The 72,089-nt window shown below is 38.2% G+C and overlaps 1 protein-coding gene and 1 pseudogene across 1 annotated transcript; one reads left to right on the top strand and one right to left on the bottom strand.

Moving 5' to 3' along the window:
• Nucleotides 1-26,360: 26,360 nt before the first annotated feature.
• Nucleotides 26,361-53,175, bottom strand: LOC145771583 (aldehyde dehydrogenase, mitochondrial-like). The gene is made up of 13 exons (XM_082583291.1): nucleotides 53,045-53,175; nucleotides 51,419-51,523; nucleotides 49,622-49,762; nucleotides 46,972-47,051; nucleotides 46,789-46,838; nucleotides 46,023-46,213; nucleotides 41,490-41,603; nucleotides 40,886-41,035; nucleotides 36,793-36,930; nucleotides 28,912-29,076; nucleotides 27,617-27,774; nucleotides 27,191-27,305; nucleotides 26,361-26,971 (listed from the first exon to the last, which is right to left on the bottom strand). Exons 1-13 carry the CDS (start codon nucleotides 53,090-53,092, stop codon nucleotides 26,939-26,941), a joined length of 1,488 nt encoding a protein of 495 aa, XP_082439417.1. The 5' UTR covers nucleotides 53,093-53,175; the 3' UTR covers nucleotides 26,361-26,938.
• A 1,918-nt stretch (nucleotides 53,176-55,093) lies between these two features.
• On the top strand, nucleotides 55,094-58,945 carry LOC145788545 (uncharacterized; annotated as a pseudogene).
• Nucleotides 58,946-72,089: the final 13,144 nt, after the last annotated feature.

Here is a 72,089-nt window from a genome sequence, read left to right as displayed (position 1 = left end):
ATTTCAAAAGTTTAATTAACCAAACGAAAAATCAAAATGGCAGCCCGTGACGTCAAAATTCAAACTGGCCGCATTGCAGGTCCTGGACTGACGTAGGAAAGTTGCTTTATGAAAGCAATGTAGATGTGTCTCATTTCTTACTACCTTGAAAATGTTACTTTTAAGACAGTATGAATGATTTAAGATGGTATTCAACAAAAACAAGTGTGTAACGTACTATGAACAGAGAAAGGGTTTCACAAATTTGACAGTCAGGTGTATGATAATTCACCAAACGTATGATGTTTTGGTGTAGTAGAGTGTACTAAACATGCTCCATCTATCACCATCATGTCTACATCGTCCAGTAAAGCAGGTTGTGCAGGTACCACATTCTCTTGGCAACCCATTAAATCTGCCTTCTGTGTTTGGTAAAGATCACCTCCTGAACTTAAAGCTGCTGGGAATCGTTGGTTTTCATGGCTAAAAAATTCAGGCATATCAACTTGTCGGATCTGGCATGAAATAAAGAGCTTTGAAAAAAGGCTGCAGTCACCCTTCAATGTGCTCTGATTCCCTTTTCGTGTTGTCTTTTTTGAGTTAAACAGTGTGAATTTGTTCCGAGCAATTGGTGAGTAGAATTTGTCTAATTCTGATGTGAAGTTTTCCAACTGATTTTTACCTTTTGTGTCATAGTCTTTTAGCATATCTGTTACCTTTTGCTCCATGACATTTTTCGTATTAAGAGTAAGCAGATCTGAAGTTGACTCCTCAAGATAGGGATTGCCCATCTCTTCAATGTCTCGGGTGAGAGAAATGATGTTTTTGATAAATGCTTTCTGTGCTGATGGTGTTGCTTCATGATGATTTAGGGATACTTTCTCTCGACTTTTAGAAACACATTCACATTCCTGTATAATTCTACAGACTTCAGGGCCTGCTACCGTCCATCGTAGCAAGGCTGATTTGTGTTCTGGGATTCCAATTATCCCTCCATCTCCTTTCATAATAGCATTATTCTGTTCATGGGCTTGGTCAATAGCAATCACAGAATATTCTCTGTTGGTCTTCTGAATCACAAACTTCCCTTTCATGAACTGCTCATAAACATCAGAAAATTTATCATTCAATGACAACATGTCAAGTAGGTGTATGGTCAGCCACCTTGAGTAGTGAGTTCTGTCACCACTAAAGAATTTTGAAAGGAGTATAGCCAGAGCCTCCTTGTATCCTGGAAAATTTCTTTCCCGGAGAGTGCCCACAAAACCTAGCAATGAGAGTTCCAGATTGAATGCAGTGTACCAGTAGTTGAACATTGGAAAATCATCCGCTTTCCTGGCGCACCATTCTTTGAATTCCACCTCATTGTAAATCCAGCCTGGTGTCTCCACTTCTTTCGCAGAACGCATCAATGCATACAAACTACACGCTGTGACCTGGTGGATACGTCTATAGTCTTTGCTACATTGGATGCAGAGATGAAAGATTCTGCTGTACCTGATGATGCTACCTTGGCTTCTTCAAGAGCAGTTGTCCAGCCACTACCTTTCAGAAATGTACCTAATAGTTCTAATGCAGCCATTTCAATGTGAAGACCACCCATGATGATGATCAAGTTGCCGTATTCATCAGGCCAATACCATTGCACTTGTTTAGATAGTGCAAAAAGAGGTTGGTCAGCTGTAATGACTGGTGTTTGAGACGGGATCCGACATAGTTTGCTGGACTTGATCCATAACATGCTTTATTGTAGACACACTGTCTGCTTTATCTCTCAAAAGTGGTGAAATGCACGAAAAGCTGTCGTCGAATTTGTGATTTTGTATCGGTGAGGCATTGAATGCGGACCACGTTGCTTGCACCTTGTCATCATATTCTTCAGTGAGAAGTACGTGGTCTAGCCAGTTGAACTGTCTGTCAATCAGAAATAAAGATGGGCTAGGTATTTTCTGTATGTCATACGCAGGTGGAAGTGGTTGTTTAGCGAAAAATGCAGGTTTGACAACCGTGTACGAGTCAGGCAAATCTGGTATCTTCTTTACACCTCGGATAACTTCTAGTTTGTTCTGTGGTATTCCACCAATCTGGCTTTGAAAATGTGAAATACGTGTTCCGTGGAATGAGCTTGTTGCTGTTGTCGCCGAAGGATTATGGTCAATGTTGTCAACTGCCGACACAGTAAAAGCTTGATTCGTGAAGCTCTTGTTCACGTTTCTCAATGTCTACTTTTTAGTTCAGCTGTGTTGTGAGGGTTGTAAAGAGTTTAAGTGCTTAACTTATGTTTATGTTTAGCTATGTTTTATAAAGCCTTTGTTATGATAATCTTATTAAGTAAATAAAATATGTCCATATTATATATATACTGGACGTGATTGTGCGTTGCTATTCGTCAAGGTTAACATTGTCGTTTCGGCAGCGTCAGAAAGGAAATCTTGTGCGTTACTCTTGGCAGCTAACCAATTATAGTTACGCACAAAACTTCATTTCTGACGCCGCGAAACATAATTATTTGTAATAATTGACAAACCAACAATGAGATTTTACTACAAATACCACCTCTGTTTGCTCGAAAAATTTACTCTGGTGACTTTCGAGTTGGACCCCTACTTCTGTCTCTTTTTTAAATACACTGAATTTGAAGGTGAACAGTAACGAGGGATTTTGCTGAGGCTATAATTTTTTAAGTAACATATGACCACCCTTTTTTCGCTAAAAACACTAAAAAACGTTTTTTTCCCCGTCTTTGTGAAGATTTTTAATGAGAGGTACAATCTGAAATCATAAACACAGTCTAAAAATGTCACAAAAAACATTTTCAAGATAGTAAAAGATGAAAAACACCTAAATTGCTTTCATAAAACAACTTTCCTACGTCAGTCCAGGACCGGAATGGCGGCCATTTTGAAAATTGACGTCACGGGCCGCCGCTTAGAATTTTCGTTTGGTTAATTAAACTTTTGAAATCTACATGGTCTAAGGTACATATGTGCCAATTTTCATGCTTGTGTCACCAAATGAAGTATTTTACGAGAAGTCTAAAGTTATCTGCTTAACTATTTGTCACTTATATAACCGCAACTGAACAACACAGCACACGCACCTTGTAGTTGCAGTGGTTCTCAAAATGTATGCGTATTCCTCCTTTGAAAGCCTGAAGTATTGTCAATTCTTCCTCTCAATAATTCACAAAAATAATACTACTGTAGGCCTACAGTAAAAACGGATCTGCAGAAGTTCAAGTAAGCTACCGTACCGGTTTCAGTTATGGCTTAATTATAATCACAACGTAGTCTATTAGAAGTAGTACTAGCAGCAGAACATACTAACAAAATAAAACAGAATGTAGCGGCACTAATCAAGGATATGAACAAAATGAACGGAGTTCATATGGCAAACCACAGCTAATGATTAATCTGTTGAAGAAGAAGTCTATTATATGATAAAGTGTTGTAAAAGTTCCTTCTAAAACGGTCTTCCTTCAAGTTACAAATTCCTCTTGTTTGTGAACCACACTGTTGTACCGAAATAGCTTAAAATCAACATGGGCAAAAAGATGCACTAGAAAGCATTGATTACATGACGACACCAAAACGGCTATTCCAATAATTACAGTAGAATAAAACTGCAGAAAAAAATTCAGCAATAAATTCTGCAACAAAAAACTGCAGCATCATGCATTGTGCATCATTGTTACTACAATCAAATCTACTAAAGTTACTAAACAAACACACAAGTGCAAAAAATTAATTATAGTGACACAAGTGAAACTAATTTTTTCAATGAATCTAGCATTTTTTAAATCGGTTTGTGACCCACCTTAAAACTTTTCCATGGCCCACCACCACCAGTGAGCCATGGCCCACCGTTTGAGAACCGCTAGTTTAGGTGATTAGCTGAGAACAAGTAAAATAAATTGTATTTGTTTGTAATCTATTGGAGTGTAATCAGGGCCTTTGACAGGATTTCTCGGACCCGGTACCAATTTATTTTCGGGCCCCTTTCATCGACAATGTTGTGAATAAAAAGCTTACTGTTAAAATGAGGATAACACATGCAGTTCAAAGTAGAAAATTAAGAGTGTTACAAACACATCGTCGATTCGAGCCGGTTGCAATGCTTTCTCTCTGATTTTTGACGTTACATAGATATTGCGTCAATATTCGTCCTGACAATGTTTAGGTCTACATTTGTCGCCAGAGTGGCGGCGCCGCTGCGTTTAAAACTCTAGATACGAATCATGTGGAGTCATGGGACAGCGACTTTCTCTCTCGTTATGATGTCTGTATTTTGTTGTTCAACGTAACTTCTATGTATTTAGTACAGATATGGGTCATTGCTTTCGAAGCGCACAATTGTCCAGTCGAACGCTGTCCATCCATCGTCCAATTTACTTTGACCAGATTAGTAGCTTGATGTGACTGTGAGCCTAGCGTGTATTCGTACTTTTAGTGCAATTTCATTTATGGCATGAATATAAACAGTAATAGCTTTGTACTATTGTGAAGAAAGGGGCGTTCTTACCGGCTATCAGCACAAGGCTGAGCACTCACTAGGCTGAGCTGAGCACAATCGGCTGCCGAGTAACAGCTTTGTACTATCTTTCAGATTCAAGCTCGTTGTAGGTGTTTGCCACAACTATTCGAAATCTCTTTATATTTCCTTTTAATTATCTTTCAATCATAATTTGATACGTTGTTTGTCTCGAATTTGTCTATTGGAAGTGCATTGTCTATTTGAGTGGACAGTGGAGACGTTGGATATTTTAATAGAAATCACTTGAAAGCATTTCGTTTGGCACCTGCAGACGAGAAGATTAGCGACCCAATTGCCTAAGAAAGCCGCATCGTCTTATCTTAGCTGTTCGGGTTTGGCGAGAGATCTCAATAGGTGAAATCGCTTGCTACGTAGAACACAGGGTTTTACAAAGAGGATAAGATCAAATCCGATATTCCAAAAGCATGATTGTTTAACAAATCCTGCGCAGTCTTAAAATTTCTTGAACCGCGAAACTTACTACTTCTATTTAGCGGTTGCTTTTTTTAAACTTTTATTTGTTACATGGCGCTGCAGTATTACGTCCCAATTTTATTGATGTTTAACTGGTCATTCTAGGCGCACCAGAAGAGAATTTACAGCAAAGTTAGTGCAAACGGTCAGAAAGTTTTCAATTTGATTTGGGAAAGGTTTTTGGGCCTAGGTCAAGCATTTGATGAATGCTGCAATCTGAAAAGCGGTTTTGGTCTAATTTTTAGTCCAGAAATAGGGATAGCAATCTTCTTACCTGTGCCATTTCATTTTTTGAGTTTAAACATACATTAGCTTGTTTATTTTGAAATTGGTTGCCAAGTGATTAGTGAACATGCAAGGCCAGAGCCAATGGCAAGAGTAGTTCCTCCGAGTGCTCCATGACAAGCCTGTTCCGCTGACATTCTTGGCCAGCTGCCAAGCGGTGAAAACATTGTAGTTGTAGTTGACTATTACAGTCAGTAGCCTACTACGAAATAACTGTATTGAAGTCTTTCACAACCAAGAAAAAATTGAATGACCACGCTTTTGTGAAACGGCCAGTGGAGCCGCCAGACCTTCAACATTGAGGGGGCAAAATATTACTGCAAGACAGTGATAGCCTATATTATTTAATTTATCGTGTTTTCTACTTCTATTGTCTATTGCAATATAGCCTACCTAAAGTCCACATTTTGACATGTCTGATCTGTCGAAACAAAATAAATTGACCTGGCTTGACGCTAAGTGCTTGTAACAGTTCAGTTCTCTTGTATGGATTATGGCCTACCTAGTTTCAACCTCACTTGCACTAAACTAAGTTGGCAGTATCGTAATTTACCTTGACCGTCAAAAGTAGAAATGTGAAATAATTTTAAAATTGCATTCCGTTCAACACTGCTAAAGCGTCTATCAAACGCAGTGGATAGTCTGTCGTAACTTGAAATACATCTTCATTCTTCACAACTTGAGAAATAATATTTGTACACAACTTTCTGCTCACATCAATTCACAATAACAAAATAGAACGCGCTTCACTGTTAAAATCTGTAGTAAAATTTTTCTACTATTGGTTTTCAGATATTTCCACTTTTCTCGTGGTATGTTTGACTTGAAATTTGAGTAAATAGTACACAATTTTTTGTAATATTTACTCACATTTTTGGTAAAAGTTAGCGTGAAAAAAGTGTGTATAAATGAATACCAAATTGAGGGTAAATTTTAGAAGCATTTTTAATAGTCCACTGCATATTCTGGCGATGGGAAAGAACTTCTTTTCAAGAATGATAAGCTGACTGACAACTAGGTATAACAACTAACAATGTCAATAGTAATTTAATAAATAGAACGTAAACGTTACTTTAATATAGCAGTAGGCCTATAGCATCATTCGCCTTGCATTAGCCGAGGCAAATTTTTCTATCAACACATTCAAATCTAGCTTTTCACATATGTCTGATTCTGGTGACATTATGATCAGATAAGCGATCTTGAATCATGGTAGTTCTAAGTCGCGATTTAACTATTTTCAGTTTTGAAAACGATCTTTCAGCTGAGCATGAAGTAACGGGCAACGAAAGTGACAGTTTAATTACACTCGCAACATTGACCACGCCACGAATTATGCAGTATAAGTCTATCAATGTTGCATCTGGGTCTAATAAACTAGCGTTTTGCAGCAGTGGAAGTTGCAATTTGAGATCGCACAGATTAAGGTCGTCACGATACTATTCGACTGCCTTCATAATGTTGACTATGACATCTTTCGTCCGGAACAGTATGACGGAACAATTGCAGTTAAAGTCAACATGTTTCTACCTTTATTAGACGTATAAAAACAAGCTTCACTTATAGTAAAAATAATCAATTAAAACACAAACCCCAGCCAGCTAAATCTGCCCTTTTTACATCGATGTAAAAAAATGTACAATCTTACTCGCGGGGACGCAGGTCTTTCAATCTAAAGGCAAATAAGCAAAGGAATATCCTTAGAAATAAATGAGAAAATAATTTTACTGCAAGTGAAACGTATTTTAACGTCTAATAAACGTAGGAACATGTTGACTTTAGTTGCATTGTTTCGTTATAGCCTACTGCATTTTTTGCATCTTAATGCCCAATGCGTAATACAATTGTTCGCTCTTTTGTGTTTTAAACTTTATCGTCATTTAATATTGCGCATGAAATCTTCGTGGATAGGAAGAAGACATATTAAGAACAAAAAATCATTTAACTCCGGTGGAGCAGTATTGCAGTCTAATAGAATAAACTTTCGTTTCTAGCACTAGTTGCTACGTTCATCTGATGAAATTGAAAGTAAAAATTAACAACAAACAAGATGGTTTATTGCTTCACTGACGTTTCGCGCACCATGACAATGCGCATCCTCAGAGCGAATAACATACAAAATAAAATTTCACCAGGTTATATACTGCAGTGCGATTGAAGGCAAGAAAAATTAAAACACGCAATATTTAAAAAAATTGGCCAATGATGTGTGAGCGGTTACTTTCCACGTTAAATTACGTAAAAACTTCCAGCAATAGACATAAACATTCGAAGCGGTGACGACCAACAGAAAAAAGTGCGATTGAAGGCACGAGAAATAGAACACAATGTTTTAAAGATTGGCTAATGATGTGTGGTTACTTTCGACGTTAAATTACGTAATTTTGTTTGCTGTGAGATTCATAGCAATTGTAACTTATGACGTCACAATTCCGTATGCGAGATGGACTTCTCTAGGGAATAATCTTCAAACACAATCTATAAATTCCTTTTCTAACAACAAAACTGTACACATTTATCTACTTTACCTTCAAAACTGGGAAGTGGCAATGACAATACAAAAAGCTTTCATTTAAAAATGGCATATCACTGCAAACTTGAATTTTCTCCAGTCGCCTAAATGTTCAAAGGCCACTTGCAAAATGTAATCACATTTTCTGGACAGATCTCAATTTTTCATGAAAGTGCTTGCTTGGTGCGAGTTTCGTCGTTTCAACGCAAATGCTGATTCGGTCAATCTACCATGTCATTATTTCTTTTGTTTACGCTTGTAGACAATGAATCAACGTTATGAGAGCGAATTTATTGGCTCTGCCATATCTAGAAAAAAACGAGTATTTAATCTAATAACGTACGGTTTTCGAAGTACAGTATTAGATCAAAACATTGATCCCTCTTTGTTGTGTACATACTTGTTATTATTTTTTTTTGCATCGATCACCTACTTTAGGTTACGTAACTCAAAGAAAATCGTAATTTGTTGCCGTCATAATGCACCGGCTATAAAATCCATCATAGCAAAATCTTCCAAATATTTTAAAACCTTTATCAATATTTTTAAACCTTTCTCCCACTGATTAAACATTTATGTCAACGAAAAGGCGACAACTTTTACATAAGTGCTAAGAAGGAAGCATTTGAATTGAGCGTAGATACCTTGTAAATCGCGGAGGGCTGACGCCTATATCCATTAGGAATGAAGCTACCCTCTTTTCCTAAGCATCGCCCAGACAGACATTTGCAGACGTTGAATCAAAACTAAAAAGGATTAATTTGGTGGCTGGTCTTTCATGTTCATGTAAATAAAAAAAAAAAGTCACAATCAGGGTCTCATTTTATAAGTTATTTTGATAATTTATGAATCCATTTATCGAATGGGGCAACAATTTCTAACATCTTTTATGCCTTTAACTTTCTAAAGATTTATATAACTAGGCTATACTTTAGAAAATAGACTGTAGGCTATACATCGGTAACGTTAGCCGAGTGGCTTTTAGAGCGAAGCATGACTTCCAGTCGTGGGCACTAGTTACTTTCAAAGTAACTGAGTTACAGTTACTTCGCTCAAAAAGTAACTAGTTTCAGTTACAGTTATCATTTTTTAAAAGTATCTTGTTACAGTTACTTTTCAAAAAAAATGGATGTGTACTGACCTACAACTACTCTTCTTTTGCATGAAGTACAAGTTGAAAAATACATGATAAAGGGCAAGATGATATACTTTGTTCCTAACTGTTGTCTAACTACAAAACAGCGACCACTCTGCTAGATGTCCACATACCGTAGGCTACTATAATGCTTTTAAAAATCCATGATCGAAGCCCAAAACGTCCGCCTACCGAATATAGAAAAAAAAATTAATAAAACCACATGCCAAGAACACTCCGTACTTATAAGCAGTAGGCCGTGTCAATACTTTTTATACCGGTATCTAAAATGAGCGAAGGGACACTACATCAATTTCCTTTCAGAAACATCAGCATTTCAAAATGTTGATCGCTAAGTCCAGCTCGCTTTGGCTTCAAAATGTCTATTCCAAGGGCACAAAAAATGGAATTACGGGGACGCAACCTTTTCTATGATAGACTGAATATGTCGGTGACGTTAACCGAGTGGCTTTAAGAACGAAGCATAACATCAGACGGAACTATAAAGGCTACGCGAAAAGGGATTCCGACAGAAATTAGGAGTAGACCTATAGGGAACCGAAAATTTTTTTCTATGAAGTGTTTTGGGAAGCAAACCAAAAGATTTTTAATCTCCATTCATACGTAGTGGAGACTAAAAGTACGGGCAAGCGCAATGTGTTGCTCCCATCGATCATGCAGTCATTAGGTCTACTGAGCGATACAAAAGACGACGTAAAGAAAAAACCCAGCAATTTATAAGCTGTACGACTTCACTAAAGATGGTACAGACATAGGCGACCAGAGAATCGGATTTCACTCATGTAGCCTCAGCCCAAATCTCGTCGCTGGACAGTCACAGCATTTGCTTATTTGCTGGACACGTGCAGAATTAATGCTTCAACTATATTAGCTTTGAGTTTGCAAAACGACCTACCGCTACACAAAGTTTCTTCTTTTAATTTTGGTTGGGACCTGGCGATGTCGTTAGTTCGACTGCAAATTGAGTCCCGTCCCTTGCGGGGTCTCTCGATGACAATACAACGAAAAATAGAAACGGTAATAAGGAAAAAACGATACCACCAAGTTCATCGCCAGGTTTACTACCATTCAAATCTGAAAACCGGCGAAGATGTAAACAATGCTTACAAGAGGCTACCGGGGAAGTTGGTGCTAAGAAAAGAAAGCAGCTACCGGCAAACTGTAGTCAATGCCAAAGATGTGGCCACTCGGTATACCAAATACATTCTACTAGATTGTGCCAAAGTTGTTTTTGTTTTGCACATGAGCTTTCGGACTAAATGTAAATGTCTGCAAAACCTTTTCTACCAAGCTAAAGATTAAAAATTTATTTGATTAGTAGGCCCACTGCCATTGCATTTCGATGCTGCTTATCGTGTAGGCGTACCTATATAGCGTAATATGCGGCATAAATTTAATTGTATTTTTTCAAGTGCAAACATTTCAGTTATTTCATTTTTATATTGGTCATGATTGAATTGTATACATCAATGCACTACAAACAATTTGGCTTGTTACTGTATGATTTTAGTGGTTAGTTAATAGTGTGGTAACATTTTATTATTATTATATTTAAGTGTAAGGATAGTTTATATTTAAGTATAAGTTTAAGTATGAGAATAGTTTGTTTATAATTTGAATTAAGATGAAGGCTGTCTAACTGCCTGATGAAATTTCTATCTATCTAATTTATCTAGTTTGGCTATCTGACTCCATGAAATAATTTCCACACAATTATTGTTATTCGAATTATAATTTTAAGTTATCAGAAGGTGTTCGCATAATGTTGTAGGTCTATAACACAATTTGAATTTAAACAGTACAGAATAATGAAATTACAGGATAGTGAAACATTATCACGAGTTATTACATTTTAATTAAACAATCATTTTAATGTTTTTCTGAGAGCTGAACTGGTCTAACTGAGCTGGTTTGATGTAAGCCAGTCCGATTTGATAGAGCTCTTTGTCTAATTGAGCTGGTTTAATGTGATCGAGCTGGTCCGATTTAATAGAGTTAGAGCTCTTTGTCTAATTGAGCTGGTTTAATGTGATAGAGCTCTTGTCAAAGGACGAACAAACCATTTTATTGTGTGCGCCCTTTTTTCTATTTTCTTTGGGAGCAGTTGCATGGAAAATTACAGAAACTTTAGTAAAAGGCAGGAAAACTTATACGTAATGGATCGCTATAGAGGCCCCCCCAAATTTGGGCTAAATTGGAACCAAGGGTACCAAGTTTAGTTCAAATTTAAGGAGTTAAAAACGTTAACACAATTGTAACAGACATAGTATGAAATAGGTATGTTTAGTGTTTATGATAATAATGTGGTGTTGTGTTTGTGATATCGTGTCGCGAAGTGATTCTGCGTGGTTCCACCGCCTTCCGCAAAAGAATGTCTGAGTTTGTGCCGTATAAGAAGAGTCCACCGCCTTCTGCAAAGGAATGTCTGAGTTTGTGCTGTGTTGAAGAGTCCACCTCGTAGAAACATTAATTGTTTTGTAAGCGCCGTTGAAAACCGTAGCAGGCATTCATTGTTTGTCTGGCTTTTTCTGTTGAAAAGCAGACCATGCCGATTGAGTTGATGCAAATGCAGCAGCAGCCTTGTCTCCTTTTTGTTTACTAGAGATCATCGCAGTTGGAGATCATTGAGGTCGTCGTAGCATTTAATTGTTGGCATTTGGCTTTTTGTATTCCTTGAGAGGCGCTAGAGAGTCGAGTGCAGGTGGCTCTGGAGCATTTTTTCGTTTCAGGCGGCAGTACGCATAATCACGTCCTTCTGGTGTTCATGAATGAATGTGGTGTAAGATTTCTGAAAAAGGCAAAGCAAATTGTTAAAATATTGAGCGACTTGGTTTATAAGTCGACCTGTACAACATGTAAAGATACGATTTGAAAAGCGAACAAAACTAATTAAAACAAAAGAACATAGGCATCGACAGGTCTAAATACCATTCACAAAATCGTAAATGTGCATAAGTTTGAACAGTCGTTCAGCAACTGCAAACAAAACACAGAAATAAAAAAGGTGCAGTAGGCTACATGATTCAAAACCATGCGGTTGTTTCATACAGTATGTAAACTAATGTTTCGTGGGCATATGCATGCTTGCCCAACATAGGTTAAATAGGTTAGTAACATGCCATGCCAACCGTTAGATGCGCGCATTTGCATGCCACTCGCAGTCATATTCAACCATACACAATAAACAAAAACGCTTAGCAGACAACCTATACAGAGAGAAAGGTTGAAATTGACAACCACTGGTTGTCTGGTGCTGCATTGGAAGAAATGCAGACAGTTGCAGAAAAAGACAACGATTTCGTATTAAAGCAATATTTGCATTTTTCTTGCGATGAAGCTATATAACCTACAGTGTATAGGCAAGAGCTTTTGAAAAGCAGGTTGGCCAGCTTGTAGCTTACAAGAGACTTGAAAAAGAATTGCCAATTGGCTGAGATGCATCTCTTTCCGAAGTAGGCGTACTTGAGATGGCTATACTGGAAGACGCTGTACTGTCCTGCAAAGAACTGCATGGGATGATTAAACAGTCACATGTATTTAGAACAAACAAAAATAACCTAAATTGCTGCGAGTCTGCAGACTTCAAAATAAACAAATGGACGAATGCTGGAGTGGACAATCCTTAAGACCATTCGTCTCAGCACAACAGCTTGGCGCTGTTAAAAATACACAAACACTACAGTAAAAAGTTACGTAATTACAATATTAAAATACAACGTAAACGCAAGGTTTTGCAGCTTTTAATCACATGAGCTGCCCGACTGTTCGGCGGATGACGTCACTGATTGATTGTGTTGTTGTTTAGCAACATTTCCGGGGTTCGAAAGAAAAAACGTTATACAGTAACACAATAAAACATCGAAAACTGTTCACCCAACGTGAACACTGAACACTAAGATTTGCAGCCAACCCTATGGGTTGTCGGGAAGATTTTCAGCAATATGCTACAAGACGGTTATCCAACGTTGATCAGCCATATTTCGATACACAATTACAAATGAAAGAAATTATATAGTGTCCGTTGAGTCGAGAGAGACTGGCATCATCAATGGATTGTTTTGCTGAGTAAAAGTTAAGTGTGATGGATAGTGCTGTTTTGTCGATCTCAGCACCAGCACACGTGACAGCGATTCTGCCTTCTCAAGAGACAAAAGATAATATATGTACAAATGCCAAGCAAGCTTACACAAAAAGTTCCATTACAGGGTAAAAAAAAATTGTGCATACACAGTAGTGCAATGCAAACAAAAAACAGAAACAACGTTTCTTAAATCATGGTAGCTCCTAGTAATATTAAAAAAAATTGGGGCACACGAAAACTACAACCTCTTTGGGTGGCTTCGCATAATTTCCCCTGTCTTTGCGCCACAGAGTTATACAAACTGATGCTTCAGCTGAGAACATAAGGGTGGCAAAGTGGTGAAGCAAAGTCTTCACAATGATTTCTCCTATTCGGAGATCTCCTTGTCGGAGTAAAAAGACGCACAAACTCACGGATGGTTGCTTGGAAGCGACACCATAACGCTTTGCAGAGCTGTGCCTGCACGTGTACGTCTGTATAAAAAGTGAGATTGAGGCTCGAACCTCGCCATCTCGCACGCTAGTTGCATGATTAGGTTAAGGCAAAAATAAAAAAATATATATTAAAATGAGCTAAGGATTTAAGTAACATTTGACACTGCGATAAATCTACAAAAAATTACATAATTATGTTTCCCTGCAAAGGCAACTTGTTGGCAATTAGTAGGCTTTATCTAAGCAACGTTTAAAAACATTAAAATTGGCAAATGGCACTTCGGCATAAAATGAAATAAATTGTCGACATCGGCTGCTGAATGGGCTGTCTGCCGCGAAACAATTCGCTTCATAACATCCATTGATCGGACAACAAAAATCAGTTACGTTTAACAAGCAATAAATTGCCAGCAAGGTGCTTTAAAAAGTAGTCTGCAATGAACTGCAGAAAAATTGTTGGCAAACCAACGCGTGAAATGATAAAAGGTGACATGTTTTTAAAAGATAATTATGAGCTCGTGTTGTTTTTATTTTTGACATACAGTAGAAATGAAAATTTTGTATAATAATGCACTTACCAGATTCTTGATAGTTTGGTGATCTTGGTAAACTTACTTTTTATTTTTTTAAAAAACCTACTTACGTGCGGAGTAACCAATGTGGTAACATTTTATTATTATTATATTTAAGTGTAAGGATAGTTTATATTTAAGTATAAGTTTAAGTATGAGAATAGTTTGTTTATAATTTGAATTAAGATGAAGGCTGTCTAACTGCCTGATGAAATTTCTATCTATCTAATTTATCTAGTTTGGCTATCTGACTCCATGAAATAATTTCCACACAATTATTGTTATTCGAATTATGATTTTAAGTTATCAGAAGGTGTTCGCATAATGTTGTAGGTCTATAACACAATTTGAATTTAAACAGTACAGAATAATGAAATTACAGGATAGTGAAACATTATCACGAGTTATTACATTTTAATTAAACAATCATTTTAATGTTTTTCTGAGAGCTGAACTGGTCTAACTGAGCTGGTTTGATGTAAGCCAGTCCGATTTGATAGAGCTCTTTGTCTAATTGAGCTGGTTTAATGTGATCGAGCTGGTCCGATTTAATAGAGTTAGAGCTCTTTGTCTAATTGAGCTGGTTTAATGTGATAGAGCTCTTGTCAAAGGACGAACAAACCATTTTATTGTGTGCGCCCTTTTTTCTATTTTCTTTGGGAGCAGTTGCATGGAAAATTACAGAAACTTTAGTAAAAGGCAGGAAAACTTATACGATGAAATAATGGATCGCTACAATAGTCATTGTCTTGTCATTAGTTATCTTGCTGTTGCTGTTAGTTACTGTCTTCTTGTTAAACATTGCTTATATTTTAGTGATTACTTACTTATACACATTCTTTTACCATCGCAGAGGATGAAGAATTAATGAGTGATGCAAGTCTATCCAACTGCGATGAAAATGATCCAACTCTAGCGTTTCTGATGAACAAGATGACAAATAATTCCCTGGCAACAAGACATCAACAATCGGAAAACTTCACTCTGCCAATCTCGATCGGTAACCGGCCCTGCGTCTAGAGCCTCCACAAGTAGCCTATGCAAAACTACCAGAAATAACCTTCAAGGCTTTGTCAGTCCGAGAATAAAGATTCAGAAACCAACCATCCATACTAAAGAATTGCAAAAACTAGGGATGGTAGAAGTAGGGGGTGCTCACTCAAAAGTAAGGTGGACAACTGGAGGGTCAAAATGTTATGACAAAATTTGATGCAACTACAGCTTGAGGTCTACTGCCATATGTCGCATAGTCAGGTGCAGTTTATATGCCTGCCCACGTGTGTACAAAATGTGTATCTTCAAAATATATGTAGGAAATATGTGATATCATGTTTATTTAGTATTCAAGTCATGATAATGCAGGGGTAGCCTTCACACAACACCGGTAACGGTAGGTAGCCTTACACTACTGCAGTAAAGTTTTGCAGATTTTCTAGCACCCAAAATTTTAACCAAATATAGCAATTCATTTGATGAAAATAGATTTACCTAAAAGCAAAGAAAACGTTGTGCAGTTCTGCTAATTTTTGAACTTTTTAGTAACCCTCCAGCTCAGTGGTTCTCAACCTTTTTGTCTTGGTGGACCCCTTTTGGTGTCTTCGAAGCGGTCGCGGACCCCTAAAAATTTCAATTTGAAATTTTGGTATATCGCGTTTCCTTATGGAATCATATGTTACACAAGTTTCAAAGCAACACACGTAAAAGAATTTGCTGAATTCGCAACGCACTTGATGATTGATGAGATTGACGAAATTATGTTATGACTTATGAGCTATATGTTGGCACACAGGATCAAACATCGGTAAGCTATATGCTCATTTGATGTTTTTCTATAACTTTTATCAAAAGTTAATAGAATACTTGCGACTGTTACAAAGAATTTCTCCCTTTTTTCATTTGAAATCAATATTAATTTGTTATAATCGCAGTCATTGCAAAACTGTGAGTGGTGATAGACTGCTGACCAACGTTTGCATTTCTAAGTTAAGCATTGATTAATAATCTGTTGTCTTAAAAGAATTTAGTTGAACATAGCCTTATTAAAAGGTTTAAGTAATTTATATAATATTTTAGTTAAGAAACCAAACCTTTGTGCAATGTCCTTTGCAATTTCAAACGACGCACCAGTGCGTTGCGACTTACAGTTTAAGAATCACTGTAGGCTAATACATAAACAAAGCACAAACAATTTTTAAATTTCTTAATTTATCCGTCATGTTGAAAACTCGGAAACTTTCGCGGACCCCCGGAAATCGCTTCACGGACCCCTTGGGGTCCGCGGACCCCCGGTTGAGAACCACTGCACCAGCTGTCTATTTGGCAAGAAAAATCAGTAAAATGAGTCGTCGCGGTAGGCCTATTCCACTGTCCCTAGCAAAAACGTAGGATGGAATTGGCCTATAGGCTACGTTCAAAGATGAAACCGATTATGAATGGAAAGACAGTAAAGTAACTTTGAGGCTATTCCTGTTAACAATCGCGTGGCCTGTTCCGATTCCCTAACCTTGAAAAAGAATGGAGACAATAAATCTTGAACACTATTTGGAGGAATCCTCCCCCTTGTCTGAAATAGGCTACTCCCCAGATAAGGTTAAATGTCATGAACTTACTGCTGTGTGTACATATTCGTTGACTTGTGTGTTTAAAATACAATTTTCTGTTTAAAGCATTGTGATACGCAAAACAATATTGAACACACAAAGGAATTTAGTGCTCATTCAAAGTAACCCCAAAATCTCGTAAAAGTTTGAACACCACATAACTTCAAAAAAAGGTAACTTGTGCAAAACATTTTTAGCATTCCTTGCACATGTCAATAGGGGTATATGTAGACCCTAATTGCATTATCACGACGGTTGGTTCAGAGATTAAAATTTTACGATATAAAAAAGACGAAAATAGTTCAAAGTATTCCCAGTTTACGGTATAAGTTATAGCTACAGTAGGCTTTGTCCCTGTGCGAACCATTCCTCTGAAGATAGTGACACAATATTAATCTTTATCTCCTAAAAAGCGTTGTATTTTAACAAAATATACGCATATCGCTTCGTTGCATAACTAGCATAAAGAAATTTTATATACCTCAATGGCAAAAATGCACCTACCACGGAGCGTGTTGTCACAGCTGTGATCAACACGCCTCCGACCATCTTCCCTGGTCGGTTTGCCTATAGGCCTACCATGGGCCAAGCTAACTACCACCGGCACAACGCTATAGCCTACTGCACGGGACCACTGAACAAAAGGACCTCGCATTGATAAATTTTATTTTAAAATATTTCAGTTAACAACTAAAGTAGGTTACAGTAGGTAGCCTAAACTTGTCATAGTTTCATTTAGAAAATACACTTACAGTATAATCGTTTCGTGCAGCATTTGGTTTATTACCGGTACTTGATATTTTTGTCCCAGTTTGGCCTATTAGGGTCACTCCAGGTTTCTAACCACTTAGCCTAATGTTTGTGTTTGGTTCGCTTCTTTTTCTCTCATGGAACTAATATATTGATACAGGATCAAACAGAATTTTTATTTTTTGCAATCAATACTTTCTGTCGAAATAGAAACAAACAATTCAGTTTTCGTCTTTCTTCTTTTGGGTGATGATGTGTTTGGAAACATTTATCGTGATCAAGGCCGATAGGTTATTCTTTTGTCAGCATGGGTAGCCTACTGGTTGTAAAGGATCAAGTCTATTGAAATGTCAATGTTGTCGTTGGATATCGAAAATCGGAGAAGTCAGAGACCAGCGGGACAAATTAGATTTTTCTGTATTAACTCAAATAATTTACAAACATTGTGTAGTAGGCTATAGCGGACGGCAAGTGGTCTGAATATCTGCCCATACCTAGCTGTAGCTGCTACAGCAACATCCGGGTACCAGCGTGTAGCGGGGATGATCTTGAGAACAGCTACCTTACTCCTTTTGTGAGCATGAGTTTATTGCAAAGAAACCAATGAACTTCCACGTCGGAACGTTGTAGCCAAAAAATGCCTTGATTACAAGTAGAATGAGCTAAACTAATTCAGAGCATAAAAACTACACTAGGCCTACAACCATAATTAGGCTAAACTAATATCGTGATTTCTAGGAAAGAAATCCGTGGCAAACTGACTGAGAAATTAAGGCACCGCACAACTGGCCGACAAAGAACCATACAGAAAATTCACAAAACTGAACTGTGTTGCACATTGAACGATTGATTTTAAAGAGGCTTAGGCCTATTGCTTCAAGCAATCCAGCATGTGTCAAATACGCAACGCTATACAACAACGTAAAACTACGTATGTTCCAGACAATTGTTCACCAAATCAAACATCATATAAAACCGTTCAGGTCTACTGAATCTTAGCGTATTACGTAATGGAATATTTCTAAAAAATGAGCATATTGCACTATCGATTGCAAGACCTGTAAAACATTGCAGCTGCAGCATAACATTACATCATCGTTAAATCTTTAATTACTGGAACAGGTGTAGGCCTAAGCCAAACTTGAACAGGTGTAAACCAAACTTGAACAGGTGCTTGAATAACTTATCATTGCTTATCATTATTACGTCACAGTAGCTGCCTACGTGCGTTTGAGATGTTGCAATGTATTCTCGTCATTCTTAAAATTGTTACTTGAGAGTTGGTCGCATATTTAACTGTTTTGCTTAGTGCTTGCCAGCTGGACGAAATTTCCGTCTTTATCCAAGTAATTTGCATTGTAGTGACAAGTTTAGTGGTACGTGTATCGCGTTGCACCTCAATTTCGACAGCCAGTGGGCTATTTTTTACAGAAATAAAATTCTCGAATAGACGTTTTCGGAGGAGTGTTTCTTTTTGGTCATTGCATGCAGACGAACGAATCCGGGAACTTTGTTACAATTTTTCCACGAAGAAATTATGGTTTACCGCTGTGACCAACGTATGTGAATCAAACCGAGGAAACGCCCTAATCTTCAGCCAGCGTTGCAAATTCCTAACAAGTACAATTTTCACAATGGCAATTATACTAAGGCAAACACGAAAAAAGCCGCAGGCGCTACAGACTCGTACAATTTTCCTAACAAGTAGCCTACAACTTTCACAATGGCAATTATACTAAGGCAAACAGTACGAAAAGGGCCGCAGGCGCTACATGCAGTGCTGTGTTAAGCCCTTAGTGGGCCCCGGGGCCAAAATAATTTTGGGCCCCTTATCGGCAAGCAGACTTATGATAACATAGTGTGTATGTTAACTGCACTGATATGGAAAGGTGGTTCACTTCACTAGACTTTCTCACCAGTTGAGAAAACAATACAAATGTGAATAAGAGCAAACACAGGTCTATCAAGTCATAGCTACACCTTTGCTTGCAATGAAAGCCAAAAGTGTTAACGATTTCTAAACATACTGGCAACGGTCATGAAGCGTAGGGGTCATTCAACCCAGATCTTATATCACACAGTAGAAGTTAGCATAAAAATTTGACATGCTTATCACATTGAGTTCATACAATTTTTAATATCGAACAAGAATTGACAAAATTATGAAAATTTTAAATTGGTTAGTTACATTTGAAAGCAATTTTTTACAAAAATTACAATTGGCATTTGAAATTTCACTAACCTATTATTTTTAAATGTATAGCCATAACATAGCAAAACAGTTTAGAAGTGCAAAAAAAAGTGAATTCACAAATGCTTTAACAAACAACATTTTAACACTTTCGCCAAGTGGTAATTATGTTTTGCCTTATAGGATCACTGGGATGGAGGCTGACTTGTTTGTTTGTTTGTTTGTTTATCTTTATCTTTGTTTATCTTGGTGACCTCATAAGGTCTTTCGCTTCCTTCCTCTCTCACTTTTATGTAATGTACCAGTGCATTTGATGTAATATTTTGTGAAAAAACATAAACCAGTGATTGATTGATTAAACCACTCACCATTACAATACTTTCAAAAAGCTACCCAAGTACCCATTCAAAATGCTAGCATGAAAACTCAAGTGTACTCAAAACTCAAATGTGCATAATCAGGAACTTTAGTATGATAAAAACAGCAGTTACCAATCTAGTGATATACTTTCAATTCACAACAGAACAGTGTTAATTTATAACAGCACAGAATGGCGTAGGCCTACATGGTTTATTAACTAGGCCTACTCACACAAGATACACTATTATTAGACACCTGTTGTTAATCATGCTATATTTCACTAAAACAATTTTTTTATTAATTGCTTTATTTTTGGAACATTGTGGTTGTTGAATTTAAGAAGCACAATTATTATGAGCAGCAGTTGCTGTAATCTAACTGTTGAATTAACTTTTCTACATGTAATTATTTTTTTCATATGCAAACACCATTGGTCATGCTAAAAACAGCTGTTATTGGAATGGTGCATGGGCATGAATGCTGACTTATGTAGATGAAGTTTAATAACTTTATCACATGTTGCAACTACTTCACAGGAATCACAGCATACATAAGAAAATTACTATGAACTTTAACAAAACGGAGCAATATTTACAGTGCAACACTAGTTAAGACGTTTCTAGGTAAGGTCTAACAGATTCATTACTCACTGACAACTGTGCAGTACTCAGAATAAGCCTTCATAGGTTACTGAAGGGCTTAATGAAATGTTGTAATGCTTAGTGCTTACTGCACCATAACTACTACCTAAAAAAAACCTTAAAAAGGCCAATCTGGTAACCCTGAACAGGTCACACTGAGAGTCACTCAGCCATTTCTTTTATGACAGAACAATAGGCTACCTTTTTTTTATATTGTGATTATTTTTGTTTTTGTAATACTGTTACTGAAAATGTTTTTACTCGTAGCCTTGTACTATTTATTTTATTGGCTTGAACTTTTCTTGGTTGCACTGAAATTTAAACGCCCTTGCTACAAGAGTTTTATGATTTCAAAAGTTTTTCCTATTTTTAGTCAGTCACCCGAAATAAAGTTTATATTTGAATAAAACAACAGGACTTCACTTGAGGATCGCGGCAGCACATGATTTCTTTTCTTTCATTAATATTACTGAACATCAGCCTATCTTGTTTCAACGTAATTTGCCGATGCTTGACATTTGTCACATTAAGAACTGGGAAGCAGCTGACTCGATGACTGATATAGTCTTTCGCTGCTTCCTGTCTGTTGTGGTATTTAGATAGCTATGGTACTATTTTATTCGTATTGTGTATGATTGTACCGTACTATTGTCGCAACAGACAAAATAAAAGGTTTCTCTCTCTCTCTTTCTCTCTAGTTAAACTTTTATAACTTCATAAACAACCATCAACCCAGCAGTGTACAGAACACAGCAGAAATATAAATTATAGTAAACACAGGTCTGTCAAGTTATAGCTTCATCTTTGCTTGGAATGAAAGAAATGAAACATAAAGCAGCAACGATTTGAAATCACAAACAAAATCCTGGCAACTGTCATAAAATACTTATTATACTGGTATCTAAATGTATGCTGGTTACACTTGCTGATAGCTACCTCTGTAAAGTCAGTGATATTTATAATTACGGGATTGTAAATGCTAAAACTGAAATGCTAATTAATCAATGAGAAATGCTATTTTGTTTACTGTTTACAATTTTTTAGCAGTAAACAAAATATGACTGCAGAAATGGAATAGACTACAAATAAGACAAACATTTTTATGGCCTTCATCTAAAGCAGAGGTTCTTAACCGGGGGTAAATTTACCCCCTGGGGGTAAATTTCACCTACCGAGGGGGTAAATTTACTGAATCATAAATTAAAGCAAACTTCATTTTTTAAGTTATTAAAAAACTGATAGTGTTGCATTCGATTTTGATTCAAATTTATGCTGTAAGTTTTCTTCTTTTTCTTTTATCTCCACGCAAGTAGACTACCAGTTTCATTTCAGCAGGGTATGTGTGCTACATTTTCACAGTACACAACCTAATTAGAACTTCGACCACAAAAACGAAATTCGAGCTAGTAAGGCAAGAATTAGTCTTCAGCTAGACGAGTCACTGACGTGTCGAACTGTGCATATTTGTTGGTTTACTGTCGATATGTGCATGCTGGTGAGATGAAAGAGGAATTCTTGATGTGCGAAAGTTTAGAGACGACTACCAAAGCGGTTAATGTTCTGGAAAAAAATGATAGTTTCTTTCAAAATAATATATCCTGGAAACATGTGGGTTCACTTTGCACAGACGGTGCCCCTTCTATGCTCAATGCTAAGTCTGGCTTTACAACTCTGGTGAAAAAACCCGCACCGAACATCATTTCTACTCACTGTGCGCTTCATCAACATGCACTGGCAAGTAAAGCCTTTCCAGAATATTTGAAAGCAGTATTGAAGCATGTGGTTGAATGTGTGAATTTTATCAGGGCACGTGCTCTTAAACATCGTCTATTCAAAGTGGTTTGTGAGCAGATGAGATCACAACACTCTGTTCTCCTTTATCACACCGAAGTTCGGTGGCTCTTTAGGGGTATTGTTTTGTCTCGAGTTTTCGAACTATATGGTGAAATCGAGATTTAAATCGAGAACGCAAATCCCCGATGAGTATAAGCACTTTGGCGACCACAAATTTATTGGTGCATTGGTTTACTTGACAGACATTTTTTCAAGTTTGAACCAGCTCAATATGCAAACTCAAGGAAAAAGTGATGATACCATTATAGATGTAGGCCTACATGATAAAATTCAGGGCTTTTAGACAAAATTAGATCTGTGGAGTAGAAGAGTACAAAAATAAATTTACACAAATTTTCCAACAATTGATGATTGAAAAGTCAGTAGAAGTCGCAACGAGATTTATGACCTCGAAGTTTGGGCACGGACATCACAAGGGGCCACCAAAACGGTGGGGGTAAATTTTACTTTTTTCATTCGGCAAGGGGTAAACAAGACAAAAAAGGTTAAGAACCCCTGATCTAAAGGCAGGTGAATTGATTATTGCACTACTCAATGTCCGCTGTCCGCTTATTACTTGCTGACCTTTAAGGTCAGTTTTTGAATTGTTTGCCTTACTTTTGGTGGTCGTTCTTCAGCTTTGTGGCCTGCTGGTCACTTTATCTGGTTCTTACCACAGCAATTAAAGACATGGGTAAAGATCGCATTAAATGCTTCATGGTTTCTGGTACATTCAATGTTTAACATTTGGCTCAACATAACTTTTGAAAAAAAAACTATGCAAAGAGCTTTGAGAAAAACATTCCCTTGTTTGGAACATTTGCAAAACTTTTGCAGCACGTCTGCACCATTGGTAATCATAGTGAACGAATGTACTTCAATAGCAAAGCAAAGTTTGCTTGGTTCTGACAAACCTCCATGGTCAGCCATTTCAAAGAATTCCTCTTTGAGAGTTTTGTTTATAAATCTGAAATGTTCAAAGCAAGAATGTCGCTAGTTCAAACAAGACATCTTCTTTATGAAATGCTGAATGAAATCTTGGTACATAGCAAGGTTACACCATTCTAGAACTAGACTACCAGTTGTAAACCAGTAACATTCACTTTGAAGTTAAGCTTAAGAAAACAAAACACCCTGTAAAACCAAAACGTTAAGCTAAAAGTGCAACAGCCTTAATGCAGCTTATGACACTTCAAAAAAGACTTTTACCTTGCAAGTTATACCAGTAGATGTAGAAAAATACTTTATTGTTAAAAGGGATATCAATAGACCAACCAAACTTTCAGCTAGTCCAGTATCACAAATAGTATTTTATGTGTCTTGTTTAGTTATTGGCAGACTTCAAAATCAATCGTATTTCACTCTTAAAGTTTATGCTAAAGAGAAGCTAACCTACAAAACATGAACGCTTTCACCTTACCCGGTATGTTAAAGAAAGGTTTCAATCTATGCTTTTGCAAAATTTAGACAAGGCATTGCAATTAAGTTATGCAAATGTCTTATATAATTTGCCCATTTATGACAATAATTTTAAAATGAGCTGTCTACTTCGTGGTTTACAGTAGCTTACAAAGTATGGTGATCCTACCGGTGTATAAAGTGGTTTCAGTTCAACCGTTGCCAATTCCAAAGTTCTACCACAAAATACGAAAAAATAAACAACCAAAATAATTAAAACACATTTATCTTAAACACACCTTTGTGGGAATTGGGCCCGTCTTGACTTCAAGTATTCAATTGCAACCAACCTGTTTTATTTCAAATACAGGTAATTTGACTAATGTTGTCATATTTTAACTTTTCTTTAAGATACCGTAATGTGGTGTTTTTAGAGATGTTTTGGTATAAGGGCCCAGCATCTCATTGGTACCGGGCCTAAAGTATCTTCTTAATGGACAAGTAGGCTACACGCAGTAAACTTTAACAGCTAAAAAACACATTGTTACTGAAACGCAAAGGTCTATTACCTGTGGGCCCCCTGAAATTCCATCACAAAATAACTACACCACATTTATTTTAAACACACCTTTGTGGGAATTGGGCCCTTTTTGATTTCAAGTATTCAATTGCAACCAACCTGTTTTGTTTCAAATACAAATGATTTTACTAATGTTGTCGCAGCCTATTTTAACTTTGATTCAAGATAATGTGGTGATTTTTGAGATATTTTGGAATAAGGGCCCAGGCCCGGCATCTCATTGGTACCGGACCTAAATTATCTTCTCAATGGAAGTACACGCAGTAAACTTTAGCAGCTAAAAAACATGCCACTGACGCGCAAAAGTCTATTACTTGTGGGCCCCCTGAGATGGTGGGCCCGGCCACCCCTTGACACAGCACTGGCTACATGTAACCTAGCCTATTTGTGCAGGCCTACCAAACTTCATTTTTACAAAGTTCCAGCATTTACTCACATCTTCAAAACATTTCAACAAAAAACTTAATATTTTAATGTTTATTTTTAAGTTTTAATTACGTTACCGCACTAAAGTGTCCCACTCGTATCTAACCTAAGGGAGCAGTGGGACACTTCAAAATGCATTTAGTGCAACAATTAGAAACTGGTTGCAAATAAAAATACAGAGATTTTAGTCAGGCCGGGTGTCGGCATCGGGGAAAACGAATGGAGTCTTGTGGTGTTTGACTTTCATTAAAAATTCCATTTATGGTCAGCCCAATTAGCAGTCTTAGCTCCTCTGCTGTTCAACATATACACCTACGACTTACCCCCCATCATCTCCAGGAAATGTGCCTACGCAGACGACCTGGCACTCAGCGGGAAATTGGCAGTCAGTGGAGAGGAACCTCAGCCAAGACAGGCAAAGATTATCAACATATCTCCAGAAATGGAAGCTACAGCTCAGCAAGGCAAAGACAGTGTCGGCGGCCTTCCACCTCAACAACTGGTGGGAAACAGCGTGAGATAAGCATAAACATTAATGGGGAAAGCCTTCCCCACTGTGCCGAACCTACTTATCTCGGCATAACCTTGGACACATGGACAGGTCACTCACGTACCGGCGACACTTCGAGTCAAAAACTATCTACACTTGAGTCGTCGGACTTTTGAGGTGATTGGCGGGTTCCGGCTTGGGAGATGGTGCCAAAACTCTTCGTACAGCTACCCTAGCCCTTGTTCATTCCACCGCTGAGTACAGCGCACCAGTCTGGTGCCGTAGTTCTCACACCCACCACATTGATACCGCCACCAACGATGCACTGCGTACTGTGCCTGCGTCCCATTCCGACGGACTACCTACCCATCCTAGCAGGCATCCAACCCGCTGAGCTACGTCGTAAAGGAGCCACGATTTCTCTCGCTTGCTGCGCTCTGGACCTCGACCATCCTCTCCATGCAACATTCAAGCGACCACCACCTATAAAGCAGCGGCTGAAATGAAGACGCCCATTTGTGCCTGCCGCACAACAACTACTCAATAACACAGAAGAACTTGGTTTAAGTTGGGAACACTGAACGAACCACATGTGAAACACGGAGTGGCAAAACCACACGTCCACGTTCCGTGACTTCATACCCGACGCCGATCCCATCCACTGGGGATGTCCCTCGCAAGGCTTGCGTGGGTCAGGCTTAACCGCCTGCGAACTGGCGTCGGCCACTTTGGTTAGGATTAGCACAAGTGGGGCCTGGCTCCATCATCAGAATGCGAGTGTGGTGCCACTGAACAGACCGCAGACCATGTCATCCACCACTGCCTAACCAACCGGCCTCCACACGGTGCGCATGGTCTGAGAGTCCTGGACGACGAGACTGCTGAGTGGCTGATGATTTCCTGCCCTCCAATCTAGCCTGGAAAGATCTGCTCATACGCCGATGAATACCATCTATAATTTTTTCTATCTATACAGATTCAAGACGATATTTTTCTTTTTTACGATGCACAGATGATTTGGATGTTCCAGATTTACTGCATGTTCTCAAACATCCCAAACAAAAATGATGTAACATTGCATTATGTTTATTTTTGGATCTACAGTTTATGACATAGCAATTGAAATAAAAGCGTCACGATATCTACTACTGCCACTGTACTTAATAACAAGGTGGCACAGCTTAACAATCGAAATAAAAGCATCACTGTAGCAAAACCCAAACAAAATTGCCGTGTTTCTCTTTTTTTTCCAAAAATGAGCAAATACATGTTATTTCAAAATAACTCCTTTTCTGTTGCAGTTAGCGTTTCATATTGTATTAACAAATAGGAAATCGTCCCTTCCGGTCATTTTGGCGCAAGTTCCAACTCTCTAGCTCTTGCCATATTCGTGATAAGGCCAAAATAGCAAAATTTCGCTAGCTGACACACCAAGATGACGTCATAAAGAAAAAATAACGCCAATTTTAAAATCAGTGACGAAAATCCAGTCAGAATTTGACCCGAACTTAATTTTCTTGAAAAGTGGGACACCCTAAGTAGGCTAACAATAGAAAAGATTGACAAAAGGGTATCAGTAATTCATCGAAGATTGATTATAACATAACGAAAACTTTTATTTACAATTTTAAAGCTGTCACTGATTAGGAGTTCTTCTGGCTGACTTTCATGATCACCTAAAAACACAAAACAATAATGGTAAAAATAATAGAGCGACGATTGCCTTAACTTGCATATTAATCTTTCATTTAATGTAGCGCAAACTAAGAAGGCTGTAAGCCTACAACCATGTGAAGCTCCTTTCAAGTAAACAACAGCAATTGATTTGTTCACCGGCACCTGTAAGTAGAACCTAAAAGGTGGTAGAATATGAATGATAACAATAATCTACTCACCGATTTCACTTCGGTATACGGCTCGAGGCCGTACGAGCCAAGTTCTCGACCATAACCAGACATTTTGTAACCTCCGAAAGGAGTTATCGTCGAAAATACATTGTAGCAGTTCACCCTGCAATATAGATGAAGTGTGAACATTGAACAACTACATAACGGAAGAGTGGGTGGAAAAGTCAGCACCACCTGCATCATGTGTTATTGAGATAAAACCGGTGTGATATAATCAAAAGTAGCCTACATTCTGAACTTGGTATCTAAAACAACTTGTGTTGAAGGTCTGCAAGGATTGAACGTGCCTTAGATAAAAGGTGTTTGAACAATCTAAACCAATAGTTACATTGGATGAAATATTGATAGGTGATATCAGCAGTCTAGTTTAAATTGGTTACTAATTAACAGCTCAAAGCAGCGGCACAGGCTTACCAAATAGTGCCAGCCCTCAAGTTGTTGGACACGGTGATGGCTTTATCAAGGTCTTTGGTGAACACGGCAGCGGCAAGACCATAGATTGTGTCGTTAGCCCTGCGAGTCACTTCTTCTATTGTCTTGAACTTGAAAATTTGCTGCACAGGTCCAAAGATCTGAAGCAAATAAAATCGCAAACTTAACAAAATAACACGTGCGTGTTGCTGTCACCAAAACCAACTAACAATGTGTTTTACAGAAATTCATGGGCTTAAGCAACTTCCCCTGATGATGATGATGGCGTATGAGCGATCTTTCCAGGCTAGATTGGAGGGCAGGAAATCTTCAGCCACTCAGCAGTCTCGTCGTCCAGGATTCTCAGACCATGCGCACCGTGTGGAGGCCGGTGGGTTAGGCAGTGGTGGATGACATGGTCTGCAGTCTGTTCCGTGGCACCACACTCGCATTCTGATGAAGGAGCCAGGCCCCACTTGTGCATGTTCGAACGAAAGCGGCCGACGCCAGTTCGCAGGCGGTTAAGCCTGACCCACGCAAGCCTTGCGAGGGACATCCCCGGTGGATGGGGATCGGCGTCGGGTATAAAGTCACGGAGCGTGGAGGTGTGATTTTGCCACTCCGTGTTCCACATGTGGTTCGTCCAGTGTGCCGCACTTAAACCAAGTTCTTCTGCGTTCTTAAGGAGTTGTTGTGCGGCAGGCACAAAGGGGCGTCTTGATTTCAGTCGCTGCTTTATAGGTGGTGGTCTCTTGAATGTTGCATGGAGAAGATGGTACGGGTCCAAAGCGCGGCGAGCGAGAGAAATCGTGGCTCCTTTACGGCGTAGCTCAGCGGGTTGGATGCCTGCTAGGATGGGTAGGCAGTCCGTTGGAGTGGGACGCAGGCATCCAGTCACAGTACGCAGTGCGTCGTTGATGGTGGTATCAATCTGGTGGGTGTGAGAACTACGACACCAGACCGGTGCGCAGTACTCAGCGGTGGAATGAACAAGGGCTAGGGTGGCTGTACGAAGAGTTTTAGCACGAAAAGTTTAACTTCCCCTTATAACTTCCTTTAAGATGCATTACTTCAAATGACAAGAAAACCATTTTGCAAACCTCTACTGAAAGGTGTTGCATCGTTATATCATAAAAAGTTAATCAATACTTTGTAGTATTTCATATTTTACAGAGAACATGCGGCGGTACATTTGTGCATGCTGAAAATTGTATATTCCATGGTGAAGAAGACATTCGCTAAGTTGTATCAACTTAGGTAATTTTAATATAAAAGTATTGTTTTATAAAGTTGGTCACCTCTTCCTTTGCAATGCGCATGTGATCCTGTACATTTGCAAACACAGTTGGCTGAATGTAAAATCCCTTATCTCCCCATCTCTTTCCTCCACAGAGCAGACTGGCTCCTTCTTCCTTCCCGCTTTTTATCAACTCTTGGATCTTCTCAAATTGCTCCGCATCGATCTTAATTGTTCAAACAATAAAAAAAAGTTAAACACGTAAGGCAGGCCACATACTTGGAAAAACTTTGAAATGTCCAATTGCTACTTTATTCAAAATTTAAAGCGATAGCTATGACGTACAAAGCGAGCAAATTTTTTATGAATGGCATACTTCAGTTTCAGCATACCTGACTTGTACATCAAAAAGTAACTCAACTTTTTTACATGTTACAAATGAAAGATTGTATTAAGTAATTCGTGTTGAAGGACTTCAGATTGTGTGGCACTTAGGTTGTCTACAAGTTGTTCTTTGATTGGGTGAGGTCAAGGATAACAATAAAATCAAAGAAACAATGAAGAAAAGAAACACAAATACTCCGTCACTTGAAAGAAAAACGATCTTTAAAATTGACTCATAACTAGGGCGATTTTTTGTCTCTAAAGTTACTTTTTTTGGGTTGTACCAATTAACTAAAGAAATGTAGAACCAAAATTTCATGGTTGGTGGGGTCAATATTTAAGAAATAATAAAGATACTAAAAGTCACTTTTTGTGCTTCTAGGTTACTTTTCATTTGTTAGGTCACTTATTTTTTGCACATTTTTTTTGCCTAATTCCCCTATTTATGTATCTTTCATCACTACTGGAAAGATGAATTTACAGTGTATGTATACTATGTAGCCTAATGCCAAGACTTTTAGTACATCTTCTAGTATGGTATGTATTTTAGGTGTGTAGAAGCCCATGCTTGTTCGTATCGCGTGTATTCCCGAAAATTCGTAAACATTAATTTTTTCGATGAAACAAATTGTGCTAACTATATTTAGCCCCTTGTTTTCTCTGCAACAGCTAAAGTGTTTAATTGACGTTTGTCTATGGAATTGCGGCCGTACTCTACAATCTACGTGTACTTTTTCGCAAAAGTAAAGTCACCTTTGTGAGTTTTTTGCGTTACAAAAAATTGCCCTTCTAATAACGTTTGTCTTGATATCAGCTGAAATGTTGATTTAATAGAGCGTGCAAACTTTAAGGGTCGAATGCACCAACAGTGATTAAACTGTATTTAACTTAATCTTAAATTAAACTACAATTAAGTGAGACTTTGGTATGCACCAACACCAAGGGCTATTTAAACCATGATTAAACTGTGATTAACTAGGAAGTTAAGTAACAGAGCTAATACAGCTCTAGAGTAGGTTTAAAGTTTGATTAACTTTCCAGCAAAGGTTTCTAGTACTGGTATTGTATTAGTTCTTGGTTATTGCAACATCAGGCTGCACCTTTTGAACTACGGTATGGAAGGTGTGATGTGTGATAGGATTAGAATGACCAAAATGTAATTGTAAAGGTTCTTCACTTTTCATGGACAGCAACTGATTGAGCTGAGGTTATGGGTTGCTTGCCAAAATTTGGCTATTGTAGCCAGGGGTGCCGGAACAATTTTCGACAGGGGGGTGCAGGATTATGAAAAAAGGGCATTTTTGTTGCTGAAAGGCCAATTCTTTTAAAAGTTTTAAGATAAGATATAGCGATAATGCTCATCTATCAGCTCACTAAATTGAGTAATGAACAAGTGTCCGGTATACAAAGAAAGGCATCATGCTTTGTTATAATGATGTAAACTACTGACTACTGTGTTGCAGAATTTTGTGCCGTGAATATTATTTTGAGGCAAAAATAAAAGATTATAATTAGGCTAAAAGCGAATAGCAGAAATTGTTATTGCAATATGTGCAGTAGCTTACCGGCCCCCCTGATTGTAGCATATGCTCTATTACTGATAGCTTGGTGTGGCTTTATACCTGTAATACACTGTCCCAGGCCTATAAAAAATTGTTTAACAAGCTGTTTTCGAATAAGGACCTTCTGCTGATCCTTCTTTTAGGATGAAACAAGCTGTAGAGGTTTTAGGGAGTATGTATGATACCGTAATAACTATATTTGATATATTATATGCATGTGGCTGTCCATATTTTAGAATTCAATGATATGTTATATAGAACTATTTCTATGGTAGGAGTTGTTGTATAACATAGATATACATACTATTTTAGACCCCTTTCTAGGGATGTCCCAAAATACATTGTCCCAGGCCTATTAAAAATTGTTTGACAAGCTGTTTGAACATATATATTTATATATGTGACTTCATATTTTGGCATTTCATGACATATATATATATATATAGAACTATTTTTATGGTAGGAGTTGTTGTACAACATACCGTACATACTTGATACTCATACTACATTGTCCATCCCTAACCCCTTTGCTTGTCATTAATGTTTACCTAATCACAGTGACCATGCACACCTATCACTTTGTATTTTCATTACATGTATGGAATTCATGTGTGACATGTATATGAATTCATGTATGGAATTCATGTGTACAATTAGATACAAAATAGTAATAACAACATGGTTGATGCAGTGAATGTAGTGGATTCTGCTAAACTTGATGCTGAAGACCTCACAAAGCGAAGTTTGGAAGCAAAGGTTTCAGTGCTTGCGAATTCCTCTCCGAACTAAACTGGATAACACCCTTCCCATTATAGTCGCAACTGCTTGTTTGCATAATTTTGCTGTTCGCCGTGGTGAATTTTGAAGAATCTTCATCTCACGCCAACTCCAGCATAAAGAGCCAACAGCAACCCATGCCCACAGTTGGTGGAAACGCAATGAGACGGCAAGTTATCACTCAATACTTCTAAAGTAATCCGGTCTTGGAACTCATACACCAATCTTGTCACCAGGAGGACATGGGTTGTCAATATTTTTAAACTAAAGTAATATTATTTGGGTAGAGAGGTAAAGTAAAGTAATATTTTTAACGTAATTGATTGATTTTCACCCAGTGCAGTAAATGAGCCGGTTGCTGTTTTCTTTCATTGTACACCTGATGAGAGATCTATGAGTAAATACACAGCCAGCAAATCATTTTTTTACATTGATTTAACGTTTACAGACGTTGAATCAATGTAAATAGTGGTTGATTTGCTGGCAAGGTAGTAGTTTTTTCTGTCTGTTTTAATGAAGTTATGAAACCATGGCTACAGCTACCTGGTGTGTTTATTTCTAAATTGTTCTGTATGAATAACAATTACGAACAGCGAAAAGTTACAACCATTCAATTGTACATATACAAAATGTTATCACTAGGGCGATTTTTTGTAACCAAAATGACTTCAATTTTGCAAAAAGTAACCAAAAAGTAACTTTATTCAACGAAAACAAGAAAGCGAAAGAAATGGCAACAATTCCGCATAAAAAAGCATCTAAATTAGTTTCAATTTGTACTCAAATCAGAATTACACATTCAACTTACACAATGTAATGTTTTACATTCTCTGGGAAGAAGTTTCTGTCAATCGAACACTTTATACAAGTTAGCTGTTGCAGGAAAAAACAAACACTTTAGCTGTTGCAGGAAAAACAATTGGTTAAATATAGTTAACACAATTTGTTTGATCACAAAAATTTATTAACGAGTTTTCGGTAATACACGTGATACAAACAAGCATGGGCTCGTGCATACCTAAAATCCATACCATAGTAGAAGATATATTAAAAGTCTTGGCATTACTGTACATAAAATGTAAATTCATCTCTCCAGTAGCAATAAAAGATATACAAATAGGGGAATTAGGCAAAAAAGTATGCAAAATAAAGTGACCTAACAAATAAAAAGTAATCTAAAAACACAAAAAGTGACTTTTGGTAACTTTATAACATTTTAAACATTGACCCCCCACAACCATGAAATTTTGGTTATACATTTCTTTTGATAATTGGTACAATTATAAAAAATTAACTTTGGTTACAAAAAATCACCCTAGTTATCACATAAATACTTAAACAGAGTAGCAAAGCTCAAATTTGTTATTTTTTACATTGCTCGATTTGTGCCTGTATCAGTTGTTCAGCTAATTCAAATTTTCTTTTTCGGTGTCATTACTCTTTTGGGGTGGACCACCGCCAGTGGTGAAGCGTTCTTGTTTTGCTTGGGCCTTTATGTTTGTCCACGACCTTCAAAGCGTACCCTCTTCTTTAACTGTCAAGGTTGAGGCACCATTAAAATCTTTGGTGAGTTCCCGCCAGGCATCATTTTTGTTGTGTATAGTCACACCATCAGTCTTCTTGCATTCAATAATATTGCGATATGTTGCAATGCAAGTGAGAAACAGATCTTTTTCGTGTGGAGAAAACTTTTGCGAACGTTGTTTTGACATTTTATAAATGAATTATATAAATTTAACAGTCAAGAAAAAATGTTGAAATATTTGTTCTACACTGAAATACAAAACAGTAAAATAATGTAGTCAAATCATTTCAGAAAAATTTATATTAGCCCAATGTTTATGAAAATAAATTTCTAGTTGGCAGTTGTGTCTTGATGAAATGCATTCCATTACATCCACCTTAACATCTAGCCGCCTGACCGGTGAGAGCGTCTGCTCGATAACTGTATGGTTCCTTCGCTGCTTCCAGTCGTCTGTTGTGTTGCATGTGCAATTGCAGTGTACTGTATGTTGTCGCAATGGGTGTAAAATAAAACATGTTGTTTTTAACAAAGCCTGAGCAGTACCGTACTGTAAACTGGTCTGGACAGTTTAGCACCCTGTAGTCTTGTAGTGGCATTGCCAGGAGTTTAAACAGCAAGGAGTCAATCCATATAGATGGACCCCCTCCAGTGTGTTGACTTAGGCAACCCCAGTAACAGGTGAAGGCCTCCCTCAGAGAATTTTGAAAAAATTACATTATATTTAGTTCATTCTGAGTATTTCGAGCACAAAATGGTCAAAAACAAGATAAACCTCTTTCAAAATGCAACGGTTTCTATCAGGGCCATTGAGAGAACATTTCGGGCCCGGTACCAAGCAAAAATCCAGGCCCCCAAAGCTTTGAAAGCAAAGCAACTTGCAAAGCGACCTTGCACAACCGTCGCTGACCCTTGAAATGCCCTTTCAAAACTTCTTAAAAAGCATGAGAAATGGTTTCTTGATATTAGACTGTCATAACACCTCTCCCATCCCAGGTTAGGAAACACTGTTCTAAGTGGAATTGTCTCAAAGATTCACTTTCAAATTTCTGATGAACAACCTTGTAGCCTAACTGCATCTGCTAAATTCAGCTGATTTCAGGCTGCTTCTGCAATGTAGTGAAAGTTACGGCACCCCAACTTCAGTAGTTAAAACCAGGGAGCACTTTAAAAAGGTGTTTCATTGGCACCTGACAAAAGGGCTGCTTAGTAGGCTACCTGGCTCAGTACATATTACAGCAGATATTATTTCGAGCAAATTTGTGAATACCGGTCCAGCTTACGTTTCTACCAAATAATTTATCAGCAAATATAACGCTTTTTGCCATTGCTATGAACAAATAATGTATGTAGGACGTAGGTACCTTTTTCTACCACTGAACTGTACTGAACCCCAAACAAATACTCATTGCTAGAGTTATGACTCAGCAAAAACCATCAACAGTCTGATTAAATCATTGATTAGCTAATCATGCACAAAATTTTGTTGGTGCATACCAACAACGAATTAACTTTAATCACTGTTTAGTTAATCAATGGTTAACTTTAATCATTGTTTAAGTTAATCATTGTTGGTGCATTCGACCCTAAGTATACTTAAGCTAAAAGCAAGCAGTAAACATTTAATCGCACATGAAATCACATGCATGACATTTTGCGTCATGACGTCACATGAAATCACGTAATTATTCGAGCCATGTCTGTGGGCACTGGATATTTTCTATTCCAATGGCCTCAGCAACTTTTCAAAATATATTTTACACGTTAAGGCCTATTTACCTCATCACTTATTTTACGATTTATCCTCGATTTCAAAAATATGTCGCAATCACCTGCCATCCCCGGAAGAAACACGGAGTAAAGACATGAATTACAACAAAGCCTTAGGCCACAGAATGTAGGATACAAGCTTGTTTATGGTTTTCCAAATATAGTGATAGCTAGCCATAGCCTATGGACACAAAAAAAAAAGAGAAAAAATTTGCAAATGGGCCCAAGGTTAAAAGCTACTAAGTAAAAAGCATTTTCGCAATTTCAAAGTTGCTGTACAAGTTAATCTACAAATGGAATTAAATCTACTAACGGAATTCTTTACTCACAATGTAAAAATCGTTGATGAAATTGAATACGCGCACAAACGAAGTTGTGACGTACACTGATTGTATTTGGTGCTAAGTGAGACGCCAAAAACACAAGGATCCAAACCGAAACTATGCTATGGTCAGTTTAACAACAACCAAACAATCTGACACCGAATAAAAATAAAAGTTCCCCTTGAAAATGATTACAAAATGATGTCGAATCCATGCAAAACATCAATTCTTTCCCTGAGATAAACAAGCTAAATATAGACTTATTGTGCAAAGTCTGCAGGCTCACCAAATGAACCTTGCAACTGTTTGAGATCATTATCCATGCAACAATGCTGGCTCAATTATAATGAGAAAGGTAAAATAACATTCCTCCAGAGCAACCAACCGTGTCGACAAAGACAAGTCATTTTTCGAGCAAACTCTTTTCTTAAGCTGCATTAAGCAACTCCACTCAAAAGGGTTTTGTTTGGTTGAAAAGGGATATTTTTGTGCTGACCGATAGCAAACCTCCATAGTTGTTTAAATTTTGAGACAAAACGAAATACTTTTACTTCAAAAATAATTGATTAAACTACCATTCAACGTTTTATAGGCAGAGAAAACTTTTTCTCGAACCCTAGAAAATTTCATGATCAGATCACCGCTTCAATGCAACCGCTTTTAACAAAAAAAAACCTTCAGCGAGTAATGTCGGTCTGGAATTGCATCCGGGAAGTGATTTTCTGATGTCTCTGGATTTATTAATGTTCAATTGAACACTGAAAATATGTCCTTATAATGTTTGTAATGTATTGTATTGAGTTTAAATTTAACCGTTGTTATTGCGTTCATAAACGTAGTTGCACTCATGAGAATTTAATATTCGAAAACGCGTTCTGCAACAATGTTTTTTGCACTCTGCAATGCCTGATGCAGATTTATCTGTAGATTTCCATCACGAATTGAAGCGGTGATCTGATCATGAAATTTACTAGGGTTCGAGAAAAAGTTTTCTCTGCCTATAAAACGTTGAATGGTAGTTTAATCAATTATTTCTGAAAGTTCCTTGGTTTCATATTATCTGAATTTTACTTCAAAAGATACTAAAACTCAAATGCAACTAATTACTTAATCATCATGGATACGCAATGCAACGACCATTACTGTAAACAAAGTTGTATTTAAGTAGAATTCAAGACTAATTTCGAGTCACGAAAAGCAATGCAATAAATTTGTCTCCGTCGGAGTCTTCAGGGTAACAAAAGAGTTTTTAAAAAATTATTTAGAGAAGCCAGATATGGAAATAAACGTTTTGTTTAATAGACCGTGTCATTTCTTAGCAAAGCAAAAACAATTAACTTTGCATGGTAATTGTTTGGAAGCTTAGCAAATACATCACCATATTGTTATTCATGATAGAGTGTGCTGTGTTCACAAATTACGCTTTTCAAAACGTTATGTTTCAAGCTGAATTGCATAATTTGAACTTGACATATTTATTGATTTCAAAACTTTACGCTATGGACTTTGAGCAACTAGCTTAAATGATAAAGAAGTATCCCCATTCATGCAAAAAAAAAACACGAAAAAAACGTTTAACTAAAAGGTTTGAAGAGACGATATACCTGCGGACCCTGTTCAACACCGGCATCGAATGGAGATCCAAGAGTTCTGCTGTTGGCCCGAGCAACACTTCGCTTCACAAACTCGTCGTAGATGGATTCCTCGACGAATATCCTCGAGCCCGCACAACAACATTGACCCTGAGAAAAAATTATAAGAAAATGAAGACCTACTTTTATAGGTACCGTACACAGTTTTTTGTACACTATCTAGCGGCCTAGCCTATAACTTAAGGCTAACTTGAGCAGGAAAAGCCAAATATCTCAAACATTGGCGGTTTAAGTTCAAACGTTCTGAAAAGCAATAAACAATTCGATCTTCTCCTTGAGGTTTTGGCCATTACTTTTCAAGATCTCATGACCATCTGTATTGAGCGTGGCGTGGCAACGCTTGGCGTTGCCCGTACAAGTGTACAATTGTAATTGTATACTGTACTACAAATTTGTGGATGATCGTCCCTAGAAACGGTATACACTAGTATACAATATATTTAATTAATCCAAAACATCGTTCTTCTTGCAAATCCAAAACCTAAAAGTTTGCGCTCAAATACAACAAAGCCACACATCTCTCTCATAATGATCTAATCAGCTGCTGTGTTCTTTAGATATGAGGTAAGACCTATAAGGCAGTAAAGCTATCTTATAGCCAAAAGTATGCAAAAGTTATCTGCAAAAGTTTGGGGTTGTTCGTAATAAATATCATGTGAACAAAACATTATTTTTAGAAAAATTCAATGCACTCCTGCTGTTAGTAGTTTGAGATATTAATGTTTAAACCTTAACACGGAATTTTAATTGGTATTTAAAAGCGGAAGTATTTTCAAAAGTTTCTATTTAATGTCTCACGCCATTTTAGTAGAAGTTGCACGAAATTTCATCAGCGACATTTCTGGGAACTTTTTACTCAGCAATCCTAAGTTCCGTGAAACATCTCAACCTCTTGAATGATTGCTTATTTATGCAAACTGAAATAAAACCTGTATGAGCAAAAGCATCATTGTCTTAAGCAGAAAAAGCACGACTTCTTCGAAAAATGGGGCTGACCAACGAGATATAACACAATGAGTGGAAACTCACTCTTCTCTAAGTGTTTCTCTTTTATCTCTCTCGTTTCTCTACGTCGTTCGTTTCATGGTTCACTGCTTGCACATGGAAGGCTACAGACTGCGGCCGTACGGGTGTACGGCGTGCTAAGAATGCACTAAAGCAAGGCTAAAGTGACGGCGAATACCACGAAGCAATTGGACTGTTCCGACCATAGTATTATTGTTAGGTGGTTTAAAAGTTTATTTTCGTTACCGCTTGTCGTTTCAGATTATTGTGTGAAATTGTGAAGTAGGTTAATCAGGATGTTACAGGTCAATAAGCAGGGTAAATACATAGGCTCTTGCTAACAACAATATTAAATTAGTATAGGGTAGCAAAGGTCTACGAAATACAATACAAAACGACTGACTGTAGGCTATAATGGTTATCAAAATTTATCTTATCCAGCTATAAACAACCAACAGGGCTAGAAGAAGTTTGGCTTTTTATAACAGTGCAATGAAAAACAGTCCTGATAATTTAACCATCGAGTATCTTGTGGAAATAATCGAAGATGAAGAATTTCAAAGTATTCCCATTTCAACGAGCGCGTCTACACTACAGTGCAACGTGAATTTGGGTAAGAAAGCGTTTCAAAGGACCTTGCACCTCTAATTAAATTGTCCAGTTGTGTGTTGAAAGCTGAATAAAATTGTTTGGATATATTATCCGGTATTTTTGCAGATGTCACTTATGTCCGAAAACTTACAAAACCACCGGGGGATTGCGTTTTCATGTCAACTCAAAGCACGCTGGAAACACATGTAATAACACCAGAAAAGGTATGGTACTACAGTTCCGCATATTACCTGCCTGTAGACCGGCAAGACAACTTTATAGCCTGAATCGTCCATTTACACATTGTTTCTAGGTCTGGCGACGACGGATCAACGTTAAAATCTGACTGCAGTCAGCCACTTGTGTGTAACAATTGCTGTGGTAGGCATATCCAGTCTGCCAAATTAAAACATATCGCAAACATTGCATCTATTCAACACCTGCCTACGTTGAATCGACGTAAAAAGGGGAAATTGTTAGACCACATTCCAGACGTCAAAATAGCAAAATGAGGCCCCTAATTTCTTGAAACGGAGGCCCATACCCCCTTCAGGTTGCAACTAAGACATCATATATCGCGTTTTCGTTTGTAGAGGGGGCATTGGTCCCCCTGACCCCACTCTCGGGAGCCCTGATTGTACTGAATAGCGTCATTACACCAATATATAATGGAAACATAAGCTACCGGGACGCATCTTTTGAAAATGTACCATTACATAGGTGTATAGAGGGAATGGACCAATCAGAGGGTTAGGGAAAAGGATAGTAATAATATAGTTGCTAAGATCGAGTTTTAGACCAACCAACATGGCGTAGAGAGTATGCTATTGGCCAGAAGACTGGAGGTCGTTGGTTTGAATCCTCTATTTTGGTTAAGATGTCTTTGATTTGGGAATTTGTAGACAAGTTTCCTTTTAGGAAACGTATTGTGGTACACTTTCAAAAGGTGCTACCGGGACATCCGCCACTACATGTAGTATTCATTACACACTTTGTATTTTTTTAGTGTCTGAATCAACAGTACAAAAGATGTGGTTACAAATTGGTGGTTTACTTGATAACTTCACTGATGCAGCTCTTCAATATTACATTCGTGCATTCGAATCCACCACAAATGGGAGCGAACTTTTTCACAAGTTTAGCTGTGATGCAATTGAAGTGATCCCAGGTTTATTTCATGGAAAACTTCAACGTATGGAAGCAGTGGAGCAAACAAGAAAATTGTTTGATGTGTTTCTGTGATGTGATATCAATCTTGTGATGTGATATCTTGTGATGTGATATCAATCATTCATTAATCTGAGCGGGATATAAATGCTATCATTATTATTATAATTTCACGATTCAACTAGCAACAGTGCAAGACTATAGCCTAAGGTTTTAAAAACATTGTAAGACTTACGACGCTAGTCTAGACGGCTTATTAGAAATTCAGGTCCTTCAAAATTGATTAAGTTGCTGACAGGCTAACAGTAGCCTGGCTGGGTTAACTTTAGGGCTGCACTAGAGTTTAATTTTAGGCTTCTGACAATAACATAATGTTAAATAATAGGTTGAAAATAGCCTAACATGTGGATAGCACCTTACCCATGGTACAAAACTATATTACTAATTAGCCAAGCACCTTAGGCGGTGAGATAGCTCAGTGGTAGAGCTCAACGCACATAAAATCGAAGGAACATCCCATCTAAAACTCTTGTGATGTCCGTTTAATCTACTGCGCAAGTGTCTGTAGTGAAGCGTGACGGCCGACACGTAAAACGGAGCAAAAAGAGGACTTTCCACTCATTGTGTTATATCTCGTTGGGCTGACCAAAGAGAATGCAGATCTGTTTGAATAAAGTATCCAGTTACAAAAAACAGCTTTTCAGCTTTGCACAGCAGTTTTACAAACTCGCTCGTTGCGATAGTGCCAATCGCCACCGTAAGATACATCTGGATTTTGTTTAAAAATTAGAAAATTCAGAATGGTGCTTGTTAGGAGACAGTTTAACCAATAATTTAAAAGCCGTACTGCTTCAAATGGCCAAGGAAATTCTATATAAGTCCACAAAGGTCACTTTGCTCCCACGAAATGGATATGATCAAAATCATCAGCCATAATTGATTATTGTGAGTGGATTTAAAAATCAAGATGCTAATGTTTTTACTTTGAGTCAACAAGGATGTGTTTATGTCTTCTCTGCCTATGGAATAGCAAAACAGAGGTTCAGCATTGTAAAAATGGAGTGGGCCCTAAATAACTGATATAAATGTTGGTGCAAACAACGTTTACAGTAGTTCATCAAAAAAACATTTCATTGTAAGAGATCCACAGAAAACAATGGATTGTAAAGCATTCACAAAAGTGCTCAACTTTGACAGCAAATTTGAGACCGAAGCATTCTGTTGCTTGGTGTTACAGATGACATAAAAACGAGGTGTACTTTACATAAAAATGTAATGTTACCTGATTGAAAAAGAGTCCAAAATGAGCAGTTTCAACTGCATGCTCAAGATCGGCGTCAGCGAATATCACACTGGGGCTCTTGCCACCCAGTTCCAAACTGATTCTTTTCAAGTTGGTCTTACCAGTAGCTTGGGTGATAATGTGTCCCACCTGTGAAAGACACAGTTAAAAATGTTTTTTTTTTTGCTATCTGTCGCCGAAATAAAAATATCAACTGAGTGCCGGAAGTTTTTATTCAGGTTACTATAATGACAATGTATTAACATTAAAATAAATGTTTTGTTGGGCTTTTTAGTAAATACAATTCTACACAACAAATGCTGCCTCATGGAGATTTAAAGTAACACCCAACAATCTATAGAACGATGTTGTTTAGTATAAACCAGTATTGCACACGGCGTGAAAGGTCAGCCAGAAATAAGCATACAAAGAAAAGCCAACAATAAGAAAATATCAAAGAAAGTAACAAAAGTTTGCTGCAAAGCGTGAGAGCTAACCAAACTACAATGGTGCTTTAAAAAAACATTCAACACTACAAACATAATAACGTCAGTATGCGTATTTTGGCATCGCAGTGTGACTAACGCGAGTAAAAATTTCACACCTCAGTAGATCCAGTAAAAGCCACTTTGTCAATGTCCAAGTGCTCGCTGATGGCGGCGCCAGCAGTTGGCCCATATCCGGGGACAATATTCACTACGCCTGGTGGAAAGCCAGCCTAGTAAAACATGAAAGCAAATAAATGGCAACCTGCTGCAACGAATACAAAGTATGCGAGTTGTTCAAAAAAGACTTGCAGGAAAAGCTTTGTTAATTAAATGTATGGGACTTCAAGAATGTGCTGATGGCCACATATCATTTTGATAAACATGAAAAGACGCAAATACACTACACACAAATGCCCGTCGCCCAGGGATGGTCAAAAACGTTTTTAGTCATTGTTTTTTACCCTTTTTTGTTTTTTTTTCCGTTTTATTTGTTGTTTTTTTTTTTCGTTTTTTATACTGCTGTATTTCCAATCGTGTCATACATTTTTTCAAGTAACAACTGTTTTCATTTATCATAACAAAAAATTGCAACAGAAAGTGTTGAATTACAGCTGCTGAATAACTTAATATAAATTAGTTTGCTGCTATTTTGACTGCAGGAAGTTCTGTGCATGTCAGAAGTGTGGTTGCATGCTCAGTGAGTGGTACTAATGAACCACCCAACTTCAAGTGCTCAATGATGAGGATGAGGACTGTTCGGTCCAAGTGGTGACCATGTTAACAGTCAACCTCCTTTGCTGCTTGTCTTAATCTCTTTTATTAGTTTGTGTATTTCTTCCATTCCTGTGATTGCATATAGACTATTATGAGGATTATATGGAGTGTTGTGATGTACTTTAAAGTCTAATTAGTGAATCTACAGTCTAGTCAACTGATACGATAGCTCAATGGGTTAGTACCCCTTCAAGATCAAGCGGCTCTGGTTTGAGTCTCGAGGTGTGCACTTGAGCAACGCATTCTAAGGACTGCTTTCCATTCAGCCGGGCTTAATGGATGGAATAATACCCGACAACAACACTTCTACAATCGGAAAACTTCCATCTGTCAGTCTCGGTAACCGGCCCTGCGTCAAGAGCCTCTACAAGTATGCAAAACTACCAGAAATAACCTATCAGGGCGTTGCCAGTCCGAGAAGAAAGATTCAAAAACCAACCAGGTTAACTTATCCGTAAAAAAGTGAGACAGTGCCTGAGTGCCACAATAAATTGACAAATTCACGTCCTTTCAATTAAAATTCATAAACTTGAATTTTGCCAATAGTGTGATACGCTAGGCCGGAATGGCCTGTTTCGGCTAGTCCGATTGGGCTAGTCCGATTCAGCTATTACCCTATTTGGCTACAGCTCGATTCGGCTAGTCCGATTTGGCTAGTCCGATCGGGCTAGTTCCCTATTTATCGGTTAGTTTGTATTCAGAAATTTTTTGAAAATCCAACGATAATCCTTCTGTAATCTAACAAAATCCTTCTGTAAATCCAACGACGCCTTCTGTTTATTTAGAGAATTTTGTATTTACAAGAATTTTATTACACAATTTGTCGTTTCTTTTGCATTCTATCCAGTGTTTACCTTTGCGTGCCTTCCCAGACGGCAAAATCCGTCATTTTTACAATGATTCAACGTCTGCAGACGTTAAATCAATGTAAAACTGGCGGATCTTACTGTCTGGGTGAGCCATGTGATAAATTAAAGCCTTTGGTTGCGTCATAATGAATTGTTTACCACAGAAATGTGTGTCACCGCGCAATAATAACGAAATTCTTGAAAACCTTTTCGAATGCGCTGATTAATGATTTTAATTGGGAAAGAAAGCCAGAAAGTAGACATTTTTTTATTCAGGTTAAGGTGAAACCACCTTATGTTGGACTAAAGCGCAAAGTAACTATCGAGTTGCCTTGCAAAGCGGAAGATCAAAGTTCGCAAAACCGGTCGTAAAGTTGATTTTGCCCAAAAATTAGGTCGTTGAAATCAATGCTTAATTACTCGTAACTTTCACGTGATATAGGCCTAATTTTTTTTGTAGTCAGAGTGTAAAGATGGAGGTTTGATATTATCGAATTGAATCGCCGGTTAATACTTACCGCCGGTTAATACACTAAATTGATGGACCACGCATTATCGTAAAAAACTGTCCGTCCGCGCATTTGCCAGTTTTTACTATATATGATTGATAATATATGACTTTGTTTTAGAGCATCAAATTTATGAGTCTTTACATATATTTTGAACAATAACACACTCGAACAACTAACAAGACACTTCTATTTATCTCATTAACCTCTATTGTTAATAATAAAAAATGTTGTTTTGATGTAAAAAACATATTTTAGACTAACCCAGACAGCAAAATGACGGATTTCGCCGTCTGGGAAGGCACTCAAAGGTAAACACTGGATAAAATGCAAGAATGCAAAAGAAACGACATTGTAGTAGAATAAAATACAAAATTCTCTAAATACACAGAAGAATCGAACATACATCTCTCTGTTATCATTTTTAATGTAAAAATTCCTTTTTGTGGTTCTTTTGTTTGGAACAATTCCAAACTGTGCTGTTGAAATTTGCGATTTTAGTTTTGGTCTCAATCTCATCATCATGATTCGGAGTAAGATCTTTGTTAAATGATTCACAAGCAGGGCCGAATTTAGCTGATGGGGGGCCCGGGGCACTTTTAGATCATGGGCCCCCCGTGCAAAAAATTTTTTGCGCCTAAGGCGCGAAAAGCCACCTTTACGTCTACAGTAGCATTAATCCAGCATTGCACAGCATTTTGCAGAAATTTCAAACGCTAAAAGAGAAAAAAAACAACACAAAAATCACATTTTTTCCACGTAGGGGGGCCTTTTAAAAGTCGGAGGGCCCGGGGCACCTGTACCCTCTGCCCCCCCGCCCTAAATCCGGGCCTGTTCACAAGGCTAATTGTTCTGTGGAGTGAGCATTCTGTTGCTCCGGTTTTCTTTGGTAAAGTTATGAATATGGAACGTACCATATCACTAGGGATGTTTCCGGTGTCATATGATTTAAGATCTCAGTGGTTAGGTCTAAGCCCCACTCATTTAAAGCTTCGATAATTTCAACTACAAAGGAAACGATATTGTGGAATAAAATACAACATTCTTTACATAAACAGAAGGCGTCGTTGTCGATTTTATGTGAGCAAACAGTTCAATTTAATAGTTCAAACATTTTTCGCTAAATTTCATTTCAATTGGTTTTTCTTTGTCGGAATGCGAAAGAAACCATATTGTGGAATAAAATACAAAATTCTCTAAATAAACAGAAGGCGTCGTTGGATTTACAGAAGGATTTTGTTGGATTACAGAAGGATTATCGTTGGATTTTCAAAAAATTGCCGAATAGGGAACTAACCGATAAAGACTGCAGCCAAATAGGGAACTAGCCCAATCGGACTAGTGGAATCGGGCTGTAGCCGAATAGGGAAATAGCCGAATCGGACTAGCCGAATAGTAGCAGAACCACGCTAGGCTATCCTTTTTTGATGATTTTATCACACTATGCATCCTTTTGGATCATTGGTGAAGTCAAAAGAAGATTCTAATTACGTTTAGTGACAAACTTGTATTTTGGTAACTTATCGATGTCTTGATTATTTCAAAACATTTATCGGCATGAGGGATGAATGAATGGAGTCTGGCGGTGCTTGACTTCCATTGAAAGTTCCATTTATGGTCCACCCAATTAGCTGCAGAGATGTTTTGTCCATCAGCTTTGTTGATCACAAGTTGAGCGGCTGGCACGAATGAGTGTCTTGCAACAATTTCCAGTCAACGTTACGAGTGGTCGCTAGGGGAAGCAGAGATCTTGGAATGGAGATGGTTGGGCTCCATTGGGCTCCAATGCCCGTGAGAACTCCTCCTATTTTTTCAAGATGATCATATTATAGACCATATGTCGGTAAGGAAGCAAACGAAGCAGCTTGCAAGTAAGGCTGTGGTGCCATGCAATAAAGTCCAGGGTTGGAGTTAGCCATCACACGATGTTAAAATTACGACTATAAAGTATTTTAACGGTATCTCATTCAACGAAATCAAGTTTTCTGTGCAAGTTCATTGCTATCATCTTCTTGAGCCATACTATTTGTATGTTTTCTTCTTATCCCGGTAACCGTCAAAATGCAAGAAATAAAGCTGGTAGGCTGACTGCTTTCAGTTGGATGTAGTTGGTCACCCAAAAATACATACTTTTAAATGCGTGAGTAAACTAGGCAAATAGCACAGTTATGGGAATGTTTTTATACTACACAATTGTAAATCCATTTGCTCTAAAGCTCTTTGGTCTAGTCTTAAATAAGAAAATGTGAGGTCATTGCTGGAGTAGGCCTACTTAATAAATTTCCACTCTTTGAGAGAATAAATGTAACTTTCATACTTTCGATCAGATGACACTTCACACTTGAGTTGTTTTTTGTTTGAGTTTGTTGATTTACCTTCGTCAGGCGTTATTTCAGGGTAATCGGTTGCAGTTTGTGCTAGTAGCTTATAAGCTTAATACTACGAATGTCAGGAATGTGTCATAAAAACTTGCCCCTAGGGCCATATCAAGCATGGTTTTAATCTTTTCTGATCTCACCTCCTTGATAAGCGAAGCAACGTATAGAGCTGTCAAAGGGGTTTGTTCGGCTGGCTTCATCACAACCACGTTGCCTGTGCACAAAGCCGGACCCAACTTCCAAGCTTGCATGAGCAGAGGAAAGTTCCAGGGGATGATTTGGCCACACACGCCCACTGGTTCATGCCGCGTGTAAGCAAAGAAGTTTCCGTCTAAAATGAAAAACAAACAAGTCCTGAAAATGGTGATATTCTTTCTCGGTTGGCATGGCTGCACGAAGCCAAACATGGCTGACATGCCAATTATAGGTTATACCTCATTAGAAACAAGACGAACAAAAAACATTTTGGACTGACTTCTCAAAAGTGTAGATGATTTTAAACCTTTACTTAATTCTAACCTTACATCGAATGAAACTTTCCTGCACCACACACGCGCACCTTTTTATTTTCACAATTCATTTCATGTTACGCTGGTGATGCATTGTGCGACAGAGAGAAACAAAACGTTTGAAGACGTATGTTTTTGCAATGCACCTGTCATCATCATGTTTAGTTTCGCACGTGCATCTATCTTATCGATGTATATATAATTTTCCATTAAACTTTGCAGTATATATCCTTTAACGATCGGTAAAAAAGACGAAAAGTGTGATTGGAACGGTAACTCGTAACGCTAACTAAAAGTGAGTTGCTTGTGTGCATTCCGAAATATTGATTTAACAACTTCAGTTTGACGCAGCAAAGACTTTGCAAACAGCCACATCAACTAATTCATACATGCTCACCAATCGGGATTGTTTCACCAGGATTTTTGTCACTCCAGCCAGCATAGTATCTAAAGAGTGATATCAAATTATGGCAGCATCAACACACAGACAAAACTATGCCAACAGTGCCTAATCAAACCACCTGATATTAAATCTAGTTGACTAGCCTGGTTACATTCACCTACAGAAACTTACACTTACCTATAACACTTTATAACTAAGTCCAGATCTGCAGCCCAAGCTATCGCATATGGCTTTCCATTATCAAGTGTTTCCAAACTCTAAATTCGAAGAATTTGTCAATACAACACAAAGATAGCATACCGTATAACATAACATATAGCGTACATTATTCTAGTACAGGGGGTGGGCAACGTCGTCGCGCATGTCACTGGTCAAATCAAAACTATTGTAAGCTGATTCTTTCTGTTGATATTATTATCAACTACTTCACAGTTCACACAGTAGGCTACTATCATTATCAAGGATAACTGTTTGTACTTTGTTACTGACATGGGAATCTATATATAACAAAAAGTTCAGTTTCTGTGCTTATTATTATTGTAACTGTCTCCGCCGCCAGTGTAGCCAAATCGTTTGGCATCCGCTGGCTTTGATCAGTCTTTCAACAAGGTTGATAGGATCTCCATTCTGTTTTGTCCTTTGCGATGTTTTGCAATCGATGGAGATGTGGTGTGCTGAGCAAGGATCCCAGGCCAGCTTTTCTGATGTCAGATCTCAGCAGTTGTAATAAATTGGTACGGTGACGTCCGGTTCGGCCTTGGTACTTTTTGCTGCCAATTATTGCAAATTCAAGGGCTTTCTGAGGAGGTGAGTCCTGGTGAAGTCTCAGAATGTGTCCAAACATGTTCCATCTCATGGTGGAGATCTTGCAAGACAATGGTTCACTGTTGCATATTTTGTAGAGATTTTTGTTCGAGATAAGACTGTTTGGCCAAGTATGACCAGTTATGACACGTAAATGTCTTCGATGACAGGCATCCAATCTTTCAAGACTTGCTTTGGTAACAGACCAGCTATTACAGTTGTAGATCATAATTGGGATGCAGTACGCGTTGTACAATCTTAGTCGCAACTGTAATGGGATTCTCGATCTCTTGCTCCATAGTTTCCAGTGTGATCTGAAAGCGACATTGCCTAAATTGCAGCGGGATTTGACATCGGCAGTGCTGCACAATAATGATCCCAAAAGTTTGTGTGTACGCCATTTTTCGTTTCCTCGAATCGGTAGGCTATCAGTATCAGTTTCATTTGTGTCTGCAAGAAATATGTGGGTGAATTCAGTTTTAGTCTCATTCATGAAAAGATTGTAGTTTTTCAGGTTCTTTGTAGCAATAGATTGTAGCATATCAAGTGGCTGTCTTTCCTCATCCAGAAACTCAACATCGTCTGCATACTCCATTTCCAAAGGCATGCATGTGTCAGATATAGGGGGGTTTGGTCTGGAGGACTGCTCTCGCACTGAGCTCAATGCTGCAGATAGGTAGCAGGTGAAGAGTATTGGGGAGAGGCTGTCTCCTTGAGGGGAACCGATGGTAGTCTCAAAGTTTGCGGACATTTCGTTGTTAATGCGCACATACAGTTTCGTGCCAGCTAGCAGGGCGCGGGTTAGTCGCAGTTCATCTTCATCACAGCCAGCTTGGTCTAAAATTTGAAGGATTTTTTTGCGTTTGATGGTGTCAAAGGCTTTGGACATATCTATTCCCATTTTGTGGAAGTCCCATTTTCTAGCCATTACCACTGAAACGAGCATACGTTGTGCCCAGACAATGTCAGCACAGCTTCTGCCACGTTTGAAACCGCTTTGGAAGGGTCCAGTGAAGCTGTCAATTTTGTCTCTAATCCGATGCAAAATGATGATGGAGAGGATTTTTCTGATGCTATTGAGGAGCACAATGGGTCGAAGATTAGCTGGTGGTCCTTTTGGTTTCTTGGGTTTTGGTATAGCAATTAGTATGCCTTCGCCGATGGTGTCTACTGGTTTGTGTTGTTTGAAAGATTCATTAATAGTCTGTGAACTCTGTGCTTGCGGTCTGAAATATTTCTATGGCATAATTTCGCCTCTATGATGCTGTGCCGTGTACCGTGCAGACGATTTCTCTGCGTATGACGATGACGTAGCGCTTGTACACACTGACGTCACCGGGAAAACAACTTGTGTGTCAGCTACCCATAACACATCTGATTGGCTAAGCAGCTAGTGACGTCATAAAAAGCAACTTTAAAAGTTGCTTGGACCCCAAAACCGTTGTTTCTGACAGGAGCATTTGCGTCAACTGGCATTTCTAGGCAAGACATGCGGTTTGTTTGGGACTTAGACTACTCACAAGCGCTACAAGTAATTCTAGTCACAAACAAAGTAATTTTCAAGTTAAAATAGACGTGATAAAAAGAATAAGAAATTAAATCTAGAATTCAGTCATTGTATTGCGCACAGGTTTTGCTCAGGTCAGCAGCACTGCTTTCCTTCCTTTCCCTCATTTCTAGAAATTGCAGTGACATGCTTTTTGGCAAGCCTTATGACTTGAATTTTAACTCTCTCTTGAAATGACGTTCATTTACATTGTCTTTTTTGCACAAATTAGTTCTGGAAATTTGAGGTGACATAAAAGTGAAAAACAAGCATATATATATAATCTTACCAAAGATACTGTAGTTATTACTCTCTAAACCCTTGACAGCCTGTTTCACCCGAAAAGGAGGATCATCAGAAGGTCCTTATTCAAATATCATGCATGCAAAAAAACTTTTAAAGTAGGTACAAGTTGACCAAGATGTAAAAGTATCATGTAGTAGGCAATTAAGCATCAATAAACATAATGGGACTCACAGACAAGTATTGTCGGTCGCGTTCAATGAGGTCTGCAAGACGATTTATGAGACGGCCTCTTTGTGAAGCATCCATTGTTCTCCAGGGTGATCCCAGTTTAAACGCTTCTTGAGCTGCTTTTACAGCAATATCAACATCAGCCTGGAAAGATATATAATAAATATAAACATTTTCACAAACAGAAACTCACATTGGTTGAGGACTGAGGTTTCCATACTATTATGCATAGACATACCGTGCAGCAAGGCTCAAAATCATTTGATATTGTTTAAATGAAAGCACTTTAGCCATGACCCGATGTGCAACAAAACATCATTTTCTTACATAGGCTAACAAATCACTGAAAATTAAAAATAAGGTTTTAACAAAGAGAAACAGATTTGTCATGTGACAGGACAATACTTTAAAGAATTTACACAAAATGCAATTTTGACAAGCTTTTGCAGCACTGTTTTAATTTTGTGAACTAATTATATATATACACTTACAGAGTTTGATCACAAAAACCAAGTGTATTTTAACGCATTCTCACAGTTTACAAGCTACAAACTTGAGTGCTCATGTAGCTCCAGCAAGCTTTACGTATTATACATCGTTTATACATTTTCTGGACGTTAACACTAAATATTAGTTTTGAAATCTGTGTAACCCTGCAGGGTGCTGGTTCCTTGTGGTTCATTTCTGTGATTTCTGTTGGAGTTTTTACTTTTTTTCACAACCCTTATGATTGGAATTCCACAGAATGATTGGCTGCATTCTTGCGATTGCATTACATATATTATACATAGTTATTAATTTTTTGTCTGTCTACGTTGTTAGTTTGTTATGTGCCACTTATAATCAATGTGTTCTGGTCGGGTCTGCTACTATTCGGTGAGTTCGATGCAGTGAGTCTGATTCGGTGAGTTCCTAACCTCTAACCCCTAATCCTAACCCCTAACCCTAAAACGGCAATGATAATTAGGCTACGGTACCCCATAATTTAAAAAAAAATTGAAAAAATCCCCCGTTAAGGGATTGGACTCACCGAATCGGTCTCACCGAAACGGGCCATTCCGGTCTGGTCACACATCTTTAATCAAAACAAGTTTTTTAAGCTGGAGCTACCAGCATTTAGTTTCACAATAATTCAATTTACTATGTAGCAATAGCCTATATAAAATATCAATACATACCAGGGAGTATAACTTAGCATATTATATATCTAGATGGCAGTACAGCCATATACCAGTAACAGTTTACAGGCTACTAACGTGCTGTGGTATGCATATCAGTTTTTAAGTTTAATTTTTATCAGGGTTCTGTTCTACGTTGTATTGATAGTATAATTTTGGCCGTCAGACCAGTCACCTCATTTTTGTTCTGATGGTATCATTTTTTTATTACTGTATTATTAAACAGCTATGCAAGAATATAAACATTGTTTTCGAGTCATCCGCACCACTATCGTGTTTGAGATGCCTCTGTACTAACTACAGCTCTGTATGGGGGGATTGCTACTGTGATGCTCCACTCACTATCTCAAAGCATAAAATGTTGTTCACCGTACCAATAAAACTAAATGATAGCCATGAAGGCTGTAAAAAAATTTGCCTAAAAATGTCTAGGCTAATCTCAAAACAGTGTTGTCTACCACTTTTTACTTTTCACAGGGCTGTCGATGTACACAAGAAAAGATCACAAATATAGACAGTAAAAAAATTAAAGCTAATTGGATAAGTCTATTTTTATGATACCTATCTGATATGATTAAGTTTATAAATAAGATGCACAAAAAACATACATACAAGAATTTACCTTATCTCCTTCTTGGACTTGACAAATTACTTCACCTGTTGCAGGATTAATTGTTGGAAAAGTTTTTCCACTAACTGAATTTTTCCATTCATTGTTAATAAAAACCTATAAAGTGAAATCCATGTCAATGTTGTGAGCCATCATAAAATTATAAAAAAGCTAAATTGGATTCTTCCAGTATTTTTCTTTAACTGGCTTAACAAAAAATGCAAAAATACTAGCCTCACAACTTAAATCAAACAGACGTGAAATCCATAAAACAACCGAGGCATTCCATTATATATAATTCAACAAATCCAAATAACCACTAAGTCTTCAATTTTGATGATTAAAGCATAATGTTATAGTATGTGAAAAATGCATCTCGGCAAAAAAAAAATTTTGAAAATTGGACAAGCGGTTTTCAAGATATTGCAATCTGAAGTTTTGTGGCTGTCACTAGGTGGTGCTGTTGATGTGCCCAATGTTTTTTGATTTTAGGGTTATATTTGAGGTAGAAAGTCGGTTGAAGCGTCTATTCCACCATTTTTCATGATGGGTGGACCAAATGCCAACCCCCAAATTTCCATGTGGGCAACAAGATATACCAAAAAAAGATTATGTTCTTTAAAGTTTCTTGCGTATACTTCATGATAATATGCTGTTTATTTATGAGACTTTTGTCCTTTTTTCACAATGCAGTCTTTTATCAAAGACTTGCATGAGAAGTTATATGATCTATTAGTGCAATATTTGAATGATGCGTGCTTATGATGTCACAATAACAAATTACAGATTTCTCCAAAAAACTTTTTTCGTTGTGAAAATTGCCAGGGAAAACCAGCCCTTGTTTCAAAATTGCAGTCAAATTTTGTTCTCCCGGGCAATTTTCACAATGAAAAAAAGTTTTTTGGGGAAATCTGTAATTTGTTATTTGTGACATCATAAGCAAGCATCATTCAAATATTGCAGTAATAGATCTTTGATATAAGTTGCATTGTGCAAAAAGGACAAAAGTCTCATAAAAAAATATTATACTATCATGAAGTATATGCAAGAAACTTTGAAGAACAGAAATTGTTTTGAGATATCTCGTTGCCCACATGGCAATTTGAGGGTTGGCATTTGGTCCCCCACTTTTTTAAAATGCCCGACAACTCCTTAGCTAATGCTTTTAGACTAAAATTGAGACCATTTTTGAAATCTGCATCATGAAAAATGGTGGAATAGACACTTCAACCAACTTTCTACCCCAAATAAAACCCTAAAATCAAAAAACATTGGGAACATCAACAGCGTCACCTAGTGACAACAACAACATTTCAAAACGCGATATCTCAAAAACCGCTTGTCCGATTTTCAAAATTTTTTTTTTGCCCAAGTTCAAATATTTAAAACAACAAAATATATCAAAACCAACACCTTTTGAAACCTAGTGGTTACATTTCTTTCTAAAATTTGTTGAATTATAATGGAATGCTTCAACCATGAATTCAATACCTGTATCTACAACTTTACTTGAAAAACATATATATATACAAATTTTCTTGGAAATTATCAAACTTAAACAGTCAAGCAAGATCAATATGATCAGTTAGTAAATGTTTTACATTGCCTTATCGCAGAAAAATTTTGCAAACCACATACCTGAGTATACTTGATTTTTGGGTTTTTGATTGGTGCAGGAGCAGCCATTTTTTACAATTTATTTGTAAACCTAATGAAATGAATGCAAACTTTTGTGCATAAAAAAAACAAATCTAAATTGAAAACATAACTGCTTCTTCTTGGAATTTTATCATCTAAGCAGAGTTTTTGAGCCATAGCCAAGACAAATATCGTATATTACATGCAAAATATAAATTCTAACAAACATAACTTGTAGCAAGACTCAAAAACCAAACTTGCCTGTGGCCTGGCTGGTAGTCAGCCTGCTGCAATTTGCAACTTGAAATGAAAGTATGAAACATTACATGAAACAATACAACATGGTTGCCAGGTGACCTTATGCAAAAAATGCCAAACAACTGGTCAAAAAAATGCCAAATGACCTAAAAAAATGCCAAATAGGCAAACCACTGCAAAGTCGAAGGTTTCTTCATTAATGAGTAATGAATTCGATGAAAAATGGAAAAAACTGTAACAAAGCTCAGCCTACACTTAGCCTACTGCTATTGCACAACCTAGCTATCTTCATTCTTGAGAGTACCATATTCTTTAGAAAAAAGATACAACCAAATTCACATATACCGTATCATTATTATCTCAGCTATTATCATTAAGCAGTATCACTTCATAGAATGCACGAAACAAATGAAGCCGACAGCTCAATTGGTTAGCGCGTCACTTCTGGAACGAAGAAACTTCAAGATCAAGCGGCGCTGGTTCGACTCTAGGGGTGTGACCTTGAGCAACGTATGTTAAGGACTGCTCTCCATTCAGCGGCATCAAATGGATGGAATAGTTCCCCGGCAACAAGACTTCAACAATCGGAAACTTCACTCTGTTAATCTCGGTGACCGGGCTTGCGTCAGTGATTCAAAGCCTCTACAAGTATGCAAAACTGCCAGTATTAAGCTCTTCAAGAAGCTTTCCGTCCGAGGATAAAAATTCAATCAATCAATCAAAGCCAGATATGAAATATTATTGAATATAAAGTTGTTTTCGTCACATTTTTGTGCAAAAAAGGTTCATGCAAGACTTGAAGATGTTACTTCAACCACCAAAAATTATCGGTACTAGAAAAAATATTCGTAAACACACAGTAGGTACCGGTAATGTTTACAAATCCATGTGAAATGTGTTCATTTGCCATGTCTATGGTTTTATTAAAATTGCCAATCACAACGTTTAAAAAGACAAATTAAAAAATGCCGAACAAAATTTTTCGGGCAAAAGAACAACAAAAAAGGCCAAAAAACTGCCAAATTTTGAAAAAATGCCGAACAGGATTATTTTCATGCCAAACAACATAAAAAATGCCAACCTGACAGCCCTGAGCCCTGTACAGTTTACGTGAAAGTTGATTACATCCCTGTCATGGCATTCTCTGCGCTTGACTGATCACCGACAAATGTTGCAAATAAGGAAGGTCGATTTGAATCAAGCTTGCTTTATTTCGTCTGTTGAGAGAATAACACGGTACAATTATACACAGTATGAATAGAATAGCGCCATAACAATCTAGATACCACAACAGACAAAAAGCAGCAAAAGATTATATCAGTCATCGAGTCAGCAGCTTCCCTGTTCTTAATGTGACAAATGTGATACATATATCGGCAAATTACCTTTTAGTTGTTTTAACTTTTCCAGTTTCCCTTTTGTTACTTTGCCGTTCACTACATGTTTGCGTCAGCAATGAAATTGGAAAGAAATAACAAGTTTCCTGAACTGTTTTTATTTAGAGCAGTGGTTCTCAACGGGGGCGGTTACCACCACCCGGGGCGTTTTGATTTTGCAGAGGGGTGGTATGCTGATTACCTCGGCTTAAGGGGAAGACGTTTTGATCATTAGGGGGCATTCTGGTTTAACCCATCCACCGCTTAGTGGAACGATTTTGTCAAAAAGCCCGTATCTTCATCGTAGCATTTCCTACCTCATAGGGCCGGATTAAGGCGGGGGCTGATGGGGCTGCAGCCCCAGGCCCACCAAAAAAATAGGCCCACCGATAACAACTTACTAAGAGCAACTGACATGCTTATTATCAGGATCGAAAGAGTAAAGGAAGAAAATCGTAGAACGAATGCTAACTGTATAAACCAGTGGTTCTTTACCAGGGGGCACGATTCCCCAGGGGGGCGTCAGCTAATTTCTAAGGGTGCGTGAATCACAATCGAATAACAATCACTGTCACAATCAATGTGCAAGGCGTCGCGTCGGGCTGCTTTGCGTCTTGACAGAATGTGCTGTTTTTATTATAAAATTCTTGAGCGGTATGTTATTATCGGTCAATGACCAGTAGTAACCTCTAATTGTGAAGTCGTTGTTCTGCAACGTAATTCTAAATCATTCTGTATCTGGAACGTTCTGTTGTTTTCACAATTGCCAATATCGTTTGTCATGATGTCACAAGGTTGTTTACGAATGGACCTCTGATTACGAAATCTGTATTATGTAACAGTCCTCTACCCCTACGTGACATTCTTTAGATTTCTTTAAACTTGCTTGTTTATGCCGCTCAATGCTACGTGACCGACGATGAGTTCGTGCGATGCAACACTACGTCACCTTCTCGAAGTTACTGGACTGAACAACCAACTATATAAATAGTGGTGTAGTTTGTGTAATGTTTTATTATTATGGTGATTATTATGAGTTGATTATGAGAGGTGTGCTATGAGTTGTGGATTGGTAGTTGATGCAGAAATTAGAGTTATTTGAGAAGCCGTTCGTTAAAGTTCTTCAAGAAGTCAGATTATCATTTCACTAGTAGAATTATTCGACATTTAATTGACTGCTTTTCGGTTTGACCCATTAAACTACGTCATTGAACCTTTCCAAGTCTTTTTCCTGGTAAGAGATAGAAAGAAATCGTGACAATCACAGACTAAAGAAACAACCAAAGGGTTTATCTTGTGAATGGAAAAGCTTGAAACCGTTATTTTAATTGAGTTATGGTCTCGTGCATAATGGAACGGTTTCATAAAACTAGTCGGGCGCTGCAGGATAGCAAAACTACTTTGAATAAGGCAATAAATTTGCTTCAGGGTCTACATGACTTTGTTCAACATTAAGATCCCAATTTCAAGAATTCGAAGAAAAGGGTAGAGTAGGCTATTAAGTGGCTGCTGTCATCATTATATTGAAGAAATTTCAAAAAAGAAAAGAAGAAAAGTATGCTTGGATAGCGAAGGTGGATCTGAAGACACATCACTTGATCTATCGAGCAGATTCAAAGTAGACTCATATTTGCCAATCATTGACCAAATTATTTTGTGTATGAAATCCCGAATTGCAGCATACGATCGTCTTCGAATAAGATTTTCGTTTTTTTCGCAGAATTAAACATGTCTAACTGTAAAATTGAAGAGAGTGCTAAAACATTGCTTCACTATTATCCAAATGATCTAGAATCTAGCTTCTAGAAGAAACACTGCCTGAAGAGATAATTCATTTTTCTGCACTGGTGAAGCACCATTTTAACAGCGAATGCAGCAAAGAAACTCAAATGTTCATCAATGAAAATAAGTTTATGCATGCAGTTCCTAACGTATCTGTTGTAGGCTACTAAGAATGTATCTTTGTCTGATGATTTCTAATTGTTCAGGCGAGCGCCCATTTTCAGTGCTTAAAACAGTAAAGAATCAACTGCGTTCATCCATGGGCCAGAAAGGTTGCATTCCTTAGCTCTACTCTGCATTAAAAAATAAATTTTGGAAAAAATAGACACCGATGATATTATTAACAGCTTTGCTTTGTCTAAATCCAAAAACATGTCATTTGAATGTGAAGTAAATACTTTATTTCGGGTGTAATTTTTGTTATTTCATTTTAATTGTGATTGGTACAATGAGGGGAATGAAATATAGGCCTCATATTACCATATAGCCCCAGGTCCATCAAAAGCTTAATCCGGCCCTGCTCATAGCCTACCTGGTGGAAAAGGGATTCAGCAGTGTTGTTCTGCTACATACCAAACAGGGAAACCCACTTGACATATCCACAAGAGGTGATCTTCGAATGTTTCTCACTGGTGTAGAGGACGCGTTTCTCACAGTAGCGGACCAGGGATATCTAGAGAAGGGGATATGAAGGCTCGCAGCGATTGCCTTATTCTCGTGACACTACCAGGGCGGTAGTTTGTGGTGCTTTAAACATGTGGTTCTTTTTAAAATCGTAGAAAGTTTTGTAGTGCAGCTGGTACAGTGAGCTACAGGAGACAGTTAGCAAATGTTACGTAGAGCATATTTAAAGAATACTTGCTTACAAAGGCAGTTGAAAAGTTACCAGTAAGCTGGTTTTTTGAACAAAGCTTTTGCAGTATGCTAGATGTAAAGCAAGTATACAAGTAGTTGAATTAACAAGCAACCATGAGCATGCTGTGAATATCCAGGCCTGATGCTAATAGCGCAATGCAAGTTATCATAACAAAATTTATTAAACTACTATCGGTGCCAATTGTCATTTTATAATAAACACAGATTATTTACGATAAACAAAAGCCCTTCTATTGTCAGACGTAATAAAAGCCTTCGTATCCCCTTCTTTAGATATCCCTGTAGCGGACGCGGTAGTTAGCACGCGCGCTCATTTGCAGCCGTCCGTGCTGACGGCGACATTCCTGGGCAGAACCGAGATCAGAACTGGCGAGGAATGACCAGTACACGATAGTAGGTATGTACCGACTGCTGTCTTATATTCGTCACCAGCCATTATTCTGCAGTGAAGTTCTCATAATTCAACAGTTTCAAGTTTTAATATTATTAGCATTGCGTCTGGCAGCACTCGCTAAGGGTGACTGATTTCGTCGATAAAACAGACTGGTGTGGTAATCTTCTCCTTTTCGATCAACACGTTTCTTATGGCAAGACGTGACGCTTTCTGAATCCGCTCTGATCGCCCCAACAACTGACGCAATACAAGATGATTTCTCAAATCTAGTGTTGCTTTCAAGTCCTCCAACCCAGCAACGTCTACCCCTCAACCCAGAAGCCTTCCATATCAAACTCAAAAGCGTTACAATGGTGCCTCCGAGTAAATTTTCAGAACTCACGACCTTAAAGACATCAACGCCACCTGGTAATGTACCACGTTTTTGCAAATTTTTCTTAACTTTTTGTTCTGGTTGCTTATAGACACCATTGCATGCAAAATTTTCTTTAATATTTGTAATCATCTAGCAGCTACAGTTTCTCGTGGCGTATCTCCCCATACAACGGTATTCGTCATACTTACATTGCTTCAACGTCTGCAGACGTTCAATCAATGTACGGGTGACGGATCCACCTCTGCGCCCGTACAATCAAGTTTATCGCCTTCATGACGTAGCCTAACCGCTGCAATGTCAACTAACTACGTCATGATGTCTCGTTGCGCTCTGGTGAACTGCCAGCGCAACTATTTCTGTGTTTACATAAGAAAACGCCATCTTGTATGTCAAACGCTATTTACACCTACTGCATTGTTTCATATGCTGCAAACTCACTTGTCAGCCTACCGATTTTATCTCGGTAGCCTATGTAGCCTACATCACAGCCTCGTGTTTGTCGCTTTTTTTTAATGAGTGCTGAGCCTACTCAGTAGCCTACCTATACTACGACTCTCATGGTTTTATGTCTAGTTTCCTACCTATCATTAGCCGGCATTTGCCGCCATTTGCCGCTCACCATGACCACCTCATTCCTTGTAAATTTAACAACTTGTATGCCTGCATGCATCGCCTTTTGCTTAGTGTCTGAACTGCTTATGTGTCACTTTCTTAGCGGTCGCTACTCTGTCTCAATTTCATTTCAGGCGCGCCCACCTACACGGCTGTTGCGAGATGGGATGCGAGACTTCAAGGAACTTCAATACAGCACCACGATGATGTCACGACAAGCTCACTGATGAGACCACTTCAACATGGCACCACAGCACCCCATGTTCTCCACGACCTACACAGTCCCTCATCACATACCTCAACATGAGATGCCTCAACCACGAGATGCCTCCACGGGGATGACCCTCAATACGGCTATCCACAGCCACCGACGCAACTCCAACATGGTAAACCCCATGTCTGCCGCTACTTGCGACACAACCTTCGACATGCAATTGCTGCATTGTCCATCCTTCAAGCCTTCTCTGCGTCAGAAGCACACCACGACGTCTCAAGCCTTCTCCATGTCAGAAGCACACCACGACGTCAACCAAACCAGTGTAGCTACTTGCGCCACTTTCGACATGCAATGGCTGCATGTCACACAGCTTGCAACTATACAAGCTGGCCTCTTTCCTGTCATATTCGTCCCATATCAACGGACTCACAACTCAACAGTTGCTGTCGTGCTCGTCATCCATCAATAGACTACTAACTGAAATGCTTATCACCTGCTGTCGTGCTCATCTTATATCACCGAACTTCCACATCAACTGCTGTCTCGTCCTCCCTCATCAAAATATCGAACTAATAGTATGACTCTAGAACATCTCGTCTCGCATAACCGTGCGCGCGCACCGCTTAGCCTATGTACTCTTTACTTTTCTGGTTTGCTTCCATGAATGTCAAGTCCTATCTCTTCGGAGGCGGTGCATGGACAGCCATGGAGGCTTACCTGTTTGTGTAGCCTACTTAATTCTACCATACTTGTAATTTTGACTATCATTGGAGTTTACCGTTGCGCCCCAGCATTCAACTTCAGTCACTACATTATAACCTAATTATTCGTCATTCACGACGTTTCATCTACGTTTCAACGTCGTTTTGACTGGGGCCAACGCAGGCGCGAATCTAAGAGTTTTTTTCGGGGGGGGGGGGGGGGCCAGAAAATTTGAAAATCAATTAAAAAGAAAGAAAAAGCTAAACAGATATAAACAATGATACTACGACATATACGATATGCTAGAAAATTGACATTAAAACAACCATTTTCATCAATTGTGATGCCGAGGGACTAATATCAGCTGTTTAGAAGCATATCAAACCATTTGATGCGGAAACATACAACTTTTCACAAAATTTCGGGGGGGGCCCGGGCCCCCTGGGCCCCCCCCATAAATCCGCGCCTGGGCCAACGTATACGACTGCTGTCTTATATTCGTCACCAGCCATTATTCTGCAGTGAAGTTCTCATAATTCAACTGTTTCAAGTTTTAATATTATTAGCATTGCGTCTGGCAGCACTCGCTAAGGGTGACTGATTTCGTCGATAAAACAGACTGGTGTGGTAATCTTCTCCTTTTCGACCAACACGTTTCTTATGGCAAGACGTGACGCTTTCTGAATCCGCTCTGATCGCCGCAACAACTGACGCAATACAAGATGATTTCTCAAATCTAGTGTTGCTTTCAAGTCCTCCAACCCAGCAACGTCTACCCCTCAACCCAGAAGCCTTCCATATCAAACTTAGAAGCGTTACAATGGTACTTCTCCAAGTCAGAAGTCTTACAATATCAAACCAGAAGCGTTACAGGTATTCTTCACTGCCTATTTTTGTTAACTATTTGACTGAGTAGCCTAGTAGCCTACTTGACCACAAGATAGACTCCCTTAATTAAGACGTTTATTAACTTGACTGCTGGCTTCAGAAGAACAGAATCCAAACATAGAAAATGAAAACACCGAACTATTGACAATTCCGCTACCGAAATACTAGCATGCTGGCGTACTACAGTCTACATTATAAACTTCATCACAACAAAAAGAACTTCAACATTGGGGAAAAGAAACTTCATTTACGACTGCATCTTCCAGAGAACAGAATTCTGCATATTACATTTTACCATTTACATTATAGAAGCCCCAGAAATCAACCAACCAACTTCATTACAAAAAGGAATAATAATAGCAGTCTGAGAACCTCGAGCCTGAGTCGAATACGAGTTGAATAGCCGAATAATAGGCTAATAATGTTATGATTTTATTTATTGTCGCTCTACAACAGCTAAAGTCTTTTAGCGACAGGGCTCGTTTTTAATTTATATCAGGTTTACGATGTTATCACATTATTACCCGACTCATTCTCACTGCGCTATGTAGGATAGAACACAATCGGTACCGTTTTTAAAGTCTTCGGTTTGACCCGACCTGGAATCGATCTCAGATCTACCAGCACCAGAGCCGAAGGCGAAACCACTCGGCCACTGAGCTGGTTGAATAGTCGAATAAGTCAGGGATCAAAGTTGTCGTTTCTTAAAAAGAACTCTAGCTTTAATTGGAGAGGCGCGTCCACAGGCATTGCCAATTCTACATGCGACCATCTAGCGTAACGGTGAGTTTACGTTTCGATAAAATACAGTGGTACTGCGATTCAGGCACAATGCAAAAGTTGATTACGAAACTGCATTCCGAAAGCACGCGGTATTTATTGATTGGACGGAAGGTTCCAGAATTCGACTTGGCGTCATAGAATTGACGCGCGCTACGTCAGAGGAAATGGCTCTCTAGCGTCACAGAGAATATTCTAGAATACGGCTTGACATCATAGAAGTGACGCGCTCTGCGTCAGAGAAAATTAGCTCTTGGGCGCCACACTGGCTTTACACCGAATGTAAAGAAACTGACACTTTCTCACCAAGCCCAAGGTTCACACTGACTACCAGTATGCCTATATATAGCCTACTGCTTTTATGCTCGCAAATATATATTTGCTTTTCATCAAATATAGTTACTAGTTTCTAAAACCCAGATGGGGGCACCCGCTACTTTTAAAGTAGCGCGCTACCCGCTACCGCTACTTGAACCAAATAGCGCGCGCTACCAATTTACAAAAGTAGCGCGCTACCCGCTACCGATACTCGGACCGAAGTAGCGCGTGCTACCGTTACTTCTTCCGCTACTTTTGTCCAAAATGACACTAGGAAACACTCTTCAAGTCCCTATCGTGACGCAAAAATGACCTTGAAAACGAATGTTATCATTCGTTTACACTGTCATTTTAACGTCGTTATAGAAAACACGTTCTTAGGGAAATTTATTGTTACACATCTTAGGGATTGCCAACACGGCTGGAAATCCGACAATTGGAGTGTAAAAGTGTTGCCAGATACTTTTTATATTTTTAGAAAAAATGTTATTTTGGCATTTTTAAAGAATAGTGGTCGCCCAAAGCTTGTCCGTTTAAAACTAACCTGAAATTTAAAGTTGTACAAGATTGAGTTAAAGTAGTTTGTAGTTGTGTTACTTTGCAATAAGATTGTGCTTAATTTATGTGCAAAACTTAAATAAAACTTGCAGGTTTAAAAAAAATTATACTAACCAGTAAAAGGGATAGTAAAGGAAAAACCTTACTTGGCTATTTTCCACGTTCTTTGTGTTTAACATGCTACCATAAAACGATTTTCAATAAAACTTTTCCCCATTGCGGTCTGACCACCATTGTGCGCGTGCTTTTGTCAGAGTTTTCAAAGCGAGATTGGGCCTGAGCAACAAAGCGTGCGAATGTACAGTCTACGTCACAAAAGACTAGCAATCAACCGATCTCGCAATAATTGTTACTGCGGGCGATTTGACTGTAGGCTATGTATGTATGTACATCAAAACAGCACATTTCAACATTAAAACAGCAGACAGTTTGCTCAAAACATCAGATGTGGTAACGTGACTTTTGTTATTGCTGTCTTTTATTACGTATTCTCGAGCAGTGTTTGCACGTTTTGGTCATTTTGAAAAAAATGAAAATAAATGAAACACTGGACTTTGGGCCTTGCTAGCGCCATTGAAAACATTTTTTTTTCGGTAATTGTTTTTGAAATGTATTCTTGAATGTTCAGTTTATTCATTTTAATGCTTAATTCCGGTTTGAAATTTTCATTTAGTATGCCTTTAAGAACAAAAAAAAATTGAGAAACTTAAAAATTCACCTCAGGAATAAAGACCTTCATGTTTTAAGTGTTGAAGCCGGTAATTATTTTTCAAGTAATATGTTTTATGTACAGGAAAGTTTAAATTTGCCAAAAATATGATAGTCTGATAAGTGAACAATAAAATTGCTTTAAATTAGTTTTAAAATATTTATTTACGGGCAAGTTTAGGGCAACTACTATTTTAAAAATGCCAAAATGATATTTTTTCTAAAAATACAAAATCTATCTGGCAACACTTTTACATGTTTCAAAAACACGAACATTTCAAAATGAGAGTCATAAAGTCCTGCCCGCTTTGGTTTAAGCACATCTTTTCCAAAAGAGAAAAGTCTCTCCACAGCAGCACTGAAAGGAATGTGGGTGTTGTATTTAATGAACAGTTGTATTTTAACTCAGTATTCGTAAAGCTCAATGACATGCTCCTGTCCGAAAAAAAGGCGTCCACAATTGCTAGATAATATCAGCAATTACCTTGATCGCAAAATCGCAGCTCCACACCAGAAAACGAGATTCTCAAAAGACCGAAACTTTGCAACCAGACCGATTATATAGGCTATGGGCTATATAATATAGCTGCTTCACCACGCCAGTAGTGCCAAAAAAACGAGTATTTTTTTCACTCTTTAATTAAAAAGTAACGGGGAGCGGGAGCGCGACTGAAAAAAGTAGCGCCTCTCCCGCTACCGCTAGTTTGGAAAAAAATAGCGGCGCTACTGCAGCAGCTATTCCAACTAAAATGTAGCGCCGCAACCGCTACTTTTACCAAAAGGGTAGCGCGCTACCGCCCACCTCTGCTAAAATCTTTACAGCTTGTTTCACCCAAAAAGGGGGATCATCAGAAGAGGTCCTCATTTTAATAAAAATAGAATAAGAATTTTAATAATAGAAATAGAATAGGAATAGATATTATAAGAATAAAAATAGAATTCTATTTGAATAAGGACCTTCTGTTGATCCCCCTTTTAGGTTAAAACAGGCTGTAAGGGTTTTAGAGACGGTAACTAGCGTTTGTTTGATGTAATTCACTCTGCTTGGCTTTTTGCTTGACATTGAACAGTTTTTGTATTAATAGTATTTATTGTTTTATATTCGCTTTTCGTAACTAATCGTTTTTGTTGGGAGGCGGTAAATTTTGCCAGTTCATGAAGGGGGCGTTGGGCCAAAAAAGGTTGAGAAACACTGATTTATAGTCTTAATTGTAAAAATGAATTGTGATGTCCCAGAAGACTCCGCAGTCCGCAAGATAAAAACTTATACAGGAAACCGGCTCAGTGTGACCGCACGACTTTAGAAACAAAAAAAAAATTTAATAAAAGATACAATTGAGCGCAATAAAATATAAGGTGATTAGTAAATAGTAGCCCATCTTTGATGTAGTTTCTATTCAAACTTTGATCATTCAAGCTCGCTTGAAAACGTTCTATTTCAATGAACATTATGACTGAAAGTATCGTATTAATTATCATCAATGTCATGTACATTCAGGGCCGGATTAACGGTACTGTAGGCCTAAGGCTGTTTACTAGAGAAGGGCCTATTTTTGCAAACCAAGCTACAAAAAGTAATAAAAATACATACATGAAAAATTGAAATTATTTACTGCAAAGTAACAAACATAACAGAAGAATGGCTAATGATGGCGCATAAGTGGTTTTGGAAACAAACACAATTTTTATTCTCAAATTTGAAGCAGATGGAAAAGATTTTGGAAAGAAAGAAATGGATAGTAGGTACCTATGGTAATACTTTACCTAATGACACTCTAAACCAGGGGTTTTCAACCTTTTTTCCACCGCGACCCCCCTCAGAGCAATCAATGTAGTCTCGCGCCCCCCATAAAAGTATTCAACAAAAGCATATTTAATGCAAAATTTAACCAAATTTGATTCATGCCGACATCCAGTTATGTTTAGTTTTGCTGTTCCAGCGTAAACTTCCGAAACGAAAAACCATTTTTGCCATGTTATTACGGCTTTTATTACATTTTCTCCGATTGTTATTTCCTTTACTATCAAGCTTAGCTAAATAATAGGAGAATAAATAATGAGAATAATTTACGATTTTGCACTTTCACTGGTTGAATTTATTGCAATCTTTTATGGATTTATTTAAATTAATTGCAGTGAGATGGTTGGTGCTGCATGTTTTAAGTGTTAAGTTTGTCTATGCGTGCACCTGTTGCTGAAAGAACTTTCAGACAAAATAGCTGACAAAAATTTTTTTCAATGCCATTGAAAACGATACTGAGAAATCTATATTTCACATAGGATTCTACATAATTTTGCTGTTTTACCGTAGCGTTGTTACTGGTTAACTTTAGTCTGCACAAAAAAACGTCCAAGAACTTGGTGATAAATATCGAATGCTTTCCTATAGTTAACCTTTGCAAAGTCTGAAAACTTAGCCTTAAACGATATAGCCTAATGACCTCAAGTAGAGGAATGGTCGATTGCGAAAAAGCACAGTTTTTAATCTTTTGTGGCAAAAAAGAATTAAAAACACTGGAATTTCAAGCGTTTGCTCGTAAAATTGGACAGTTTATGAAAACTAAATTTGATGTGGACTTTTTTCTTATTTACAAAACATTCAAAATTAGTTTGTATTTTCAATTATAGTCCCAGACGCCTTCGTCTCTCTGCTCAAATGTCACATAGGGGCAAAGGCAGGTTAGTTGATACAATTTTCACGTTTAGTGAGATTTTACTAAAACTGTTGGACAAAGAAACACCATTTATGGTGCTAAAGAAAGTTCGTTTGTTGGGCTAACTTTCCCCAAGTTTAGTCTGTTTGATGTCACTAGTTATCGGTTTAGACTCATTCAAACATACAACTCCGGTTTGTATCAACTAATCTTCTTGGAAGGTTAGTTGATACACTCATAAGGTTAGTTGATACATGGGATTCCTAGTTGATACGATCAAAACACGCCTCAATTATATTGAGACTATACTTTATGTCAGTGGTTCCCAACCTTTTTGACCTTGCGGCACCCTATCAAAGAGATAAATAGTTTGCGGCACCCTGGCAAAACTGGATCAATTTTATGAGGTTTCTGTATTTCAAATAACTGTATGAAATAACACAGAACCGGTTATACAGTATAGGCGTGTAGGCTAAATAAATGTATTTATTCAAAAGTCAGTGTGAAATTTGGGCTTGACTTCTTGCAGAAAGTCCCTTAATATCTGGGGGCACTATTCGATAAAGCCACCCGCATTTCTTCCTCGACTATAAGCAGTCGTTCTCGTTTTTATGTTCATTTATACGGAAAATTCACTCTCACATAGCCTAGGTATGACGTGAAAAACTGCAGAAAAAGCACGATAGCTTTCTTTCCAACGCAAGGATATTCATTTTGAATTTTTTTCCAGAACTCGTCGAGAGGCATCTGCTTGTGCATAAGCTTAAAATTTCCATCGTTACGAATGTCAATTAATTTTTCTTCTTTAAGATTCAAAACAATATGAGAGTCCAGTAAAAGTGGATTTCTCACCCATGCGTAATTTTCCGTGGACAAGCTGGGAAAAAAATTTCTAAATTTTTTCTTCCAATGATTTTAGGTGCTGAGTTATAATAATGAAACAACTTCTTTGTTGTTCATTTCAGAGAAATGTGAAAGCATGTTAAAGTTTTCGTTCTCCACTTTTAAGGACCACATTTGCAGTTTTTCTCTCAGTGCTTTCATTTTATCGGTTGAAGTTAAGAGAGTTTTATTTTTGCCCTGCATTCTCACATTAGCGTTATTTAAATGGTCGAAGATGTCTACTAAATACCCTAACTTGGAGATCCAATTGTAATCTCAAAGCAATTCACAAAATTCCTTTTGCTTTTCAAGGCTGAAAAAATGAGCATTTCATCCTTCAACTCATATACTGTAGCCTAGTTGAAAAGGAGCGATCTTCCTGGCGTCAGCACTACCTGACTACTTACTATAGAACAGCGAGCATTGTGTTTCGCTAACCATACCGGTGTAGCCTCCACACTAGCCATTAAGACTTTTCCCAAAAACATGTGTTTCTCGGCAGTCGAGTGTAGCAAGAACTCAGCGATAGCCACTTGTTTCGCCCATGAGGCTGGGCTCATCAGTACCGCACCACTAGTTTTTGCTACACTTGACTGCCGAGAAACCCATGCATCCTATACTCGTGACAATGCTTTTCCTCGCGACAACCATCTTACTTGGGACGGTATGCAACAGAAGATTAGCATATTGTAGTTTGCTCCCATATCCTTACAAAGCTTGGCAAATAGACGTGATTTAAGTGGTCTACAGTACTTTTGATGTAGTTGACCATTTTGACAACTTTGTTTAACACTTTTTTAGGTCTGAACCTAATGTTTTCCGACAAGAACTTCGCGATGAAGAAAACAGTGTGTTGTTATAATATCACTATTTTGCCTTTTTGCTAACGATACAAATCCTTCAATTGACCTTGACCCAACCATCGGTTTACAATGGTTCGCAAACAATCGTGCAATTTTATAATCGTGCTGGGTCACACAATCCAATAATCCATCACTGCAATTTGACTTTGTGCGGAATGTGCGCGTGAAACGCAAAATAAAATCATGAAATCTGGTAATAATGATGCGTTTCAAACGTTTTTATGGAAAGAACAGCAACGAGTCACAATATCTTTCACGCTGTTTTTCCTGGGCGAAAAAACGAAGGCTTACTGCCAGCCCAGCGACTTCCCCACTAAGCGACTCTCTAGAAAGGAGTCGGGAATAACTACGAGGCGCGAAACTTAACACGCACTGAAACTCGGTTAGAAATAAATAAATTTCGCACTTAACGGGTTAAAGATAAAACAAAGAATGGGCCGCACTCTTGCAATATCTCGCGGCACCCTTGAGCATTGCAATTGGCACCCCAGGGTGCCGCGGCACCCCGGTTGGGAACCACTGCTTTATGCTTTTGAAATTTATACTCAAACTACTGTAGTGTAGATAGTAGAATCATATTGCCAGGTCAGGAGTTAACCAAAAGTTAACCAGTCTTATAGTGTTATCTAGTGTAAAATGTGATAAAGATATTTTACATGCGGATGTTCTTCCTAACGCCAACTTGTTATACAGATTGGAAAATTGGTGTAATTATCAATTCTTATGACAGCCAAGGTTTACGTAGAGAGTCTTCAGTTGATCTGTAGCATCGATCAGTTGTTCTTTTATAAAACTGGGGCATGTTGTCAAAGAGGCCTTATTACTTCAAGTGATATTGTCAAGTTCACAGGTTCTGCAGCTTCATTAACACACAGCTTAAATCTTCAACAACTATTTCCAAACAGATTTACAGAGTTTCACATTTACGTATTTTACCTGAAAATATGGTTGAAATATTGCAGGTTACGGTACTGAATGTACGAATGCAGGTTAGTTGATATAGTGTATCAACTACAGTGTTGTACGCGTCATTGAAATAATTTGACGGCGTCAGCGTCAGCGCGAATTGCCTAAAAACTTTACGGCGTAAAGGACTGCGTAAGCTCTTAAAGAAATTGACGGCGTCAGCGTCAGCGCTAATTTCTAGCGCTATTTTTTGCCAGCGTCTCATAAAACGGAAATATTTCAACCAAGTTCAGGCTAACAATAACTATAAATAAAGAGCAGATATTATGTTTTGAGACTGTTTTGTAATAGCTGCTCAGCCAATTAGTTATTTCCTTGCAGAAAAACAAGCATTTCAAAACGTTTGTCTGACAATCTGCTGCGTTTGGGACGCATATTCAGGGGCGCCGGAGCGATTTTTGACTGGAGGGGCAGAAGTATTAAAAAAGGGCACTTTTGTTGCTGAAAGGCCAATTTGTTTTTAAGTTTTAAGATAAGATATAGGGGAAAGTCGGGTTAGTTGACTCAGCAAGTTAGTTGACTCACCGCCAGTTTCTAACAAGCCATGCGTAAAGGCGCGAAAGTTATTCCGTGGTTTCATTGGTCAGATCATTCAATGACGGCCATGAAAGGTTCACATGTCTGAATGCAAAGGTTGAAAAGTTATGCAAGAAAGTATGTTTTTGACTACAGAAAGTAAAATTTGACAAGGGTGGTACGTAAGGTTGTATCTCTTATTGTCGATGAATGTATGAAATGATTTTTTTGGAATGTTATACCTTAATTATGATTGCAAATTGTCTATAACTTTGGTTGGTCTTCTCAAAGCAGAAAATCAAAGGCAGGCATTTTTTCTGATTAAGGCACTGACAGGTTAGTTGACTCATTGGCGATCGTCCTAGTTGACTCAGTGAGTCAATTAACCTACTAGGTCTACATATTAGTAGATTTGTTTTGAATTGCAACCAATTGTAGTGTTCGTTCGTTAATTACTACTGTGTTTTGTTTACTACTAAAGGGTGGTTTCAACTTCTGTCCGGCAGGAAAAAGCCCCATCAAGTGTAATAGCCTACTGTATGGATGCACCAGCTGGAATTATCTCAATTGTACAAACGCAACAGCTGATTTCGTTTGTCAACCATTAACTATAGGTGCTACACACAATTTCTTTAATGCCAATAGCCTACATGCATTTCGCATAAATGTCCACTTACTACAATACCTATTCAGCGTGAGTCAACTATCCCACAGGGTGAGTCAATTAACCCACATCATCGGGTTAGTTGACTCAATTCGGTAACAGTTTTGAAGCATTTGAAAATTATACCTGAAAGCTCATTATCGCACTGAAGCAAGTCCTGAAGTTAAAGTGAAGCTTTCTTTATATTTGCTGTAGTTTGCAGCTTGGTAGAAAGAAACTGTTTGGAGTTAGATGCATTTAAGTAAAAAATTAGTCAACTAACCCGACCTTCCCCTAGCGATAATGCTCATCTATCAGCTCATTATCGAGTAATGATACAAATGTCCGCTATACAAACAACAATGGCACGGAAGGGCATCATGCTATTTTATAATGATGTAATATAACTTACTGTGATGGAAAATTTTGTGTCGTGAATATTATTTTGAGGCAAAAATAGAACATTATAATTAGGATAAAAGCGAATAGCATAAATTGTTATATTGCAAAGTGTGCAATAGCTTACATGACCTTAAAAGGGCACCATTGCCCCCTTTTCCCTCCCCATCTACAGAAATTTGAGAGCAGGGGTCATCTGCTCCCCTCCTTCCAGCTTCCGGCGCCCCTGCGCATATTGTCCTTTCCAAGTGAAAACATGGGTTCCACAGCAGCGCTGGTTGGTATTGGTGTGTTGTATTTCAAAAACTAGTTGAAAACGTTTAGTCGGAAAGGTCTCACTGTTCCAAGCGTGCTATGATAGTTTAGCATGTAGGCTATAAATCTTTTAACGAGGTCCACTGCACCAACATCGCTCTTTTCAGGGGCATAGAGCTCTTGAAATAAAGTATATTCAACGTCCGCGATGCCATTCATGGATTTTTCGCTTTCTGTCTCTGATCCCTCGTTCTCAATACATGGGTGATCACCATTTGGTGAACTTCTTCCGCGTGTATTCTAGGGAGCCATTCCAACCAACGCAAAAGCCGGTAATTCGTATGAGTCGCGCTGGTCAGAATATATTGTGAAACGAGATTTTCCATGAAAACAAAAAATGACGCTTAGCGCTTGACGCTTAAAATCGGCAAAATAGTTGACGGCGCTATCACTTCCGTCAACTGAAAAATAAATTGACGGCGCTAGCCTCAGCGTCAACGTACAACACTGCATGCTACACAATCAAAAATATGCAGCTTTGTAAAGAAAATGTGGTCTGTTGTAGTTAATCGATAAAGTAACCCAATTAAGACATCAATTACTATAAAATGGGAAAACAAAATAGGAAAACAAGAGAAGGAACAGGTCGAAAGGTCAAATTTTCAAAAATATTATTATTGCATCATAAAATGTGAAAATTAGGTAAAAATTATAACACCATGACGGAAATTACAAATTACATGGCTCAACAATTCGACCCAAAACGCTTCATCGTGAGGGAGCGATTCCGTTTCTGGAGCGAAATGAAGCGCAAGCCCGGTGAAACAGCTCAAGAACTAACCATCCGCATACGCCAGGCAGCTGCCACCTGTGACTTCTCGTCCATTTCAAATCCATTGGACGAAGCTTTACGTACTCGTTTTATTTGTTCAATACGGTAGGTAACGAGGCGGTGCTTAAGGCGTTATTCAAAATCAGAGCTGATGAACTTACTTTCAAACGTGCGGTGGAGGTTGAATCAGAAACCGAAGAGGCAGCCAAGGTGGCCCAAGAAACTGTTTACGGCACTCCACCAGCACCGGTTGCGAAAGTAAGGACCATCAGCAAACCTCCAAAAACTAGGCAACTTACAGGTACTTTCTTTTCTTCTAAAAATAAAGAATGCTATCGCTGTGGTAATTCCAACCACAACGCCAATGACTGTAGGTTTAAGAAAGCCACTTGCCATTTCTGCAATATTACGGGACACTTACAGAGTGTTTGTCGAAAGAAAGCTAGACAGTTCAAACCTTCTAAGGTAAATTGTATCGAGGAAATTAACATGCTTTCTAGTTCTTGCAGAAAACCTCGAAGTTCAAAGTTGGAAGTACCGATCTCCATTAATTCGGTAACCACACACTTAGAACTGGACACTGCTACAAATGGAAATTTCCTTTCCAACGACGTCTGGACTCGGGTAGGCGCACCTCAATTGCAAGCACCAGTGTCGCAGTTCCAATCTGCTACCAAGCATCTAGTACCAATCACGGGTTCTTTCACGGCCCAGGTAACTTGTCCTTCCACGGGAAGGTCAGATAATATTCCTTTTGTAGTCACGACAGTCAAAGGACTGAACTTGCTAGGTCGTGATGCAATCTCGTCTTTAGGAATTTCTATCGATAAATTCCTTCTGTCTAAATGTTCTACTTTACAGAGCATCCAGTCATACGACAAGCCTGATAAGAGTCTGGAGAAAGCATGCTCCCTCTTATGTGACGAGTTCAAAGATGTTTTTAAGCCTGAACTCGGGTGCTTACGAGATTATGAACTAGACATAGGCTAGATTTTAAGTCTGATGCTAAACCTGTTTTTCTCAAACCTAGGCCTGTACCTTTCGCGCTAAAGGAGGACTTAGCACAAGCCTATGATTCGGGCATTGCACGTGGTGTATGGACACCAGTTCAGTTTTGCGATTGGGGCACACCGGTTGTTCCAGTCCGTAAGCCTTCAAACTCTTCAGGAGCGAAGGCCAAGTTACGCATA

The sequence above is a fragment of the Aplidium turbinatum genome, chromosome 1, assembly GCF_918807975.1.
Source record: "Aplidium turbinatum chromosome 1, kaAplTurb1.1, whole genome shotgun sequence".
In the NCBI taxonomy this organism is placed as follows: domain Eukaryota; kingdom Metazoa; phylum Chordata; class Ascidiacea; order Aplousobranchia; family Polyclinidae; genus Aplidium; species Aplidium turbinatum.
This window is presented reverse-complemented; position numbering and strand designations above follow the sequence as displayed.

Bases quoted from the DNA above. Each gene is read 5' to 3' on its own strand.
- LOC145771583 (XM_082583291.1), bottom strand. From the start codon at position 53,092: ATGGCTGCTCCTGCACCAATCAAAAACCCAAAAATCAAGTATACTCAG. The intron at 47,052-49,621 runs GTGAGTCCCATT...CTTCGAATTTAG, and splicing joins GCGACCGACAATACTTGTCT to AGTTTGGAAACACTTGATAA. The intron at 29,077-36,792 runs GTATATCGTCTC...TGAACAATTAAG, and splicing joins GTGTTGAACAGGGTCCGCAG to ATCGATGCGGAGCAATTTGA.